Below are 70,358 nucleotides of genomic sequence, written 5' to 3'. Positions count from 1 at the left end.
CTTAGAGAGCCAAGTATTGCTGTGAAGACAGGCCAAGGGGAAGGACACAGGGCTGATGGAAGCATATGCATTTACAAGACAGGCTGATCCTGCTGGACTCACAATGGGGAGGAAACAGCCAGAGGCAGGCTCAAAATGCTTTCTCTCTCTGCTGGGGCAGTCTCTCAAACACATCCCTCCAAGGTGGGGGGGACCAGACAGGGCAGGGAGAGGGAGAAGGAGAACATATCTGGTCAATGATATGGTTCGAAAGACAAAGGAGAGAGAGCAGCACTTGGCTGTTGCTGGGAAGCATGCCGTGTGTAGGAGAGCTCATCTGACAGTGGTGTCCCATTCACCAGGATAGCAGTTCCATGGTCTCTCCTCTGCCCTGTGACTTTGCTCATCTGCTGGCTAGAGTGTTGTGGGTCAAGCTGACCAGCTGTCATGGGACAACACTAGAGGAGAAAAGTGAAAGCACAATATTGTACATGCAAGGTGCCTGATATTTTTGGTGGGAATGGGAGGTAAAATTCAGTCTTGTGTTCAGTGTGTGAGACATGTCAGTCTGTAGGAGGGTAGATAAGACTTGGTGTCCAGACTAAAATGGTGGTGGCTAACCTACATCTAAACCTGAAAAGACTAAAGATGAAACCTTTACAGCAGACTTTGGCTTCAAAACGCTTATTGTTGAGGGATCAAGAAGAAACTCTTCACAAAGGATGTGCCATGGGACATAGCTCTTGGACACTCAGCATATTCACAGGGAAAGCCTGCAGTTACTCTGACAAGTGAGATAACAACATCACAATCAGCAATGTCTATGAACCAGATGTGGGATGGCTACTGGTCAGAAGTAGGGAGCCATTGGCATAACTGTGGCAGAGGGAAAGAGACTGAAAGCTCAAATTAAGATATTTCAGAACATTTTTTTTTTTTTCCAGCTGCAGCTGTCACACCACCTGTGCTTCTTAGTCCTGGTGAGTTTATTCTCAGTTCACAGCCAAATGTTATGGAACTCACTTCCTTTTTCCTTCCCTGACGTCCCCTAACTGCAGCCCTGATGCCCAAAAGTCTCCACTCTATGTCCGCTTGTGTTTTATCTATGCTTCTGGCTGACACTATGGCATGTGAACAGCAGAAGTCCTCTGTAACTGTGTATGAAAACTTGTGCCTGACAGTCAGTCCTCCCTTTCCAGTTTGTCACTGGTTAAATAATAAAATGTACTGGTTTACTGTGGTACAGATGGATTGGTTTATCAGAGGGAATAACAAATGAATCTCCTTTTGACCCCTTGTCATGGACATTAAAAAACCAGTGGTCTGGCGATGCTGTTTCTTAAAGGAGTCACCATTCCTTAGGAAGAGCCAGTCACGGGCTCCTTCACTTCTTGTCTAGATGGATGGCAATTACAGTAACTAAATATATTTACCTGACCTTTTGATTTACAAGTCAAGATGCCCTTATGGTGTATTTTTGAACAGTAGTGGTAATGTTTTATGGTAAAGCTTGGACAGATTTTTAGCATTGTTGGCTGGGTAGCTGGCACTAGATGCATATTGGATTTGTACCTTCTTTTACAGCTTCATGTCAGTAACAATGAAATCTTTCTTCTGCATTAGAAGTTAAAATAGAGGGTTCTTGAAAGAGCTTTCCAGTTATTTGTTTTGTGTAAGCTAATGTCTGGGAAGGAATCATGGTAAATCACACTAACTTTGTTACCCCCTGTCTTCCAGTTCAATCTGATAGCGAAACCACAACGGCTTCATCAGGTATGTTTAAGTTTGCTGTACCCGTCCTCCAGACCCACTTTCACCCAGCCTGTTACCTCTCCAGGTAGATGCTGGCTGAGCACTGAGCTTTGTCTCCTGGAGAATTCCCTTCACCCTGTTCCTTGAGTTGGAGGTACTGGAGAATGACAGCAGTAGAATCTGAAGTCTAACCCTGGGTGACATACCCAGGAAGGGAGTAACTGGCAGGTCACAAGAAAAGACATGCTGGATCATTATTCTGTCAATTTTCAGTGTCCAAGACATGACATGTCAGAAGGAAATATAAGAAAACCCATTATAATTAGCTACAGGGTTGATAGTCCAGAAAAGAAGGGAACCAGGTTTGTGTCATGAAGTGTGAGATTGCAGATCTATTAGAAACACGTCTTAAACATGTGACTGCAATGTACATTTTGTTTCTTCATGTCTATCCCCATAACAGCATGTGTCTTCTGTATTGAGGATTCCCAGTGGGCTTGTTTTACACTTCACTCAACTTTCCCTTGTTTTGCCTTATGAGGCAAGGGGATCAGAAATGTCTGCCTTATTTTCCTTTTCTGTAAACCATTCCCATCTCTCACAAGAGAGTGGAAAATAGAGGATAGAGTCCTTCCCTAGAAGCCTGGAGAACAGTACCTGGTGAGGAAGTTACGTGTGCCAGAATGAGTGCATGTGCCAGTGATGCTGGATTGTTTCTGTGTGTGTGTTTCCAGATTGTCGCGAAGAAAAGTTCCCTTGCACACGCCTCTACTCTGTTCACAAACCAGTCAAGCAGTGTATCAGCTACCTCTGTGTTACAAGGTAAGAAACCAGCAGTCCCTTAGTAAAGTCCTAAAAACTCCGGTTCAGCAATTGTTCCCTTTGAATACTAGAGCTTTCCTCAGGGAACCAGTTGGTGAGATGAGTCCTATCCTCAGAGTGTCCTTTTAGGGCAATTAATTATAATGGCACAATAAGTATTATCTGTGCAGCACTAAGGAGCTCTGATGTACCTTATATTGTAATCTGTATTTAAGGTATTTGGCCATTTCATGAGGTATTGACAAAGATTACTTTCCTGTTGACAAATGCCTTATTCTAGACTAACTAATCCTAAAATATCAGGATTTGCCTCCTCATCAGTGAATATACAAGTTTATTGCCTGTACCCTTTTTTTGTTTCTTTGCGTCCCTGTGCGTTTTGCTGCTGTCCTTGGTGTGTTCCTGGTGATCCCTCAGTGTACGTCGCATGTACATAATAAACAAGGAGGTGTGTACTCGCATTGTCTGCAAGGAGAATGAGGTCATGCAAGGTGAGTGATAGCACAAGCTAGCCTAGAAGAATATCTGAGGCCATCTCAAAGCTAGCTAATTACCTAGTCCCAATTCATATGTAGTAGTTTCCCCGGACTTGTTTTGGGGGAGCTCTAATGCAGTACAGCGTATTATCCAGTATGCATGCCATGAAAAACACTGGGAAGTAGATATCGTACTACTAAGAAGTATGAGAGCTCTGCTTTCCTTGATCTTGATCATGCTCTACTAGGCCCAGAAACACCTTTACTAAAAATTGCATTCCTTTGAGGTTAAAGAATAAGTTTCAGTATTTCTATTCATGAATAGAAACAGGATTAAGTCTAAATTTCTTATGCAATCTTTGTTGCAGTAAAATACATGTGATTTTAATATGTGTTGTACATTAATAAAGCCAGAAGGAAATGAATAAAAGTGCAAGGACTTGTTCACTTGCCTCATGTGTATGAGTATTCAGCAGTTCCAACAGTTCTTGTAGACACAGTAAAGGATGTACCTCTAACTGTTCTGGTGGTGAAGAATTTGAAGGAAGCTTTGATTATCTGCCAACATGTGTGTGTCTGCTATGTCTTCAGATGAGATCTGTCGCCAGCTGGCTGGCCTTTCTCCACGTCTCCGCCGATCTGGACAACCCATGCATCTCCCTTGCAGAAAACTTCTGGAGCAGCAGCTCAAAAGGCCTGACGCTCTGTGAGCTACCAACAGTAGGAGAGAAAAAGGAAGAGAGAGGAGAAAAATCATCATTCGCTGCCTACAGCCCAAGACAAGTCCTCGCTTGTGATTTCCCCACCATTTCCTTGCTTTTCTGCCTTCCCCCACATCCTCTTTTTCAGGTGCTGAAGTACAGAGTCTCCTCTCTGCTACACAGTGGCTGTTATAATCTCCTAAGTCTGTTGCTGAGGATGTGGGCTGCTCCTCTCTTTTCTCTTAAACTCTGACAGGCTGTGAACTGCTCATTTCCCAGAGGTCCTTATAAATGTGCTGCATCTTCTCTTGCTTTGCCCCTGCAGAGAGACATGCATGAGGATCGGAGGTAGTCCTCTCTAATGGTACAGATGAGTTAAGCTGCATCGTATGTGGAGCAGTGCAAACCTTTATACCCTAGGACTCCTGGCCCAGGTTTCTTGCACTGCATCAGTATGAATTCAGATATGGTTAGCCAGCCTGCACCTCTCCTTGGCCCTCCTGAGCTGCTGAGCTTGCTGTGTGGTAGCACAGCCTCCTCTGGTGTCTGCTGGCCTCAGAGAACTGACAGAACTGGTAGGGAATCTGTCCTTAACCCAAGACAAACATTGTCCCTGTATGGCAGCAGATAATTTATAACTACCTCTGGGAAATTCTTCATTTTAAGCCCATTGCTTTCCTCATGCACAACTGTTCCTGAAAGGAAGAATTCTGGATTTAGAATGGCATTATATTTCTCTCAAGAAGATCATGTTGGAACAGAGTGCTGCCTCTCCCTCTCCCTCTCCCTCTCCCTCTCCCTCTCCCTCTCCCTCTCCCTCTCCCTCTCCCTCTCCCTCTCCCTCTCCCTCTCCCTCTCTCTTCTCTCCACTCCTCTCCTCCATTCTGTCTCTCCCTTCCCATTGAAGCAATCTCTTGATGCCCATTCCAGGCAAATTCCAAGGAGCAGGATGGCTTCCTCCACTCCTAAGCCCAAGAGAGACCACGAAGAACCTGTGTGTCCTCACAGTACTGGGAACTTGCAATGAATTAGATTGTCCAGGTTGCTTGTCTTGGTCTGGCTACCTCCACACTCTCCAGTTGCTGAGCCTGCTTTCAATATCACCACTTGAGTTCCACCTGCTGACCTGGGAACTCCTGCACAAAGCAGAAAGCACAAATTGGATCGGCATATGGGAGAAGAATTGTTATATGGGATCCCTGTTTTTTCCTGCAGGTTCTCCGGCTGTGCTGATCTGCGCAGAGCCAGGTGCGGGTGGGGAGGTAGACATGTCAGCAGGTATAAGCATAGAAGCAGACCAACCTGGGAAAAAAATTCACTCTGGTAGCAATGGATGTCTGTGGTCTGCTTGAGAACTTTGTTTTCCAGATGTATGGAAAACTTCTCCAATTATATGGGAAACATTTTCAGGTATACAGGCCATTTTCACTATAAGCCTGGGTAGAGTAAGTGGGGAAGAGCTGTCTGAAGTGTATTAATCACTTACATGACTTTTAGTGGCATGATTCCATGGAGCACCAGAGCTGAGCAGCTTAGCTTACTGCAGCAGAAGATCGGCAAGACCCTCTCTCTAGGATCTCTAGGGGTTGTTCCCAACTAAGAGAAAGCCAGTTTGCTAGGGCAGGCATCCACACCCTGCCCATAATGTATTCTGCTGCTGAGCTGAGTACCATTCACCCTTGCAGGAGCACTAATCTGCTGCACACAGTCAGGGTCACACAATATAGGGGTCAGTTGGCTTCACAGAGGCAGATACCTCAGAAAACTGAAGAACAAAACAATTAATGTAAGAGTCTCTCCCAGGAACTTGGGTTTCTGCTATATGCTGCAGGAAGCTGGTTACATCCTCTGTGTGGAGGAAGACACCCCTGTGCAGACACAGATTTATTCCATATAAGGTCAAAATTTGCCATAGTTGGGCTAAATCTCTATATTAATCCAGTATACAGGTGATAGAATTCCAAGTTATGTGGTGACTGGAATTTCATCCTATACATAGGGACATAACACCCCTACACAGAGGATCATGTTCCTCTTGAGTACTCAAGGGTCATGAGACTAGAGATGGAGGAGGAATTTCTCTGTACTGAGTGCATGCATGTTTCTGTAGAGAGGAGGGCACTGAGAGCTTGATTTCAAAGACGTTGAAGCCACTGGCAGTCACTGACCTCTATGGTGGGGCGCCTGTGGAATTAGCCTTCGTGGAGGAAGGTGGGATGGAGTTGAGATGTTAGATGCAACTGGACTAGGCCAAGTCTCAAGTCTGTATTTAGAGCTGAATGTAAACTGATCTATAGATATATAACTGTATAACATATCTACTGTATAGTATATAAAAATTTAACATTCATACAGTTTGGGGAATGATTAGAATCCTTCTGTTGCTTGCTTTCAGCAGGGACAGGAAGAGGTGCTCCACTCCAGGAGAACACTGCTTTAATGCTGGAGTCCATATAATGCACCCAAAAATATTAAAAGAAAAATTATTTCCTCTTATTCTTGGCAAATCTCATGTGTTCGGCTTTATTTGTCTCTAGCTGTATTTCCTTCCAGATTTGAGAGCAGACTTGCCTCCTGCCCATATCTGCCATTTGGACCTCTTTTCTCCCTGCTAGCTTCCACTCTCCTGTCACAGGTCTTCCTGGGAGATCATTAATTTTTCTAGAGACACAGAAAACTATCTTCAACATTTTTTGCATTGATGGCTGTGCTAGGTTTTCCTCACAGTTGACAGCTGCTGAGCACAGGGATAATTCCCATGAGATTTATGCTGAGAACACATCTTTTCACTGTGCATATGCCATGACTTGCCAATGGAGAATTACCATCTCCAAGTAAAATGGTAAGATGGCTGAAATAAGAGAACAGCTGTGATAAATCACCTCATAAGCAACAAAGAATTTGTTCGCTAAAGCCATTTAATTCAGTAATGGGAATAACTGAAAGACTACATTAAAAATTACACATCTAGGTCAAAAGGATTAGGAAAATTTCTCTTTCATTGAAGTTCTGACTTTTGCATAGATTCATCAGGCACCATCTATACATTGTATCTTGGTCAAAAAGATGGAGCACTCAGAGCATGGGGGACTCAGGCATTGCCTTCATGTGCGAGCAGTCAAGTCTGCATTTAGATAGTATTTCTAGAACAAAAGTGGCTGTGGCCCAAATTACCCATTAAACTGCCTCTAGCAGTGTCCCATAGTTCTTCAGGACTGAACCACACAATGCAGGTTATTGCACAACACTGTCCCCTAGAACCAATGCTCTTTCCTAGCTAACACTGCGGTGTCCCTGTTTCAGACTGTTATACTGAAAACAGCCTTAGCCCTGGTCCTGGTGACGGTAGGTGTTGCTCCCATCTATACGGATGTGCTCTGACTCATGAGCTCTTGGACTTTGCTGTGTCCTATCAGCATGTTCCACCAGCTGTGTGAGCAAGAATACAACATATCCCATCCACTTTTTGTAACTCAGTTTATTCTTCACTTTCCTTACAGTACTGGGGGTCCACAGAGAAGCTTTCCCATCTTCATTAGCACTTATCCCATGCATGTATTTATCTCCCCTGCCATTCCAACCTGAACTGTCATGGTGCTGTGTCACTGGTCTCTGGCGATTGCCTGTTCCCAGAACCTTACTTATATTGTCTTCTCTTGTGGGGAAATGGTTTTAAATATAGCTGCAGCTAGGTCTAGTTTCTTGTGAAGCTGGACTAGCCAAAAAGAAAGCTGCCGGGATCCCATTTTAGAAGCATGATCTAGAGTTTGTGGCTGATTTTCATAAGCTCTTCCAACTTGGAGCAGGAGTTAGATGGCCTGCAGTTGCTTTCTACACAATGGTTGTCCTTGTAAGAGTCATTTTGCTGTCGCAGCTCCCAAGTACCAACGAGTCTTGCCAGTTTGAAGGCTGCTTTTCCAAGGCCAGTGCTCTGGTGCCTGGTCCCCAGCTTAAGGCGGTACCTCACTTTGCTGGGTCTAGGGATGTGGAGATCTCTTCAATGGAAACTGGCCACAAGGAGGGCTTTCTGCTGCACCTAGAAAGCAATGGTTGTTCCTCCTTCCCATCTCTCCTTGTCCTCTTCATTCTCTGCCTCTGTTTTCCTCATCTTTTTCTTCTCTGTTCATATGTTAATCTCAGAGCAAGAAACACTGTGAGGAGGACAGTGAGGCTGAAGTGGGCAGCAGGAAGGGTGCTCGATGAGGTGACACACAGCACTGCCAGGTGGGGCTGAGGGCAGTGCTTGGCCCATGCCAGCTCTACTTTTCTCTTGCCCTCCAGCTCTCATGAGCTGTGGCTCCCTCAGCTGCCAATTTCAGGATTTTCTGAAGGGAAGAACATGCCAGTCAGAGCAGGGAGGAGAGAATGGCACCTCACATCAGCTTGTGCACTGTGGGAACAGAAAATGCATACCTTAAGGTGGTAGCCCATGGTTACAGAAACAAGGTGGGGAGGAAGGGGACTACTGCAGGAAAGCATGGGGAGGCTGTTGGAAGCAGCTGCCACATCACCTGGAAGCTCCATGTTGCCTGGATCTTGTCCACAAGAATCTGCAGAGTGAATAAAACATGTTGTCATCAGCCCTATCAGCTGATAGGGATCCCTCAAGAGCATACTTCTGGCTGGGATGTGGGCTTTTCCTTCACAGAGAGAAGCACTGCTTGTAATACATCCAGAAAGAGCACCTCTGTCATGTGAGGAATAGGTGGGTTGAAACCAAAAGGGATTTAGTTGTTTTTTTTGTTTGGTTTGTTTTTTGTTTTTTTGTTTTGTTTTGTTTGTTTTAAATTCATTGTGTTGTTGTTTGGTTATGTTTGTTTGTTTGTTGGGGGTTTGTTTTTTGTTTGTTTGTTTTGTTTTGAAAGAAGATTTTAAAGGTGCACAACCCCAAAACGTTTACTCCTGGCACCACATGGTCTGACATTATTTGGCAGTGTACATTTTCCCAGTTGTGAACAGCCCCTTAACCGAGGCACAGGAGAACTGAGTTCCATTTCTGGATCTGCTCTTCACCTCCACTCTCTGATCTTCAGTATGTTGTTTCATTTCTCTCCGTTCCCTGCCATTCTTAGCTCTTTTAATGGAGCGAGCCGCGATAAATTCCCAGAAAAGAGAGAGCTATATTTCAGTCCATTAAAAAAAGATATTAAAAAATGTGCAAAACAGAATGACTGAATTTTATTGTCTACTTTTGCTATTAATGTATTTTTTTCCAAATAAATATGTTTTCAATAACATAAATTTTATTAGTTAAAATACAAACTGCATGTACTTGTTGCTACTATGTTGAAGTATACTAAAAAACTGAATTGATGAAAGTCATCGGCAGAGCAAAGCTTCATTTGATGAAAAAATTATCTTTCAGAATGCTGGTTTTGGCATTTGACTAAGAATGCCATTTCCACACCAATGCACCTTGTCACAAATTAGACATTAGTAAAAAGATGTAATAAATACATATGTGTATTTCAGTGTGTCTAAATAATAACAAATGAGAGAACTCACCTACTTAAATATAAAAATAAATGTACATGAAGTTATTAATTTTTTGAAATAACTGTCCTTATTGAGATAGTATGCCTTCCCAGTTAAGATCATAGATAAAATTACACTGAAAGTTAGCAAGCAGGGCTAACTTCACAGCTAATCAGTTTGCTCGGAGACATGTCTGGTTGTTTTGAAAAAGTCATCAGAGATGGAGAATCCATAACCTCTCTGGTCACCTGTTCCAGTGCTGTACCACGCTTAAGATGGGAAATATTTTCCTGATGTCAAATCAGAAATTCCTTTGTTGCAGTTTGTATCTGTTGCCTCTATTCTAGAATATTTTGCTGTGCACCTCTGAGCAAACTACGACTCCATCTCCCCCACAATACTGCTGCAGAGAATTGAAGAAAATAGCAAGAATAAACACTATCAATGGTTCAATTAAAGGATTTGTACTCTGTACCTAAAGCAGGAGACTCTGTGCTCATACAGCATCTACTTCTTGTGCCCTACCTTCTTTGCCTGAGGCCACTTTCAATTTCTCTGCTTTGGCTTTGGTAGTCTTGGGTTTCACTGTTTTGCCCTTAGCTGGATCTTTGCCTTTTTTGGTCTGTCAGCTTTCATATTTTCTAAGCTCTTTATTGCTTTCTTGGCCATGGTGGCTCTGCAAGTTTCTTGGCTTTCCTTGGGATTTCCTTCACAGCCACAGCTATTCTGGGCTTCTTGGCAGTGTCAGTCAAGGGTCAGGTGGTTCTGGGCTTTTGTTGGCTTCTTGGTACATGCCTCTTGGCTTGTTGAGTTCAAAGGAGCTAGAAGGACCAAGTCCTCTTGTGCTGCCCTTCTCCAGGCTCCTGAGTCCCAGCCATGGTGCAGGTGTTATTCTTCTGTGCTGTGTACTTCAGTTCCCTTTCAGAGTGGTGAGAGAAAGTTCTTTTGTGCTTTTTGGAGGCAGTCATTGCACTCATAATAAGCCCCCCACCTGGAGACTGGGGGCTTGCAGGATTTGGATCTTCCTGCCACCTTCTCCAGCTTCTTAGACTTAGAGGCTGGAGCACCAGCGGCACATGCAGCAGCAGCAGTTGTTTCAAACATGATAACCAGCATAGCTTTGACCAAGGTTTTGGTTTCACACCAATGCACATGTCAGCATGCCACCCATGTATTGGGTGCCTTGTACCTACAAAGCCTTTCTATGCTAAAGGCATTCCTGTGGGCATGACCTGCTCTGACTGTTCCCTTGTAGCACCAGTCAAATGTATTAGAAAACATACCCACTAGAAAATTCTTACACCTCACTATATCTTGTCTGGTACCCAAATAGCTCAGATCAGCTGAAGCAAGCTGCATTGGCCAATATTACGGATTAACAAATAAAACGTGTTTTCTTCCACAGCCTAAACTTAGACGCCAGCCTGGTCTTTCTGTGGAGGAAGAGTTCAAAACAGCTTCTTTTCTGCCTGGTGCAGTGTGAATGTAGTAATTCTTGAGACTCTCTACACTGTGGTCACAATTTTCTTATCAGCTCTACTTGAGCCCAGCACCATCATTACACCATTTCACTCGGCTCCATTGTCCATCAGCTGGTATCTATGTAGTTTCCCTTTGGTTTAGTTTAGAAAAGGCCACTGAACTCTTCACAGTCTCTATATGCCCCTTTGCCATTTCTGTTATTTGAGAGCCCGCAGGGGCACTGCTTCAGGTTAAATTTTTGCATCTCCGATCTGTGAGGTTTTGTTGGTCTTATCACCAGTTTTCCAAATCAAGATTGGACCAAGCTAGCCATCTTAAAGTAAATATGTCTGTGCCTTACTTGACCTACCTGTACCTGCAAAGAAATGATAGGGCAGATGAGTGAACATGGTGTCCCCTGGTTGAGTACAGACTGTGAAAAGGAAAACGAACTGTTTGTGTATGTGAATGCAAGAGCTGTATATTTTAGTGAGACATAGTAATTTGGGGCCACTTCTGAGTGAGAAGCAGACATGATGCTGCAAGCATTGTCTAAAACTAGTGGGCACCAGTGAACTAAAATATCTGATAATAATAATTCATAATAAGTACTTTCACAGGGTCTTTGTTTCCCCTTCATATTCTTCCTCTTCTCTCTCTTACTGCTTTCTCGAATTTTCTACCAACCTTTTCACCCATGCTTTCGGCTGGAACATGAAAAGGTATTTTTAAACTCTACAAAATTAGCTGGGAAGCTCTCAGACTCCCATGCCTGGGCAGCCAAGTCAAGTGTGTCACAACTCTAACCTCACAACTTACCCCAGAAACTTGGGAGCCTCCCATGTGGTCACGGTTAAAGAAATACTGATGCTAACAGTCAGCACAGCTAGGCATGACAGTGCACTAGCAAGGAAGACAGCAGAGGTATAACAGCAAAGGAGACCTTTATCATGCAATGAGAATAACTTTCCACTCCTTTCTCCTTCTCTTCACTGGCCTCAGGATGGGTCTCCCATTCCACCCCCATTGCTGAGAGCACTAAGCCCTTGGAAAAGTATCAAGGTAGCAGGAACAGCCCCTAGTTCCACTGCCTGACACTTTGGCACTAGGGAACAGAGGTTAGTGGTGGCATCCCACAAACCTTCCGGATGTAGCCCGTGATAAGTGCACAGAGGCTGCTCTGAACTTTATGGGGAGGAAGACAAGAACTAGCAAGGCGATCTTGAATCTTCTGAAAACACATGCTTTGTTGACAAGAAAACTTTGTAAGATGCAAGAACAATGCTCAGGAGGATCTCCAGCCAAGGAAAGCTTGTACAACTGCAGGGAACTCTTAACACATGACTGCAAGCCAAGGAATGTGCAACATGCTGCTCCTTAGTGAGCTTCCAAGCACCTCTGTCCCAGCCTCTCCAGCAAAGGACTTCTCTAAAGACAACAGGGAAATTAAAATCAGGATTTACCACCCAGGCCCCAGGTGCAAGCTCTTTTTGCACTGAATAGCATGAGCTATTGCACCTGCACAAACAGGAGCTAGTAACAGGCAACTTTGGTCTGTGAAAGCATAACCACAGCTACAAGATGAGTCTCATTGTGAAAAACTGCGGTGCAAAACTGAGTTTCTCCTCATGACTAGCAGATGATTGCAGAGATATGGAGCCAGTGACTTCCATTAAGGAGGGTGAAGATGTGGTTGGGAGTAGGGCCTAGGGTTCCCAGGCCAAACGCCTGAGGTGTAGGAGAAGAGAGAGTAACACTGGAATGCAGCTTCCAGTTTCCTGTGCAAAAACAGGGTATTCTCCAGATCTGTACAGTGCTGAATCAGAAGCCAAGTCAGATGGGCAGGGTGCACTGGAGGTTGGAGGTGCGTGCACTGCTATGGGAAGCAGCAAGGTGCAACCAGCTCTGGTGGGTACTTTCCCACCCCCAGCTCTCGACAGCTTTGATTGCAGACTCTGTGTTTTTCTGACTGTAAATGAGATAAGTTGACAACCATGTCACAGCCTCAAGATAGAGAAGACACTTGAGGACATTTAGTGCATGCATGTGGAACTTGGTCACATTTCTTACCTGCATTCATGGTGAGGAACACATTCACCAAACCTTAAACTCCCCAACCAAACCCAGCCCCTTTTCATCCCTTCCTGCTGGTGATTACAGCAGGTGTCAATCACTGGTAACAAGGAATAGAACTGCTGCTGCCTAAAGATGTGGTGGGGGGAATTAATATAGGCAGGGAGAGAAAAAATTGTGGGGTCACAGAGGCAGGATTAAGGGTCATTAGTTCCTATAAGGAGCCCAAGGCTGGGCCAGTAGAGAACTGCAGGGCAAGAATGAAAGGCGCTCACAGGACTGTGGTTGAAGAATGTGTACTCAATTCAATAGTTTCACTCTAATTTGCCTTATCCCCCAGCACCAAAACAAGCTCAACAGTGGAACAAAAATAAACCATGAGTCAATCTCCAGGTAAATGTTTTGCAGTGCAAGCCTGGAAAGCCAAATTACTAGTAAAACACATCATAACGCATAATCTTAGTGTACACCCAGCAGCCAGTCGCCCTCAATTCTGCATCAGTGGCATCACCTACAATTCTGCAGCATGCAGTGGTGCACAGGGTGGGGGTCCAGGTTTCATAAACCCACTCCTCCCAGTGGCACCCCCACACATCCTGAACTCCTGCCTTTTCTCCCTCCCACTTCCTTCTCATGACCTTGGATCCCTGCTCTTATCTAATATAGGTGGAGCCTCAGCAACACTTACCCCACAGGGCTTTAGATTTGCATTTGCAACCCCCTGCCCCTCCTGGTGATGTACAACCCAGGCAGACCTCACACACATCCTCACAGCTTTCATATATCTCCATGGTGCCAAATATTCCACACCATGAAAGACAATGCTGTGCCTTGCCACTGCTGAAATCTTCTCCCCATGCATGGCATCCACAGCTGTATCACAATATGAGTTGGCAGCTCTAAGGACAAGGCCCTTTTCTCCACGTCCTAGACAGCAAGCTGCCTCTACGTCTAGTGCGGTTTTTATTTACACCTAGGACTGGAGTAAAGGGAATGATCTGCCTGGCAGAGGTGCCTGAGCAAGCCTATTACCTATGTGTTGGGCCTGTTTAAAATAGGGTGATAAATCTTTGTGGAATGAACACAGAATATAATGTAACATGCTTATAATAAAGGAATGCTTTAGTATGTGCTTATTCTTAATATATTATTTTATTAAATAAGCATAATACATTATATGTGCTTATAATAAATCAACACATCAGCTTATTTATTTGCCTGTGTCTAACTGCAAGGAACTCTACCATCCCCCTGTTGAGGTGTCTGTGCAAGCCAGTGTCCATGGTGCATCAGCACTTGTTGAGCAGAGAAAGTTTTACTGCTTGAGGTTTTTGCTTGAGGCAAGTGGAAGCAGGTGTCTGCATTTTTTGTGTTCAGCATAAGAAACAACCAAATGGTAATGTTGGTGCTTGTTTCAAAATGCGATTTCTGAGCAAAGGGTGAATGGAAAAAATAAATATGTATTTATATCTGTACACACCAACACATGGCTTCCTGTTGACTAAACAAGCAACACCTCCTCTGCTTTGGGGCTGGGTAATTACTTTTAATTATTCACCGCATTTTCGCTGTTTGATTTCTTAGCAGTTTTCTTTCTGAATCTTTAGTATGTTCCCCCTCCACCTTTACACCTGACCACTGCTCTTCAGCCTGCTGTTATTTCTCTGTTTTTCTCACTTCAAGACAGAGAATAGAACCCCTAGCACAAGTAATCTGAAGGGATGCTAGAACACCCTTCTGTGATCTTGATAAGCTGGAGCAGTCTCTTGCTAGACAACACTCCAAACACATGAGAACAGAGACCCTTTCTAGCCTTCCCCTCTAGTCTTTAATTGGCCACAAACAGAGATGGAATAATCTTCAGTAAAACTGTCTTTTTCTCCCACCCCCAGCCCCTTCTCCAAATAAGTTTGCATCGAGGAGAGAGGAAGGAAAACCAGAGTGGCCAGCATCTCTCCTTGTGTATTAGCTCCTAGCCACAGTAGTCTCACCATGTGTTAAAGATTTGGCAACTTACAGCACAGCCAAGGAGGAAGCTGGACTAGCACCTAGATCACAGATCAGCAACTTTTTCATGGTTTTCCAAACGATTTTTTTTTAGCAGAGCAGAGATAACATTTGCTAATGAGCAAGATCTTGCCTTGGCAAGAGGCTGCACCTCCCACTTTAGCCAGAACTGCATAGGAGCTGAAGGTCTCTCTCAAAGTGTCGCCCTGGACTTGCTATGAGATACTAAAAACACATTCACATTAACAAGTTTATGCTCTGGGGATTAGAGCTAGAAGAAGAGAATTGCTGCCACTGACTTTGTGCACTCACACCTCCAGTATGAAGTTGCCAGTCTAAATGAAGGGCATTAGAAATTCTATGTTAGTATTTAGACTAGAGAGCCCTGCCGAAGACTGACATAAATGTAGTTCAGCTTTTCATTTGCTCATTCTTTCTTTTTCATCTCTGTGGAGAGCAAAGGGGCTCTCAACATTTAAGGAAAATAGATGATGTTTTAAACATCAAAGAAGGAATTCCACTTACAGGCAGGACCAGAGAAAGGATCTAGTTAAATGTTTTATGACAACTGACATGTCAAACCTTTTAGAAAATCATTACCCAAAATTTAATTTATAGGAGATACCAGGCTGACCATTAAGATATTTATTGACTGTTTTCAGAGCAGAAAATGTTGTGTTAAATTTTCTCCAGGGTTTTGACTACGGAAATTAGGAGCCAGAACAAGAATAAAGCTGAAGCTACCTTTATTTATCTGATGTAACACAAAGAGTTGTGGTATATAAGAAGCAGATTTCCTGGGGTGTGTTGCATTTTTTTTTCCTTTTCTTATTTTTAACGTCCTGTGTAACAAACATCCTCCTTGCATTATTAAAATAAAAAACTAGTATGAAAGAGGGATAAAATGACTCTTGGTCTGTCTGAGGAGGTTTGTCACAAGGTGTTGCTAGGGGAAAGGCTGAAAGAAGACAGCTGTTTCATTAGCAGGAGTGTCCTTTTTAACTCTAAGTAGGATAGGGCAGGACTGCAGGCTTTTCTAGCTTGGGTCAAACACCAGGAGCCAGATCCTCAAAGGGGATAATTGCCACAACTCTTGAAACCAATGTAACTTCCAAAATGTCGTTTTGCGTTTTGTTGTGTGTATGGCCTTCCCAGACATTTCCTCAAGGAGCAGGACAGCCCAGCCCTGGACTTTCCAGGAGTGCTTCTCCTTTCCCTGAATTGTGCCACAACAGCCACTCTCAAAGACAAGTCCTGTCAAAGTGGCTGGGCTAGAGAATCGCCTACTCTGTTCTGGCAACTCATCTCTCCTTTTCATGTTTTTGCATATACCGGTTTCACACAGTCTTAGCATGCTGAACGTCAGTAAGATTAATAAGGAAAGTAAGTGAAGCAGAGAAAAAAGTGAAGAACTACCCTAGCATGAGGTAAACAAAAGCCCTGTTTCTCAGGCGTAGCATTGACCATGCCCCACTTGAGGCAGAAAAGCAACAGAATATCCCCTGGCTGCCTCCTCCACACCCTGCCTGACCGAACATGCTGCCCTATCCCTTAGCTGTCGTTCAGTCCTGCTGAGGGGATGGGTGCCCAGGTAGGAGCTGCAGGGCTGTGGTGGAGCAGTGGCTGGGCAACAGAGCGTGATGTTGGCAGAACAAAGCGTGTGCATCCTGAGCATGAGCCCGGGCACGACACCACTGTACAACCACACGCTTGCCAGGTGCAGCCGTCAGATGGAGGATCCCTACAGCCACTCTGCTGCTGGCAGATCTCAGTGCTGGTGCCACATGGAACAGCAGGATCGGGCCCTGAGTCGTTCCCCACAGGTCCTTTGCAAACAGCTTTGCAATGCAGGTTTTTTACCACTCCTGGTGTGTGGACAGGGCCCAGGTGCCCATGGCCATGTTCAGGTGCTGAAGTGGGGCCAGGTACTCCTCATCACACTCCAGGCTGTCTCCAGAGCTGGGTCCTTCTCAGTCTGCTCTTGGGCCTTGGTGTTGCCCCATGCTGTTAAGTAGCTGCTGGGCCTTTCAGGGGGATGTGGAGGAGGGAGTAAGCCTGCCAAGTTTGGTGTTCCCTGAGCTCCTTCCAGCCGTATGGCTGCGGGGCACTGTGCAGAGCTCTCTCTGTAGTGGGACAGGGCAGGGTCACCACCTTCACTGCACAGCTGCATGGCCCAAGGCCCAGAGGGGTAGTGTGGTTTTGCCCACATTTACATTAGTGGTACACAAGGTTGCAGGCCCTCCTCTAACCACTAGACAATGCTTCCTGCCTCGTTATGTTATTGATATTAATTCAGAATAATTTTGCAGGTGGAGAGGGCCCAATGGGGAGTGCAGCGGGGGGAGGTGACCAATGACTGCTGAGCATCTTTCAGAACCAATGCCCCTTTTCATCTCAACCCTTTGCTCTTCAGCTTCTGCAGCTCCAGAGACCTTTCTAACTCCTCCCTCAACCACAGCCCGATGAAATCTGGCAGAGGGTAGACAGGGGTGAATGGAGAGGGAACTCAAGGGGAATCCACATTTCTGTACATCAAGTCAGAGGGCTGCACAGACGGAGCCTGCAAGACAACCTCCCTGCAATACCACCACCTGACAGAGACCCTGGCAGTCATGGACAGGTAAAATAAGTGCCTCCAGTTTCTTGCTCATATAAGAAATGAGGGTCTTTCTCTTAGAATTAACCTGCTCCCTGTTTGGTGCTCACGGTCCCTTTCCCCATCTGACTCAGTGATCTAACTCCCTGCCTCGATCAGCTCTCATATCTTGCATCTCTGTGTCTCAGTCATTCTTTCTCTTTGACTGTCTGCCACTCTGTACTCTTTTCCCTTTCTGTCATTTCTCTTTCTCGTGACTATTCTCTGTTCCTTTTCATTATTTTTCTTTTCTAGAAACAAAAGGAGATAATAGAAAGACAAACATTTGAATGCTATCTGCCACTTAAACACCTTGATCCCTGCCCTCTCTTCTCTCCTTATCCACCTGTTCTTTCTCTCACACCAGATTTCACTTGTGCTGGTAAGCACAGACTGTTCCAGCACTGGATTCCTCTATTTGCACTGCAATTGCTCTGTGAGGTAATTATCACTAGTCACTCTCCACAATTGCATATCATTCACACACCCAAGGGTCTTCACTCTGATTTGAGGACTGACTTCACAAATCTTTATTTGAGGAGAAGGTCCCTGTTCAATCTGCTTCTTCAGTGCCCACATAGAATCACAGCTTCTGTGTCCTTGCTGCTTTCCCTTGAACTATCCTATAGCTATAGGAGTTGCACATAGAATCACAGCTTCTGTGTCCTTGCTGCTTTCCCTTGAACTATCCTATAGCTATAGGAGTTGCACATAGAATCACAGCTTCTGTGTCCTTGCTGTTTTCCCTTGAACTATCCTATAGCTATAGGAGTTGCACATGTATCCAGCACTTGATACTTAACCACAAATCTGCTCAGTTGCTCCATGCAACATCTGTTCATTTATTCGTCTTCTTGTATCAGTCACATTCCTAAATTCTCCTTAGCAAAAAAAACCTTGGGATGGTTAGCTCCAGATAGAAGGGAAAACATGAACTGATGTTAATGAACAGTTCCAGTTGAACAAATGGCTTTTGTGATTCAAAATTGTCTTCACTTTGTTCTGACACTGAAAAATAACCCAAGTGATCATAATTCAATTTTTTGGGGTTTGAGGGTCATTTCTGGTTCTTCACTCTTATTTGCATCCACGTGCTGTTTCACGGGGCAAAACTATTGAATAAAGAAAAATGGGAAGAAGTGAGAAAAGGGAAAGTTAGAAGAAGAATCAGAAACAATTTGAAAGCAAATTTTTTTTTTCCCAAAACTTAAAAATAAAAAAAGAGAGAGAGAAAATGGAAATCCTGTTTTCCCTAAACTTTTTTTGTGTGTTGAAAAGCATTTTTCCATTGATGAAACATCAACATAATTGTCAACGCTTTTCACCTGGCTTACATGGTTCTTCAACAAGTGATTGCATTTTTCACAATTCCTCTCTGTTTTCTGCTGTTGTGGTACACTCCAGGTAAATGCTTTGCAATCCTCTGGCCTATCATACCTGCTCATTTCCCTTGTGATTGTCTGTGTTATACTCTCTGAAGATCTGTCACACATGGCAGGGGTGTTGCCACACCAGCACCTCTGTTACAGGACACAGTCTTCTCCACTTCTCGTCAATAACACATGTCTAAGAGGGAGAAGCCTGAGATGAACCACTGGTTGACGGTTTTGAGAGGGAACCAACATGTGTGTGTGTTTGTGTGTGTGTATATTAGGGAATATACACATGTTCATATGCGTTTGTACAAAGGCAGAGAAACAGGGTAAATCTAAGGTGGTGGGAAGTGGGGCAGCTTTAAGTGTAAGAAATAAACCAAAACTGATGATGAAGAACATACAGTGCAAGAGAGAAAAGTGGACAGGAGAAACACACACACAATGTGAACTGCCAGGGAAAGGGGTGATGAAACGCAATGGGATCAGTTTCTGCCCTACTTCTGACACAACCTGCAAGCCCAGCAGACCAGAGCTGAGGCAGTGCTTACAGGACAGACTTCCAAGAAATTCCTGAGGCTGTTGTTGAGCTGAATAAAATGTTTAGTAGGGATGCTTTGCTCTCTGAGCATGTGCAGGACTCTACACTGCTTTGTCTTCTCTATGGATGTTCTCCTAGGATAAGACATGCCACAACTCCCATGTGATCTACTTCTCTAGGAGCAAGTCTGTATAAAGGGTGGCATAACTGAGTATGTGTGTGCTTGCTCTTTCTGTGTGAGCAAGACAGGTATTTTTGCACTGCAGGCTGAGGGTGACATGGCAGAAAAGAGGATGTGTGCAAGTGGCCTGCCTATCTGTGGGGCAATCAGGATAGCCAGGGTGTATGAGGGAAGAATGTACCTCTCTGGCAACGTAGTGTGAGGTGGAAGAGGGAGTGCTACAAGAAAGCAAAGCATGTGCACTAGGTAACAAAAGCAAGAGAATGTGTGTGACTATATGAATGAGCACCTGTGGTGTGATTGCCATGTGTTTGGGTGCACAAATGATAGAAGCTCCTGGAGAGGCAGAGAGGATACCACTGCTAACTGGAGCTGAAGTGCTATGCAGTGCTCAGGCTTTATGGTGATGTTGGCAAACAGATGAAGGATGTTTGTTCAAGAAGCCTTTACTTGCTTAGACTCTCAGATTTAAATTGGATTTAAATTCCTAACAAATTCAAATTCCCCTTTCCTAGACTTCACTGGAGATTGCCCAAAAAATCCAGCTCAGTGTCACTTAATCTGACTCCCATCTCCCTGCTGAATGTCAGTTTATCAGAGGGAAAAGATGACAAAGGACAGGATTATTTTTAACCCATTAATTTTTGCTTTACATTGCTGTGGGGAAGATGAGCATCTCACCTCAGTGAACACAGCTGTTCTCAACTGTCTGTGTACCTCCACTTGGCAGTGAGGCTGCTAGATACAGCTCATTACTACATCATCCTTTCTGTGCTCCTGCTGCCTCTCACCAGCAGGATCCTTGGGCATGGGAGCAGTCCCTTCTAGTCTCACTGTTTGTCTAATGTGCGAATTTTACTTGTATCTGGAGATGTGTCAGCACGACTACCCCATTATGTATTCTGTAAGCTAGTGTATGGCACCTTATCCAAGCCCCTAGCCCTGCACACTTTCAACCATGCTCTTCCTCTGAGCAATTCTAGGAAGAATCTCTGTCCAGTCTTCTATAAAAGGCTCTAATTTGATCCATCCCTTGCCCCTTTTCAGGATCTCATACAGCAAAAATAATATTTCTTGACTGAAATCCAGGTCCTCTTATCTTCCCAGGTCTTCTGAGATGCCTTCATCCTTCTCCCTCATTGGTGTCTAACTTTTGGATATTTGCAGATATTTGCACGCTCTACCCAGCCATAGTTGCTGTTTGACTGATCACTACTAATTCACTTACTGTTTCCACTCACAAGGTCACCTGCTTCATCCCCACAGTCACGTCTGCACCCTTTCCCTAACACATTGCATGCAAATTACTGATGCTCTTCTTGTTCTGAGAGGCCTGGACAAGAGGAGGGTATTTTTGGTGCTGAGCCCTCAACAAAGACATGGCCAACTGCTGGCTCCAGGGTGGAGCTAATCTCTCTCTTGTCTCCTCCTGCAGCCTGCTGATGAAAAGGAAACTCTTCCTTTACAATTTCAAGAACCTGCGCTGGGCCAAGGGACGACGTGAAACCTATCTCTGCTATGTTGTGAAGCGCCGTGATAGTGCTACATCATGTTCCCTGGACTTTGGATATCTACGCAATAAGGTATGGGGAACATCTTGACATCCTGGTCTTATATCCGTGCTGAGGTTTATGCAGCTCCAGGTTCCCTGAAGTAGCAGGGAAAGAAGGGCTGCTCACACTTCCCTCCCCAACCGTCTTACAACCTGCTCACTCCCCGCCTCACGCCTTGCACCTCTCCCTCTTTCCCAAAGATGGGCTGTCATGTGGAAGTGCTCTTCCTGCGCTACATCTCAGCCTGGGACCTTGACCCAGGCCGCTGCTACCGCATCACCTGGTTCACCTCCTGGAGCCCCTGTTATGACTGCGCCCGACACGTGGCCGACTTCCTGCGAGCCTACCCCAACCTGACCCTCCGCATCTTTACGGCACGCCTCTACTTCTGTGAGGACCGCAAGGCAGAGCCTGAGGGCCTGAGGCGTCTGCACAGGGCAGGGGCCCAAATTGCCATCATGACATTCAAAGGTGAGATGTGCAGGTGAGAAAGAGATGATGGAAAGCTGGGTGGGGTGGGGCGGATAGGAGGACCCAGGAGGATGGGAGAAGCTAGGATGAGGAGCCAGAGAAGATGATGGCAGGATGTGATGTTTTAGTGATCCTAGGAGAGGTCAATGTCCTCTCTGGGACAGCCTTGAGCATTCTTTAACTCCTCTGTGCCTTACATAGATTACTTCTACTGCTGGAACACATTTGTGGAAAACAGGGAAAAGACATTCGAAGCCTGGGAAGGGCTGCATGAAAACTCTGTACACCTGTCCAGGAAACTTCGACGGATCCTCCTGGTGAGGGCAAATTCTCCTTCTCCTTTCAGTGTCTCTTCCCTTCAGCTTCTTCATCTCTTCTTCCTTGTAGTTTTCTCTGCTCTTGCTGCCCATCTCTACCATCTGCCATTTCATGCATTCCTGTGTCTTCACATTCTATGTGCTTCATTCCTCTCTCCCCCAACTTCCTCTATATCCTCTCCTCATTCTTCTCCTCTTCTCTTCCTTCACCCCATCTCCTGCCATTCCTTCCTTCTTCCCCATAAGGAACCTATGCTCACTTGACAACTGACCTGCCATTTATATTTTGCACTGCAGCCGCTGTACGAAGTAGATGATTTACGAGATGCCTTTAAAACTCTGGGACTTTGAAGTGAAAGTCATCAGCAACCAGAAGACTTCACAAATATTTTTTCTTTGGTTACCAACTCTCTCCCTTACAAAAGATCTTTATCTTCTTCCCTCTTTACCTCTCCCTTCCAGCCCTGTGTCTACAGATTAGGCTATCCTTATTTTTTCTTTTCCAAGAAGAATTAGACTGAACTTCTGAAGACACATTCCCCAGGCTCACACTTCATCCATTGCTAGCTGTGAATAGTCAGAACTGCAATGACATTGCCAGAGAGTGATTTGCCCTCCCTCAGTCCCTGCAGAGCTCATTCAAGTGGTCGACTAAATGGAGTTCTGGATTTAGCCTAACCCAGGTGGGAGCAGACAGCCTGCAAGGTGTTTGTGCAATTGTGTTTGTTCTCACTGGCACCACACTGATCTGCATATTTCATGAGGCCTTTGGGGAGCACGTCTCTTGTTTCTTAGAGCTGCACTACACTGAGCTGCTCTGCGTTCTACCCTGTGGGACAGTTTATTTGTCCTTCTGGATGTGGGTAGGAAGTAGAAATCCATCACCATTTAAGTGGTGTCGCCCATGTCCTAACAGTGAAACTGGGCAGTTACTAGAAAGCTCAGCAGAGTATTGAAGTGAGTCCTGGACAGCCCAGGTAGCTTAACTTAAAAACCTCACTTGAAACCAGCAGGTCTTCTAAGTGGATTGTGTGTAGGCCCAGGCCCTGTAGTGCCTCCTGTCCAGAGAGGGAGCTTCAGTAGATCTGGGTCCAGGCTTCGTGCCCTAGGAGAGGTTGAATCTAGACAATAAAAACCTAAAATGAAAGCAGAAGACTTGCTGGCCATTTTCAAGTGTGAGCTGCAATTATGGGTGTGCAGCAAGACACGTCCCCTGCAGAAATAGGAAGTCCACTCAACTCCTATTAACTATGATGAGATACATGGCAGCTCAGGGTCAGTACTGATCAGTGTGTGGACCTCCCACACAGCCAGAAAAGGAGCCAACCAAGACACTTCACCTTTGCAATGTTTTTTTTTCCAGCATGTGTCTATTGAAAAACACAATTCATTTCCACTTTGTATTGTCCCTCAGACTTAATGTGTAGGTTGAGGTTGTGGCATTTTGGATGGTATACTAGGATTCCACATCAGTCACTATCTGTTTCTTCACATATGTCAGGGAGGAGCTCTCACTACTCTTCATCCACTGAACGTGTCCTCTTAGATCAGATGTGCAATACGCTCTCTCCCTAGCTCCTTCTGATGGAGACACCTTAACAGTCCCACAATCTTTGATTTTCTCAGGCCTTTTACTGCCCACAATATGGCCAGATATGGCTAGTTGGTGACTGGTCTGGGAGTTGACCAGAAAAAACTTCCAGCATGTACAAAGCTATACAGCCTGCAGATGGATATCTTCTGTAGGGGGCAAAATCAAAGCATCCTCCTGCATGGCAATCACTGTGTTTCCACTAGGGGAACCTCATTAACACCTGATCTTGTGGACACAGTCTTTACCACATTGAACACATGGTTTCATAGTACCTGCCTTCTCACCACCACCTTCCCACTGCCTAAATCACAGATCCTCTGCCATCTAAACCTCTTGAGGCTTTGCCAAGGCTAAGTATGTCACACATTCTGGAGGTGCTCTGTCATTTCCTTCAGGATGGCTGTGAGTTCTCCGCTCCATGCTGCTCCTCTTCCTGGGTCAGGCTGGAGGCTTCTGTGTTGCTCCTCAAAACACCTCCTCTGGTGATAGGCCAGTCCCAGGCAGACAGCACAGAACCCTATGCCCACAGTGCCTCCACCTGCTAGGAGAGGTCACAACTGGGTGCATCACAAGTTTCCTACAACTTCAGGCTCCTGAGTCACTCTCAGCTTGAGGAATTTTGATCAGGAACAGCAATGAGAGTTCTTTGCAAAGCATTAATTTGCAAGCATGGTGTTGTATATTTGTTTGACATAGTGGATATTATTTATATAAATAAAAGCCTTACAAATGAGCATCTGTTTTTGTCATTATTTTGGTAGCATGTGGGTGAGGGAAGTAAAATTTGACACAGAAGATTGATGTGTAATCTATCTCTTCTGATTTCTGGAGACACAACCAGGCACTATCCTATTAAGATGCCTTCATTCTTTTCACTTGTAACTTTGAAATTGTTGACAATGTCACCCAGCAGATCAAGGCAGGTAAAGTGTTCAGACAATAGGTACTTTGGAAATGCTACCAAAAATCTGTGATGTAAGTGCTAAAGTTGTTCAAGATGCTTCTTTCATTGATTGAAAGTCTATCACCCCCATTCATGATTCATAAATTACTAAAGTGAACACAGAAGTGCTGACTAAACATACTTCACAAAACCAGAAATGAAGAAGAGTTGAAAAAGGGCAACTGTCTTCCAGCTTTTGGTGTTGGCCTGTGCAACACCATTGTCCTTCTCAGTGAAATTGTTGGAGAGCTGATAGAAAACATAGCATTTTCTAAAAAAGCAGTTGAGATACTTTTGCTGAAATGCTGTCGAACACTGAGCTGAAGATACTTGTTGAAACATGACAATTGATGGCATTGTACAATAGGAGAATAAATGCAATGAGTGAATGCAAAGAAGCATGCACTACATTCAGAATACATCCTAGGTTGCTTCTTCTGAATCTAAAGCAGATTAAATTCAGAGTGAACTGTTTAGCTAATCCGTGTGATTTAGCTATAGGAATTTGGCTCTCCTGCTAGAGTGATTCATCTCAACAGCATTTTTTCTGTTCTCAAATACCAATTCCTACTATTTGCTACAAAGTATTCTTTGAATTGGCATTATTAATTAATTCAACCTCAAACACATTAGGTGTCTCTGCCAAGAATACCTCCCTGGAGGACGACTGTTATGCAGTGACATTACCTTTTCAGCCTAAGACCTTTACTTGCCTGTGTATACAGGCAACATTTCACTACTGCTTATATACTCTTGAGTACCACTTATGTTTACAACCTGTCCCTTATGGAGACGGGCCTGCATTGCTAGCTGAAAACCTCAGTCTTACTTGTTCCAACATCCCATGGCTTGCTGCAATGAACAAGGAACAGGCGCATCCAAAAATCTGTATAACTGCTGCCCCAAGCCGTGCTTTCCACAAGGGTGCCCACCTCTCAGTTCTCTTGTTACTCACACCCTAAGGACTAAAGCCACAACTGATGACAAGATATAAAAGATTGCCAGAAAATCTGGCACAAACATGCGTTCTCATCAGATCTGGTCCTGTGACTGATGCATGTAATGCTTTTTGCATGCTCAAGCTTTATACACCATTACTGTAAGCACACATTCACGAGGCCTGGGGAGCTCTAGAAAATCATCCTACACACAGGCTGGGGGTAGTTCCTTCATCCTCTCTGAACGTCATCCTGCGTGTGTCTGCATGATCTTTTGGCAATATCAGACCTTTGGGACACATACAGTCTTACAACTTCTGCGTGCGTTATCATCCCAAGGGCTGGGATACAGAGACCACCCACTCTCTGAAAGCTCCAACTCTGCAGCAGAGCAAGGTACAGGGTTGGTCTTTGATAGCAGAGGGAACAGGATAAACAGGGGATGGGATGTTTATCAGTAAAATATGGAAAATCAGGCATGGCTGCCATCTCCTGGTGCATGGGGCTGTTTGGCACACTTTACCAGGGTGTTGGCTGTAGGGATGTTGTTCCTCACTGCAATCAGCTCCAGGAGTTCAGCTCTCTACAACCCTCAGAACATGCCTATTAAAGAGCACGACACTGACATCATTCCCACAGCTGCACACAGCATTACTCCAGGTCAGTACACAGCGTCCTTGGACATCACATTACAATAATAAGAAACAGATTACCATTAAACAACGCAAAGACATGCTCCAGACCCTTGCAAAAACAAGGGGGATTTTAAAAGTATGTCTCCCTCCACCCCAGTGGCTTGTTCTCTCTCCCTCTCCTACATGCGGGTACCCAGAAACTAGGACAGAAAGGGGCTTCAGGGTCATGGGGTCCAGACCCCTGCTACTTGCCCATTAAGGGGGTTTTAGCCTATATATGTTTGTGTCCAACATTATCCTCTAGCTCAAAGCATTTTTTTCTCCCCTCCCTGGTGCTGACCCTTTGGTGTTTCCATGAGCAGAAATTACGTTATTTAATCACACATGTATTAAATGCTCAGGTTTTGTCCACAGAGGAAATGTGGAGGGGTTTGGCACAGAAGAGACCATTTGTTCTGACAACACCAGCAGGGATAAGCAGAGCTTCTAAAGGGAAGGAGAAAGCAGGTTGCTGCCAGAGCAGAGGTCAGAGCATAAAGGTAGATGCCAAAGTGTGTGGCGAGTATTTTGAGGGCTGCTTTTGACTTTTAAATCTCTCATACACTTTTGTGATAGGCAGGTTTCCCTTCAGGCTTCCAAACCTGCATAAGATACAACACCATTGTTACTGTGGTTATAATTACTATTACTGAGCATATAATTTGAAGGATTGATATGGCTTTCAAAGGTGCAGGGCTAATATTGAGAGAGGTGATCTTCCTCACATGGGTGAGTGCACCCAGGTTCCAGGGCAGGGAGGATGTTGATGATCTGTGATGATGATCTGTGATCCATGCTATGATCTTGTTATTAATCACAGTTAAGACCTGTCTTGCTCTGTAAGTGGAACAACATTTTTACCAGTTCAGGAGGACAGAAGAATATGAGAGTAGATCAGCTCTCTTCTGTGGTTACCTCTATAGGCTAGCAGTGTGGTATACCCACCTATAGGCCTTTATACACCTGTGGAGGCACAGCAGGGGTACAGCAGATTTCAGGTTCAGTCTGGCGGCTAAAATTGGTGTAAAAAACTTCAACGGGCTACCTTTGAACTGGCAAGATACCAAATGGACCAGGGAAGGTTTGTCCTCCTGCCTTCAGTGGGAAAGGGCTGAGCCTTCCATGAAGAATCATACACTGTGGCTAATTCGTAAAAATGAGTCTGTGCACTTCAGTTAAGACAGGCACTTCTGTGCAGCCAAATGAGTTGGTAATGTCCAGAGCTGACACAAGCAGTAGCGGAACTGTGACCCATGATACGGATTGGAGATGCCAGAGATCTCTGCCTCATTACGCCCCAACACTCAGCTGCAACTGGGACCAGTGCAGACAGCAGCCTGTGACAGTGTTCACTTCAGAGTCCAGGCTCCACTAGGAGTGTGGCATCATCTCTCACACTTCCCTGTTCACCATTTCTGCTTTGTTACATGTCCTCTTGCTCCCTTAGGGATAGTCCTACACATTACAGGACCATCACCACTGCAAAACTGTTGCCTAATGGGCTAGGAATGCTGCTGAGCAAATGGTCACATCTCTGGTTCACCACTTTGACCTGAACTTGCTTGTACTGGGGCAGGGTCACAGGACCCTGATCACACTCCAGCTGCCGTTGTTACAGCCTTCATAAAAAACTTCCATCTGTCTCCCAGAACAGCAGTGTAGCTGCTTACACTTCTGCAAGTTTTATTGAATACTCAGAAACCACATTTGGCCTAAGAAGAGCTGAGGAGAGCAGGAGCCTAGGAGTATGTCAGATGAGAGTTATTTCACCTTCCCACTTTGTTTTCTCTTCCCGAGTATTTCCCTTCCAGGAACCTATTGTTGCTGTGTTTCTCTTTTGGGACTTCTAGCAAGACTGATTAGCCCCTCTGAGAAGGCAGACAAGCAAACAGGAAGTTTGACAGAAAACCAGATAATTACAGAGGACAACAAATAAAAACACTTGTTTGGGGAATAAGAGTTAGAAAGTTACAGTTTTCTGTAACTAAAGGGAGCTGAAAAGGGACCTAAACCAGCATATCTCTGTGCAGACACCCAGGGCTCTCTGTGGAGCTAGTGGATCTTTGTCAGTATTACTTTGAGATGGAACAGGAGTAGGCCAAACAGCTTCCAGGATGTGTGTCCAAAAATCATGTTGCATACCCATCTCATATTCTTGCTCGTGCTGACATTCATCCCCAAGGCATCCCTCACAACCTGAAGAGAATTATGCCTACTGTACCACCTGTCTGAAAGAAGCTGCACTGGATAATGCTGCAGAGACCCATGTTAAATGAAACTGAGGAGCCCATTGGGATCCCATTTTTTTCCTCCTTCATAGATAATTTTGTCCTCTGTCGTTCTGCTATATATCCTGATTTCTCTCTTGCTTTTTTTCCCTTGGCCACCATCCTGCTCTCATCCAAGGCTGTATGGCCTGGGGCTAAACAGATGATTAATAGCTGAAGTTCAAAGCAAGAATAGGGAACCACTTGGTGTGCCAGGAATAATCTCTCTGTCCTGCAATAAAGACACTGTCCTCTACCTTGCCTACCGGTAGACTGTTTCATGCTAATAGTTCACTGAGATGTGCCTTGGGCTGTCAGGAACAAAGTCAGAGGATTCATACCAGGGTCTGTACTTGCCCTCAGATGATGCTACAGGAAAAAGCAATTAATTTGTAGCAGGTCACCGTATTACTGTTACAGGATTAATATTAACTTTGGGCTGGTATATCTTATTCCTTACTGGACTACTGGTTCTTTCTCATGTAGAAAAATGTGGCTGGCACAGCCCTAGCTTCTGGACCACCTAATTCCCTTCACCTAGTGCTGCTTATAGAAGGCTCCTGTTTTCTTTCTTGGGTTCTCTCCCATCAATCCACCTTCCCCTTCTAATTCAAATTCATACGTCATTTAGTCTCCAGGCAATGTCATTGCCCTGTTCCAAAGACCCGAGGTATCCAACCTGCCATCTTTCTCCAGAGAGCTGGAGTTTTAGGGACACTAAGTCAAAGTCTGACTGTATATTTTTTCTAAGGTACAGAAACATAGCAACACCTGCCAGCATTGTTAGAGTATTCCATGTGAACTAGCAGTGTGTCAGTAATTTTCACACAGCTATGAGTAAAGCCTTCCCTGTGCAATGCTAGGCTGTGAGCAAGATTCCGTGATGCTTAAATATTTATGGCAAGAGACAGGGATGGGCCTTCAGGTCTTGCAGATTTTCTTAATGTTTCCATTTTTACTGGCCATCGATGCTATACATTGCTGTATAGCTTTGTGATGTTGTACTTTCTAGATTCTCAGATGGAACTCAACTAACCTCTGCAGCATAATGAAGTTTCAAAGTAAGACACAAATGAAGATGTTTGAAGATGTATACATTGATCAGGCTCAAATCTGGTTGCCACATTCCACAGCAAGACCAATAACTTTAAAGTTATGGTGCTGAATAGTTACGGACTCAACTACATGTTGATTAAGTGATTTGATTTCTCGCTAAGGAAAAAAAGAGCTATCATTAGAATGGCCAGAAAGAAGTTATGTGACATCTAGCCTGAGGACCTGGACAGTGGGAAAAAAACTTAAGACACACTATGCATTGTGTGGAGCAATTTTATTTGGTAGGAGAAACTCCCCAGCCAGCTGCACTCAGCTTTAGATACTCTCTTAGACAGCAGAGGGTGGAGCTGCTTACTCAGCCTGCAGCTTTCTGTCTGTCTTCATTGTCTGCTAAACATCTGGAGACTTTGGCATGGCCAAAGGATGCTATAAGCATAAATCAACTAGAAGAGATAGGCATGGTTCCCACCAGCCCCTGCCTTGTTCTTTAAATAATAATTTCTGCCTGCATGTTGCAGATCACAGCAGCAGCACATTCCCCGGTGGCATCACAGAATGGGCCTCCCACTTGAAGGGGTTGGGAATCTAAAATGGAAAAATGGAGCTCCCAACAGGATTCGTTCAGATGTTTTGCATTACTTGCAGTGCAAGTAAAACTGCTGAAAGGCCCAGTACACCTCTACCTTCTTTTTGCCTTCTGCCTGTAGAGATATCTCAGAGCTTTCAATATCTCCTGCCGCACCATTCCACTCAGTGCTTCCAGCTGGAAAAGAAGAGGTTTTGTACTGTGTTCCCCAGTTTCTAACAAACAACTGGGACTCCAGAGTGTGGAATTACAAGGGAAGGATATGTGCCCAGGAAGTGAACATGAAAAGCAAAGTTTCCACAGAGCTGACATTTTCCATTTTATTATGTTGTTTTTGCAGTCATAAAAACAAGGAGAATAAAATCTTAAAATCAATCAATATAGTCCTTAGTAACATAACTGTATTATTTTGTAATAAAGGCAGTAATGTAATAGTAATAATATTACATAAATACAAATAGCATCAAGTATTTTCTGAAACATACACATGTAGCCATAAAAGTGGTTTTAATAAGAAATTCTCAAAACCACAGTTCATTTCTCTGATTACTTCTTTGGAACAGATCAGAGCAGGAAAAATGTTACTCATTGGCCTCTCAAGAGGTTACTCACAGAATCTGATTGTAGAATCAGCAGACATGAAAGGCCTGATCCTGGGACATAGTCTCCATCCCCACTGGACTTTCAGGAAGCCTTGTAAAGACCCAGAGCACTGTGTCCTGGCTGCCTCGCTGCATCATCCAAACTGCCTGATGGTTTGTCATGTGCTCTTTCTGCTGTGTGTAATACTTAGCAATGCTCAGCCAGTTCTAAGAGTCTTTTCTGGTGACAGTGTGAAACTCACAGTTCAAGGCTGTAGTGGGGAAGACTGAAAGGGGATGGCTTTTCCAGTCTTGAAATAATGTTATGATGCACAAAGTGATCTTGAAAACATGCTGCTGTTGCTTGTCAGTATTTGAAGTTTGGCAGCAATGGAGGAAGCCCCTGGCAAGAGGAAAGAAACATGAACATTAAAAATTAGATGCCAAAAGCTTAAGTTGTTATCTTCAACATGATCCAGAATTTGAAAACACAGCATCTAGTTCAAGAGATCACTCTGATGCACATTCAGATAGTCTCCCTTGGGACAGATCTTTCCAAACAAGAGGATAACACCTTGAAATTTACTGTGCCATATAAACCCCTCCTAGAAAAACAGACCACTAAGAAATAGAAGTTTGTCTGAGACAGCAAAGCAGTTGAGCAAGTGTCAGATGTTCAGCACGAGTGTCCAGGTGCAAGCTGCCTGGCCATCAGGGGTCTGCAGCAATCATCAAGGTTGCCAGGGGCACAGGGAAGGACAGGTCATTTGTTAGCTGGCTCTTTAAAACCAGGACCTGACAGGCCTGTTTGCCTTTTGGTGCTGCCCAGGTAACTGTGCCAAGTTAGCGTTAGTTTGTCGGTACTCATAAGCATTTAGCAGACAGCTCTCTTCAGTTTCCTCATAAACATCATATTATGCATTTGATTGTACATGAAGTGCTAAATTATTTAATCTCAGACATTAGGAGACTCAGAAAGGCTGAAAGCCAAGGTAAAAATATCTCCCAGTTACATTGAATTAACTACTTTGTTAGATCAGCTGACTGACTGGATAATGTCACTGACTGCTTATCCTGTCACCTGAATGTCTAATTCTAACAGTTAGAATTAGAAAGAGAATGTCCCGAGGTATTAAAAGACCTATGTAAAGTTTGGAATGGATTGAACTGAAATGAAATGTTTACCTTTTCCTCATTCGGAAATAAACCAAGGCATTTACAGTATCATACAAACAGGTTAGTTTTCTTCATTCAAAGTTTTAAGTTCCTTTCTGTATTATGTGGTTCTGTGGATCCCTTCCTCTAGTTCTTGTCATTCATTCTGCTAGCCCCCATTGTGCATATAGAGACCAATTCAAGCAAGAACTGGCTCACCCCACAAAGAGTGGCTGAGCCAGGAATTTAATTCCCATCTTGGTCTTCTCTCCTGTTCAGTAAACTAGCTTCTCTTTCATGTATAGTAGGATATCAGGCCACACAAATAACTTTGGCAGTTGTATGAATTGCAAGAAGTGGGGAAAGCAGATCTCAGTCATATGATACTCTTGTGTGTAAGCTCTGATGCTTAAAGCGAATCCACTCATCTAGGATTTTGAATTTGTTCAGAACTTAACTAAAATCAGTGGCCCTGTCCTGAGAAGCAAAAAGAGTGTGCTTGAAACATGTTTACACAGCTGAATGAGCTTTTGGGATCAAATAGCACTAGTAAGCTGCAAGCTACTTGTAGCTGATCCATGTAAAGGGTTGAAACAATTTACCCCTTCCTTAGTGAAAGAACTGAGATTATTGCTAAATCTGTTCTCTATTCCTGGCCACAAAGGCACAATGTAGCATTATACTGACCAAAAGGATCTGTTGGAACTCTATGCAATTCAGAAAGATGTGTAAAGCGAAGCTCCAGGGCAAATAATCCTCTTCTCCATGTTGGCGTGTGACAAATATTTTCCACCAGTAACTGTAATCTGAGAAGAGAGATATCCAGTCAGACTTGATGAAAGGCATGCCTATTTTTTTCTTCTTGAATACACCAGAGAGTCACTTCTTTCTCAGTAAGATGAAGGTAACGGAATGGGCAGGAGGAAGGTAATCATCTGAGGGTACTCATGCAAGGGACCAACAATGACTTGCAACTACACAAATAAATTAGCGGAAAGAGGAACCAAAACTTTACAAATAGCAATATGTCTAAAAAGGGGAATTGCCTGGGAGATAGAGATCACTGCTGTGGCTTAGGCAACCCCTATAACAGACAGCAGATCAGGGCATGCAGCCAGAGCACATTGGCCAAGAGAGAAAGAACTGGAGAGTGGAAGGCTGCTTCTTTGGGAGGGACTGAAAAAGGAACTGGCACATGCAATTGGGGCCATTCAGGCATACCTTTTGGCAGCCTTGTGCTTGATCACAGCAGCTTTGGGCAAGACAATAAAGTAGTTGCTTCAGTCATTAATCTGACTTATCTCGATTATCAGAGAAAACCTGGAGTGAATACCCTAATGTTTAGCAGTTTCATATTGATCTTAGTGTTGATAGGATAGCCAGAGCTTCTATCAGTGCTCTGGTGGTATAATTCCAGAGACAGGTTCCCCAAGATAACATTCTTCAAGTTCACTTTTGACCTGTTAGGTTTTGTAGCTGCACACTCTAGTAGTAGGTATTCAGACAGGTACGTGAGTTTCATCTCTCCAAATGTATATTCCTTTCTGTGAGCTACTGGACTGTTTTTATAGCTAAACATCAACAGGCGAGCAAGACATACATACAAAATTACACACATGCAAGACATAACTGTCATCTGTGATGCGTTGTCTGAAAGTCTCCTTTAGATATGTCTCCTTCTCTACTTCAGCTATCAAGCAAAATGAACTACTTGCCGCAGCTGGCAAGCTGATCTGCATATATATGCCAGGAGGGACAGGTTCTTTCTTACTGTCAGGATTTTTCACCTTATATAAAGGAGACATGGATGGCTAGAGAAAGACGTAACTCTCCTTGTTCATGTTTGGCAAGAAGAAGTGACCATGCTGGTCCTGCAGCTGTATGGGATTGGGGAAAAAATAAGGCAGAAGAGAGTGGCATTTTCACACTCACTAGTATTTCCCAATGCCAGTCACCACCACTATTACAAAGCACAATTGCTGAGAGTGCACATAATCACAAAACTTTCAATCCACACCTAGGCAAAGCCAGAAAGTAGTTAGGTTACCTGCAAGGTTCATAATGTGTATAATGACTCCATTCTTTGCCAAGTTCCTGAGACCTTCCCGGTTACGGATATCCAGGTGCTTGAAGAGCTTGGCTGCATATATTTCCAAGGTCACATTGGGATGTAACTTCAGGAACTCCATAATTTTTATGGAGCATTTCCCACAGGGAGTAGTAGATAAGACCCAGGTGATGGAGCAAGAAACTGATGGCATGGCATTGAAATAATTTTTCAAAAAGTTGACTTCAGCATGTTGGTTAGGATTGTTTGAGCACCAGTTCCTCCAGATGGTACCTCTTCTCCACCTGATTTCATACAGCAGGTACACTACCCTTGGTTGCTTGTCAGGCAAATAATTTCTTCTGAAGTCATTTGGCTGTATCTTCCACCTGTGACAAAAGTACTAGTGGTACTATGATCCTGACACTTCAATGATGTTTGGTTCCATTATGCATTGCCTGCTCTCAACATCAGCCAAGCCTCCCACTCTCAACCTTCCCCATCACAAATGAGCAGCTTGAAGAATGTCACAATCTAATGACCTAAATCTGGAAAGAAAGATTGGGGAAAGAGATGATAAGAGGAAAACAAGGCACAAGGGCTTCTTAGCTTTTTTTGTCTCTGAAAATTTCCATGAGGCCCAGGCAGCACACAGTGATAGAACCATATCTCTTACCTTTGGTTGTTCTCTCTGCATGCGGAATCTATATAGAAAAGATTGTGAGTCATTGAGGGTAGTAGATCAGAAAACAAAATTTCCTCTACACCCACTGTCCTTGGCCCTTTCAGTCTACATCCTCCCTGTCAAATCTCCTTTATCTAGAAGGGCTGAATAAGTAATCCCTTCACAGGACGACAGCAGCTCTTAGATGCTGGATTGGCAGATTTCTACCTGGGAGCTAAGCTTGATGGTTGCTTAAACTACTCTTGTACATGAACCCTTACTCAATTTAACCCATTAGGGTTGATTGTGATCTTACTCAAGTTTAACTTCACCAATTTCAGCAATACTGCATCTGCTTTTCCCTGACAGAGCAGAATCAAATCTCTTCTCCCTTCCTATCTTTCAAACCACTTCTACTACATAAAACTTGAGCTATTTTCCTGTTGGTACTCATGACATCAATCTAGACAATCAATCTTTTTTCTTAGTATGAAACTGTTTCAAAAGCTGAAAAAAGTATCATACCTGCCTGATCATATACATTTTGTCTTTTGTGGTGGCAAAGAAGTTCTACCCTATGACTCATTCATCCTTTCCCAGCTGAGGGTCTAAACGAAAAGAATTGCAGATGAACAAGGCTAGTTGTTTTTTTGGTGGAAGTCTATCCATACCAAACTTAAGGATCTAAGAAGCCTCATTTTATTGTAGAAAATTATTAATTTACTTGGAATTAAGATACTAAAGGCACTTTTCCATAACTCTTAGCTCTTTAAGATGAGGAATTAGGAAATATACACAGTGAAATTGCATTCCAGCAGAAATAAAATAGTGTTCCACATCAACAGAGACCTGATCAGTGCCTTGCACAGCTTTATTGCACTGATTTTGAAAAGGCATTTTCTAGTTATTTATTGCATTGGAAACAAAATAGGTGAAAAAATAAGCCAACTAATTTGCTCCATTCTTAACTGCCTTTGAGAACTTTTTCCACATTAAGAGATCTTTTGGAATTTGAATTCTTCTTGCCTAATGACACATCAGCGTTAACAAAATGAGGCATTAGTATTTTGAACCTAAGTCTCAAGATGCAGTAATGCATTCAAAGAGATGACACACACAAATCCACAAGTGCCTCCTGTATATTTTCATGTACAACACATACATTTGTCTGTACTTACCGGTTCCTTAGATACAGCTACAGTAAATATCCACACTGAATATGGAGAAATAGACCTGCTTTTCACACACATGCACTTACCTCTATTAGTGACAGCAGCCATGGATAATTCTGGATTTGTCTGTCAGCTCTTGGGTGATGGGTGCTTTAATAGTCTTACATTTGTTTCAGTTTCTATTCCTGAAGGCTAAACTCTGGATGTTAGTAATATTACCCAGCTGAATATTTCCTCCAGGTGACTTGCTCTTACGCAAGTAAACTATCTCATCAGATGAAACTGAGAGCAAGTTCCTGATAACAAAATACTGTAAAAGAGGGTGAGTCTCGTTCAGAAGTGGATCTGTGGGTGTAGGCAAGGTTGCCTGCCAGAATCTGGAACTAACAGGTGAGCCATTTTTTTGCAGCACAGAGCAGAAAGCATACCTCTTTACTACCACTAGCCCCAGAATAGAAAAGCAACTCTTCTCTAGCTACTCCAATGCACCAAGAGAGAAAGAGCATCTACACAAATGGCATCAAGTTACAGAGCTGTGACATGGCAGATAACTGTTCTGACACCCAGATATCATCAGAACATTGAGCAGAACCCAGTGGGAAGGGAAACAGAAGATGCTATCTGCAGAAGTTTGTGATTTTATGGATCTCCAGCGGATGGTAATGGTTACTGCCATTTCCCTTCATGGGACTATTCTGTGGAGTTCCAAGGACCACTCATACACCCATGAACTTAGGTCCTCACATTAAGAAAGGAAGATTCCCAATGTTTGTAAGGACACATCTACAGCTGTGGTCAGCAACTGGACAGACACCCTCAGGCTAGCACTACGCAAGCTGCCCAGCATCCAGGACAGCTATGGCAGTGGACAGCTTTTTTGTTGGGAAACACCCAGATATTCATGAAACTTCACAACTAAGAAGAACTCTCTACTCACATGGGCACTCTGAGAGCAAGACCTGAGCCAGCTGGTAAGTATCTGCAGAACGTATTGGTCATGACAGTTCAGTGGTGTAAAAACACTAGGCTTTTTCCAGTGCCCTGAGAAATCTCAGCATTATGAACTGGGCATCACCTTCCTGTGATCTATTCTGCAACTCACTCGAAATGCAGCAAAAAATATTTTCCCATTTAATCTGAAAAACAAGTGAAACAATGCTAGTTGTTAGTGAGGAGCTTTTTTTCTGACTGACACACCCAAAACTGGCTCGCAGAGCAAAGGGATTAAAAAGAGTTCTTCATGTGGCTTAGCTAGAGATGACTGTACTAAGTCAGTCACTTAGTGTTTCCTCTGGTTTTGCGACACAATTATTTTGTGACCTGATGCAAGTGGCAGAAATGGTTCCCTGGTGAGCCACCGAGGCGTGTGCACTCCTGGAAGAGAAAACCTTGCCTTCCTCAATGCCAAGTCTGACTTGGGACTATATAGCTTGAGAACTGAGTTATTGGTATTCTCCCAGGCCAGCACTCAACATTCTATTGGCAAAAACTACTAATTTTCCTGCAAGGGCAGAACAAACAGAAGTGAATGTGAATGGTGTAGTACAGAGGAAGAAGGGATCCAGACACTGGCAGGGCCCTCTGTGAAGCAGAAGGCTAGTCATGGCAGATTATCTGGCAATGCAGTGCCAAAACAGGATCTGCTGTCAGGGCCTCTTCTGCTGCAAGGTCACCACTCACTTCACAGCACAGAACCATTCCCTGGTGTTTGCATTAGTTCATACCTTAGGAAGAGGGAATGGGATCAACTCAGACACTCAGAAAGTTCTTGAAAGAAAAGTGTTTAACTAATGTGTTTTCAAGTTCATGGACATGATACTCTCTAAGGCTAGAAATGCATTGATACTACAGTATTTTCTTCATCGCCTTCTCTCTGCAGTAGATATTTAAAAACATGCAGTTATAAATTAGGCTTCAAGATGCTTAGTCTGATCTGCAAGAGATGGCTTGATTAGCAGCAGTGCTCTGTAGCAAGTTCCTGGTGTAAAACCAGAAATGTGTCACAGAAAGCAGAGAGAGAAAAAATCAGTCAAAGCAGAAGCAGGGAATTTGCAATACAACATTTCCAGGTGTCTCCTGGAAGCTGAATGTGCTCTATGAGATGCTGAATAAACAAAAGGGAAAAAAAAAAAAAAAAAAAAAAAAGGAAATGTTGTTCTGTCATTTCTGACAGCCTAATGTGAGGAAAGGAATCCCTTCCAAATCCAGAAACTGGTTCAACCCTAACAAAATCAGAAAGACAAGGTTACAACACAAGTGAATTTTCATGCCTCTAGAAGAACTTGCATATCCTGTCTATGGGGAGCAAACTTCAGTGCTTCAGAGGATGAGAGTAACCTCCAGAAGGGCCACATATCTGTGTGGAAAAGCTCGTTCTTGGCCTTCATGAGCAAATAGCTGTAATCCAGTATGCCTTTAAGCTGCTACATGTCTGTAGCAAGGGTCATACATCTGCCTGAGACCTTGTTTTACTCAAATAGCTATAACCAAAATATTTTTTCTGTATTTCTCATGCTGTCAATTATCTCTGCTTACAAAAGCTGCTTAAGGTAATGTTAAAGATAAATCTGAAGGTGATTTGTAATGCTGAGCTACTGGTAACATCTGAATATATCTGAGATCCACTCCAGCAAATGGGTTTTTTAAATAATCATCACCACCTTTGTATACATACCTCCTAAACATAAATACATTTTGGAGGAACATACACAGCAAAGGGCACACAGAACAGTGGACATACACTTACTCAGGACTCCTTTAGCCTCTAGGTTCCTTAGACCTTCATGACGTTCCAGATTCACTGTGGTAGTCACCTAGAAACTTCACAGTTTTTTCAGAACACTTTATAGAGGGCCTCCAGGATATACGCCAGGGGATAGAGAGGTGGATAGAGCAACTGGGAGCCAGCTCTCTACAGGTGTCTTCCTGGAAACAGATTTCAGTATACCAGTCCTGCAGAATGACAGTATTACAGTGGTGGTGTCTACTGGATGTACCACTCCCCCAGTTTATCTCTCTGAGCCAGGTGTGTCTCAAGAGGACAGACACATAGTTTGCAATTTTTCTCAAGTGTCTTCTGGCTGATTTGATGCTTGAAGCCCAAGATGTATGTCTGGTAGTACCAACTGCAGCGTCACACTGAACAATTTTATTCTGCATAAAACACAATTTTGAACTGAGGTAGAAGTCATAGAAATGGAAAAATATGGAAGAAATTAGGAAAGTCAGGCAGGACAGAGAGAAGAAAGAAGAGCGAGGGAGAAGGAAAGTTAGATCAGATATCACAAAAAAAAAACAAAAAGGGACAAAGTTTGAATCAGCCAAGATCCCAGTTTGTAAATCTCAGGTTTTACAGGTACTGAACTTTCTATTCTCTGGCTGAATGATCACCCAGTGGAAGTCCGGAAGCAAGAGGGAAGGCAAAACTTAAATGTGACTAAAATCTTGGGACTCATGCCACAGAGGCTTAGGTCTCAATCTCGACTTACAAACTGCCTCCTGAACTTAATTTGTAATGGTAAATTTTCTGTCAGTTCAAGTGTTCTGCTGCTGGCGTATTTGACAGTAAAAGGAAAATCCACTGTATGTTTGTTTGGATTTAATTGAGTTTTCTCAGTAGATATCTACATTTTTATGGAAAGAAAAAACACACAGAGCCTTTTGAGATTTACTCTGTTAACTTCAAATTTTTAAAATGGCTAAAACATGTCTCTGTGTATGTCCTGGTTTTGCTTAAAACAAGACCAATTGTCTGCTAGTGAATTTTCCTTTCAGCTAGGTTCTTCTAAGTAACTGCATTTTTCTGAAGTTGGCTGCATGTTTTTCATACAGTGTTCGGTCCAGAGCTGATAACACCTGATATGTACAGTTTTACTGAGCTAATGGTAGGAATGATATGGACAAAAACCCCAGGATTATCTTTTATTGCTATAGCAGCCAAGATGATTCATAAATTTCACACATTCCATTCATACTTGCAGGGAGGGGTGGACAGGTGACCCAAATCGACCAACGAGGTATTCCATACATGTCACACACAGTTTAAAGCTGGGAGATCACAAGGGTCTCACTCTCTTCCTCCATAGCTGACGCCTGAAGAGGACCCTGCCTGTTTTCCTGCCTGCAATCCTGATCCTTTCCAACTTGCAAGTCTCTCTCCCTTTTCCTCCTATTCCCTTTCTGTAGTGGGAAGGAGGCGGCCACACTTTACTGTTGCTCTGCAAGAAACAGTGACAGTGTATGAGTACACACTCACACAGATATTTGCATATATAGATATGCATAATAATGCAACAGCACGTATAAAAACAAGCTTATAGATACACAAATACACATGCTTAGCAACATGTGAGTTTACAACTCTGACTAATAAGCACAACCACTTATGGCATTTTATGTCTCCCAGAACCTTTCCTCTGCAGATTACACAGCATCACCATACATTACTGAGACTCTTGTCATGTATGAGACGTAAAAGATTAAGATAATTGATGATGTCCTACTACTGGGTGAGCTTTATAAGTCTGACCCCAAAGAATGAAGTGGAATGGCAGCCAGCCACCAGGATGTGTGGGCAGAGCCCTGACCCAGGCAAAGTCAACAGGTGATCAGTGGGAAGGAGTCACCTGTGTGTTTACTTCAGTATTCATTTCTCTTAGCTAAATAAAACATCCCAATCTTTCACACTAACTGGTGAGACTATAGAAATCAGAGAAGCAGATCAAATTATAAGGAGTCAGTGTGAAAAAAGAAAACCTGTAAGTGAATGTATCTGTATTTTGGACTATGATTTTCTAAGCAGTTCTTCTACAGTCATCTCACATTACTTTGCATCACAGAAATTCTACATATTTATCTTTCTGATTTTGCCTTGTTTCTGCCTCTTTGTTTTAATGCTTGTGCTGTGTCAAAGCACTCAGCAGAATAATAAGTACCCCAAACCTGGTGGATATCAGAGTGTCTGTACTCCCTTTGAGAGTTGAGTATAGCATATAGTCATCACACAACTGGCAGAGTTTTAAATAGCAAGAGGGACAACAAAACCAGGTGGACCTCACTCGAGAGAAAGCAATGATTCATCTCTTCTTTTCTTATCAGTCATACCAGAGAGTGTTCAGAGCACCTCGAGGAACTTTCAGCACTGAGCCTCTCTTTTCTAAGCACTCAGGGATTGCTCAGTGGTGACCATATGGTTAAACTCTACACAAAATTCACTTGTAAGCTGTTTCTCCCATGGGAGGTAAAACCTCTATCAGAAGCAGAAAAATGTCTGCCAGAACTAGGAGTTACAACCATTGGGCACCGTCGAGGATGGAGTTAATTTTATTCATAGCAGCCTGTATAGTGTTGTGGTTTAGTCTGGAGACGAAAACTGTGTTGATAACACACTAACTTTTTAGCTATTGCTGAATAGCACTTGCGCAGTGTCAAGGCCTTCTCTGTTTCAGACTTTGCCTCCAGCTAGGCTGGGGGTGGCCAAAATGCTGGGAGGGACCACAACTGGGACAGCCAACCCAAACTGACCACAGGGATCTTTCATGTAATCTAATGGTATGCTCAGCAATAGAACTTGGAGGGACTTTTCTATGTTTGCTGTTGCTTGAGGACTGGCTGGTCATCAGTCTGCTGGTTGTGATTGCCTCTGCATCATTTGCGGTGTCTTTTCTTGTTTTTTTCCCCTTCACTTATTAGACTGTCTTTATCTTTATGAATGAGTTTTCTTACTTTTGCCCTTCTAATCCTCTACCCCATCCCATGGGGCAGGGAGAGGGGAGAGCAAGCATCTGTATAGTGATTAGCTACCTGCCAGAGTTAACCCACCTCACCATCTCATGTCCACAGGTAAGCTAGAAAGCCACCCAACTTGGATATCCACAGGCAAGCTGCCAAAGAGGTCTTGTAAGAAGTTTTCAGAAGACTCCAGAGGTATGGGGTTGTTCCGCCAGAACCTTAACTGTTCAGGCCCTGTATTACTGTGTAAATAGTCTCTCCTTGACAGCTAACACTTCTCCTGTCACTGACATGGAGTGGGACTGTGAGATAGGAAAATGTATGTTTAAGCAACAGTAAGTGCTTTATTATATTTCTCATAGCAGAGGCAGTGCAATCTTCAGGGGACCATCTATCAGTCTTGATACCTTTGAATTTAAACAGTCATGGCATGTGGTGCAGGTCCAGGGGACACCTGGTACAGCTGTGAGATAACCCTTCAAGGGAAGAGATTTAAGGAATACAGCTGAAGCAGTGGGTTCCAGTTACCTTTTCCCAAGTTGAAGCTGTGTTTGTTAGGCCAGTCAGCAGCACAAGGAGGAGTCACACTTGCTGCAGTGATGGTTATAGATCATGTTCATTGTATCTGAGTAGATATTAAGAGAAGTGAGGGATTGAAAGGTGGATATGAAGCTAAACAGTGTTTGTGAGCAGCAGATGGCTGAAGTGGAAAACAAATGAGATGGAAATCAAGGTGAATCAGGGAATTGTGAGGGTGGAAGGGCAGAACTTACATCCAAAATACCAGCTGAGCTGTCATAGTTCACTCAGATGAGTACACCCAATGGGGTCAACTGTAAATGTTTGTCAGATCCAGCTATGAAAGTGGCCTGTAAATAATCTCCAACTATCCAAATAGTCTTGGCTCTGGTTCTATGGATTAGGCATTCACTTATCACAATGCTGCTATGGAAAGACCTCACTATGGGGTAGGCCAATAACGGGGGTGGTAGTTGGAAATAAAGGGAATCATGATACCATGTCTCAGCAACCTGCCCTGTCACAATTTTCTTGTCTTATCTTAGTCATGCATGGTGCTGACAGGGAAGTCCTGCCAGATCTCACCACTACAGTTAACACAGATTGCAGATTTGGAGGCTAACATATTTACTGTTTGACTTGTAAGACAGGCAGGGCTTCAGGATGGGGAACATATCCATCTGCAGCTCCTTTGCCACAGCCTACTGCCCAGTCCACAATCCACCTTCATTAGAGACACTTAAACTGAGACATTCTGCCTCTGACCACCATGGCAAACAAGGCAATGCTAGTGCGAAGCACTGTGACTCTACATCACATCTCCAGGGCTGCAGATCAGGAAGCAGACCTGAGCCAGGCTCCCAAAGTCACTCCAGGAAGATGAAGCTCTGGCTGCTCTGTGGGTCTGTTCTGACCTCTGGGATGCTGCCAAGTGACCATTCAGGTGCACAGGTGGGACAGCACATACAGAGCATGCTGGCACCAGAGCTCTGGTCTGCTGAAGGAAAAGTCCAGGTCAAAACAGTGATGGACAGGTCTGAGTCTCAGCAGGGCTGCTGCAGGAGGGAGACAACAGCACTTTTGTCCAGTAAGGAGCAAGACTGTGAGGACAGCAGTCATCATGCAGTGCAGCAGGACATGGGCTTGGATGGGAGGTGGGGAAGATGTAAGCACATCAGACAGCCAGAATGGAGTGCTGGATGAGGCCTTACTCTGCATATCATCCATAACCTCTAAATAGCTGAGTTTAAGCACAAATTTCTGTCCATAGGACACTAAAATGTCACATGCATCTAACAGGGAAGAGAAAGACCACAGTACATAAGTAACAAGCTGTGACTGTAGAGGTGCCACCTGGGACTGGATTCAGGCCCTTCTGTTTCTCTGTATATTAGAACTAGAAGGCATCCAAGTACGTAATGTCAACCCTCAGCTCCCAGATGTTTTTCCCAGCCTTATGGTAGTGCTCCAGCCAGCTATGGCAGCAACAAGAGCTCTCTCCTGTTTCATGACTTGGCGTTTGTCTCTGCCTGTTCAAGAGAGACAGCTTCTGATTTCTAAGTTACTACTGACAAGTATTGCTCAGCCACATCATTCATACCAGACCTATCAGGTATCATTTGGTATGTTTATTTTTACTATTACTTTAGATACATCATTCTGTAGTTCTCCCATATACTCTGGGGAGAACTGAGCTGAACATGAGGTCTATTCTTGACTACTGTTTGACCACAGACTGATTTGCTACACAAATGTGACTAAAAAAAATGGCTTGAAATAAAAATTTCATCATAGTGTAATAGATAAGCAGAATCTAGACAAGTGACCAGGTGTCCAGAGACACTGTTTTCTGTGACCAAGTCACAGCAGCTCTTGCCAGATATTGCTATGATGCAGCAAGGGCTCGCTACTCCCTAAAGGATAAGGAGGCAAGACAAGCAAGATAAACCAGACATCAAGGAAGGAACCTTGCTACCCAAGGGCCATCCCAATGTATCCAGAAAAGGAGAGCAGGGCAGGCCCAGGACTAGAAGCCAGGATCAACCAAGTGTCCAGATTTTCAGGCAGGTTCGTGTTGACGAGGCAGGTCCTAGGTCAAGCTGAGAAGTCAATCCTCAGGTCAGGATCAGGTCCTGTGTTGGCAACCAAGGTCACATACAGACACAGTGATCACTGACCTGGTACACAGAGATGAGACGGGTCTGAGATCAACCCAGAAAATCAGTTCACAGGTCAGGAAACAGATCAACAGGATCCATGGCTGGCTATGGGCATGGACATAGGCATGGGTGTGACAGATGGAGACAAGCACAACTACGCCTTAGCTCGGGCAGCAGGGACTAATAGCATAGACTTGAGCTTAAATGCAGCTGCTGGGCCATCTATGGGCAGTGTGCCAGTGGAAGCTGCAGGTCAGGATATTCAAGGCAACTAAGGTTTTTTTAATGTGCTCAGGGCCCTGGAGACACAGACCATAATAATTGCCTTCAGTTTTTATTGTGAAAACATTTAGGGGTTCTTCCTTGCATGTGACATAGGAATGTCACAGCCTTGCTTTGGCCAAGAGCTGGTTACAATTCAAACAGGAGCTGAGTGTGGTAAGCCACAGCCAATAGGACAACATAAACGAGAACTAAGCATATTGAGCCTTGGCATGGACAGTGGATCAACAAGCAACAGAAACATGCCCAGAGATGCTGGGAAGGTATGCTGTGATATCAATTTAATGGCAGTTTGTTGCAACAACTAACTTCAAAGACCTTCAGCAACAGAGACTGAGGGAGAACATTTAGTCCACTTTGAACTTAGAATTTTCACATTGTCTATGTTTCTCTTCCCCTCATAACAACTTGTGTGATCAATTTTCTCTGCATCTTTAAGACCAGCTTGAAAGCATCAGCTCCTGAACTTATAAGATATAAAGACCCATATGTAAACAAGATGGCACATCTGCCAAAGCAGACATTACTTAAATGAGAAGTGCTGCCATTTTGTGAGTTAGAGGCTGTCATCTCCTAGTTTCCATAAGCCAGATCCTCTTTAGGCTATATTGGGCCACAACTTCGAGTAATTCTATTGATTATGTTAAAAGATTGGCAATACAAATGAGAGAAGAATCAGATCCAATCATAGCTTTAAAGTTTAGTTACTAAAATGGGTATAAGTCAATGAATATTTATCCTAGCCTTGCAAAAATATCCCAGCATCAGGAATAGGGGATGGAGAGAGGTTCTATTCCCAAGCACTCCGTACTGACAACAGGGCTTGTACCTCGTCATAGTACAGAGGGGCAAACAACCCAGCTTGACTACTGCAAGGGATACAGCTGCATTCCTATTGTTCTTTGTGCAGATTGATGTGCTTTACTTTTTAAGGTGTTTCCAGTGGATACATCTAGTGGTCCATTTTCAGGATGGGCTTGCATATAAAAATACTTTCTTACTAGTTTTAGCCAGCTGAGCGGAGCTGTTGAAATGCAATGACCATGAATACCATCATTATAATTCCAGTCACATCACTTGGTGGATGGAGGATTTGCTTCCGTTGAATGAAGCATCTGTGGATTTTTAAAATTGCTCTTTTAAGATCATATGCTGCTGTCAGTCACACGTTATAGGTCCCAGTGAGCCAGTGAAAAACTCTCTAGGCTAGTACAGTCTTTCAAATGCAGACAAGTGTTTCAGTGATTAATGATGAAAAATTAGTATAGCAAGAACAGGCACTTATTGTGAATAGTTTAAGACACAGGCAAGTAAGACAACTACTTATTTACCTGGCAAGCTGTGATCTTCTGGAATCTGCTGCCCCAGTAAACTGTAGACACAGATGGCAGTACAGAGTAAAAAGAGACCTGAGAAATTCATAGTAACAAGTATATAAACAGACACTAAAGGGAAGATGCAGGATTCCCAACCACAGTCAGCATAGGTATCAAGGTGGTATGACTGGATCATACATAAGGAAGCGCAGATAGCAGCCAGACTGGTCTGCTCTCCCTAAAAAGCATCTCCTCCTGCCACTGCTAGATGCAGTGTCTGGACTATGCTCTCAACCCTGATGGGGCATTTTCTGTGTTTTTATGTTCACTTTTGTTCCTCATGCAGTATGAGGTAGAAGACTAGCCAAGAGGACAGCAAGACTCCAGAGATGTTCCTTTTGGCACCCCGACCTCCTCTTGTCAGAGATTCATTTTTCAACAGTCAAGGAAATAGCCTGTTTTAATCAAAATTCCTCAGTTGAAGTAACTTACAGTGAATTAATCAGATGTTTGGGTGCTAATTTAGCAGTCCTCTTTAAATACCCTTTCCCCAACAGCCTGTGCACCACTGAGTCACAACAGAGGATGAAAAACATTAGCAGAGTATTGGGCCTGGGGCACTGTTTACCATTCTGGCTGCTACCTGCCTCCATTTCCACATCCAGAAGTTTCTCATCAGAGATATTTAGCACTGTCCAGTATACTCAAGACTCCCAGTGACAAGCTGTCTGTCCAGGATATTGGTGGCCATTAGAAACTGGGGAATGTCAGCAATGTTTTATGTTATTTATTATCATAAAAGCAGTAAGACAGCTGGCTATATTTTGTGCGTGATATCTCTTTGTAGAAGATCAGAGATAACATTGGTCCATTACTTGATGAGTTCAGTCAGCTCACAATTAGGAATAGACAAAGCAGAGACGTTTAATACCTTTTTTGCCTCTGTCTTTAACACTGATTATGTGCCCTGTGACCACAGAGCCCCATGTTGAAGGACCATGACTGGGGGATAATAAACTCCCAGCCAACCCTGAATGTGTTTGAGACTTGATGCTCCAGCTGGATGCACATGGGACCCAAGGAGATTCATCCCAAGATACTGAAAGAGCTGGCTAATGTCATTGTGGGACCTCTCTCCATTATTTTTCAATGGTTTTGGGTGTATGGAGGGGTCCCAGTCAACTGGAAGCTCACAAATGTTGTCCCAATTTTCAAGAAGGGTAAGAAAGAAGACCCTGATCATTACAAGCATGTCAGTCTCACCTCATTGCCTGGTAAAATTGTGCAGAAGGTTATTATGGGAGTTACTGAAAAACACTTGAGAGACAATGCAGTCATTGGTCATAGCCAACATCAGTTCACAAGGGAAAAGTCCTGCTTAAACAACTTAATTTCTTTTCATAACAATGTCACCCATCTAGTTGACCAAGAGAAGTCAGTAGCTGTGTCAGGTTTGGGTTTTAGCAAAGCTTTTGATACTGTCTCTCAGAGTATCTCTTTGGATAAACTGTCCAGCACACAGCTAGACTGTTGTATCTTGGGGAGCAATTGGCTGATGGGTTGGGCTCAAAGGGTTACATTAATAGTAAATAGGGTTACATCAGGCTGGTAACCAGTCACCAGTGGGATTCCGCAGAGCTCAATTTTAGGGTCACTGTTCTTTAATGTGTTTATAAATTATCTGGACACAAGAATCAAATGTACATTAAGTAAGTTTGCCAAAGGTACTAAACTAGCTGTGGACTCCTTGGATGGTAAAGAGGCTTTATGGAGAGATCTGGATAGACTAGAGAGCTGGGCAATCACATCCTTATGAAATTTAATGGGAGTGAGTGCTGGATTCTCCATTTGAGATGGGGTAATTCTGGTGCTCATCTCCTCTCTCCGGTGACCAGCGACAGGACACAAGGAAATGGATTGAAGCTGCATCAGGAGAGGTTCAGCTTGGACATTAGGAAAAGGGTCTTCACTGAGAGTTGGTTGGTCACTGGAACAGGCTCCAAGGGAAGTGGTCACAATACCAAGCCTGGCGGAGTTCAAGGAGCATCTGGATGACACTTTGAGTCATATGGTTTATTTTTACATAGTCCCCCACGGAGCAAGGAGTTGGACTCAATCCTTATGGGTCCCTTCCAGCTTGAGATATTCTATAGTTCTATGATTGTATGAACGGAAGATCCTGAAATGAAAATAAAAATATGACATTTAGATCCTTGGACTTTGGATTTGCTCTGGTTTGAAATGGACATAGCAGGAGAAGTCTATTACTTGTAATAGCCCAGAATATTTCTTTTTCACAGATGCCATATAACATGGATTTCCCAGATGTTCAATGGCCTACTTAGCCATGGATTTCTTTCACTCTTTTTCACTATAAGTAGCATTTGTCAGAAGACTCTAATACATTGAAATTAAAATGCTGCAGAACTTATACTAGTTTTGCTAGACTTCTCTCTTTTTTTTTTTTTTTTTTTTTTTTTTTTTTTTACACACAGTCCTTTTAGGCCACATATTTGGACCTATTTATTCAAGCAGGGTCTCTTGTCTTTAGGGGCAAAAACTTTCAGCATCATTGGTGAACACACTATCTGTTGTCTCTCCTGGTTTTAGGGAGGTTTGGCACAAAACAAAAACAAAGGTTGGACTTTCCCAGGGGACAGATGTTTTCTTTTGAACAGCTTTTCTCATCTCTCGGAACATGTACCCTTTGACCAGCCAGAGAAGTTGCTGAATCAAATCTGGAAGGGACTTTAATGAAATATGTAGGGGCCCAGTGACTGGGAAGGGGTGGCAGACTTGTACAGATATTGACAGAAAGCAGCTGAGCAGCATCATTTGGTGAACCAAAACCCATGTTCAGATCAAAATTATAAAGGAATCTGGTGAAGGGTTTCTGGGATGAGGCTGGAGTTTCAGCTGATAATCAAAGTATTTCCCACTCTGGAGTCTGAAGGAAAAAAACCTGCACTCTCAGCCTTTGCTTCATTATATGATGGAAGAAAACCCACAGTACTTCTCCCTGCTCTTTACGGCTCAGTGACGCAAACAGCAAATCATTCAATGCAGTTGCTCTGTTCCTCAGACTCTACTAACCTCAAAGACATCCTTGAGCTTCAAACGATTCTTAGTTATCGCTGATTGAAAGCCCACAGTCCAGGAATCATCGTCAGCATCTCCTTGGATAAAGGCTTTCCAACAGTAAGTATAGTCTGGAGAAATAGAAGTAAGATGGCTAACCTGAGTTTATTCAGATACCAGACAAGCTCAGGAAACAAGACTTTTCACAGAAACACAGAATGCCAGGGATTTTAACCTCTTCCTTTCACCAATGACACAGAGACAGGTTGCCCATGGACAGCTGTATGCTGTTCACTCCATATTTGGAACCAATGCCATTCTCTCTGGGCATTTTTTTTCTCTCTCCTATCAGTGGAGGGCCCTTTCAGCCAGCCTTATCCCAGCAGTTGCATTTAGTCCTCTAGGATAAGGGAGAAGCACCATATCTCCTATTCCCTCAGGAGTGAAAGAAAAATAGTGTCTCTAAACAAAGGAAAATTTTCATTCAGGTCTGGTTGCTAAAAGTCCTGTCCCCATCCCCCTGCAATATTTGAACTTATTTTTTTGGATGTGACACTCAGTCACTGCATGGCAATGGATGTGCCCCCAAAGAAGATGAGCAGGACACGGGGCAGAAAGCAAGTCCATACCAGTTTCACCTATGCACAAAATTCATCAGTTCACCCCTTCCCAGTCCCACAAAGCACAGGAAATCTTGCCTTTAATTTCCATGACAGCAATGGTTACTTTCTTCAAGCTCACAAGCTTCTTCAGACCCTCACAGACTTCTGAATTTTGTATTTTATAAAGCCGTGCTACATATATGTCTATGTTCACATTTGAGTGCTTCTCTAAGAAATTCAATATTTCACAGCAGCAGCTCACACAGGGGCTCCAGGACAAGTACCAGGTGATGGAACAGTTGACAAAATTTTTGGATCTTCTCATCTTAAAGATCTTCTCCAAGAAGTACACTTCAGCATGGTAATGATCCTTTCTGATCCAGTGTATCCAAGGTCTGCCAGTATCACCCCACTGCAGTTTGCATAGTAGGTATGTGTCATGTGGAAATTCACGGGGGTCAAAATTATCCCTTAATGCCCTTTTAGATATATACATACTGAAACAGAAAAGAAACTTCAAGAAATCACAGGTTATAACTTTGTTTTCAGTTGTTCTCCATTACACAAAAGAGGGAGAGGGTGGAGGAAATGAGAGGAGAACTGAAAAGGGCAAAATATGAGAGAGCAATGCAAGGAAAATGGGGAGGTAGGCACCACAGCAGGATAAAGGAACCAAATGCTGAACCACCTAATCTCTCTTTGTTTGCAACTGCATGCAGAACTTTCACCTCCTCACCTCTCCCTATGGCTGTTCTCTTCTTCGTCAGCTCATTTCTAAAAGCTTTCTATATCTTTTTACATGTCAGACATTTTTTCCAGTGCTCCTGTGTAGCCCTTTTCAATGTAAATTTTGTAAAAACTAAAAAAATAAAAGAAAATAAAATCACTGATAAATTATGAAGCTGAAAGTTTCTCCTTATTTTCATAAGGATTAGAACAGTCAGCACACTTCTACATGAGAGAAGGAAAAAGAAGTGTTCTATACAAAAAGATGCATCTCCCAAGGAAGACATCTTCTGACAGTCCATCTATTAGATCCAGATCTATTCGGTACAGAAGAGACCTCTAAATATTGCTAGTTAAGTACCTATGCAAAGACTGCTGTTGTTGGTCATGAATGTATCTTTTATATCAGTAATTATCAATGATACATAAATAATATATGAAGTTACCACTGGCACTTCGAAGCCTTTATACAATTGCTTTATATAGAAACTTGTACGAGAATGCACTTCAGATACATATTTTTCCACATCAGAGTAATCCAGAATAAATCTAGTAGACAATGTGACACTTTTAAGAGAAACAATAAACCTGTAGATTGTTTTATAGATTAGTACTCACCAATAACAAAAAAACCCACTGTCTGAACTGAAGACAAATTAAATTTTGCAGATCAAGCAACTGTCACATATTCTCTAGCTACAGGAGTCATCACCTATGTAAAAAAGCATCTCATTTATCTGAGTCAGTTAGAAGGCTATGTCTTCTGACCCTGTCTCCTTCCTCATCCCAGCCTTCTACACGCTAAATACATATGTACATAAGCCCATTTAGAAACTACAGAGTGTATCTCTGTTTATTTTCTTCATGTAAACTCTGTGTATATAAACCACAGAAACTATGTATGCAGATTTCTTTGTCAGACTTTCTATTGAATTTATGCAAATGTAAGAAATGTAAATATAATATCACCAAATGTTTAATTCTCGTACAGGAATAACTTTATTACTATTATTATTATTACACTTAATTCCTTTAGTATGTTGCTTAAAAAACAAACAAACAAACAAAACCAAAACAAAACAAACAACAAACAAAAGCCAGAGAAATAAAAGTGAAGCACACGCTTAATTTTTTTTCTCATTTGAGGTACTAACAGAGATGTATTTTTTGTATTTCTATTATGCTATTTGGATGTTAGGGCTTATTAGCTTAGATTTCTTTATAACTTGATGATTAGGGAACATATATCTGTATAATAAGTATATAAGACATGCATAATATACATAACATATATGTGTATGTGTGTGCATGTATACATGGAATATAGTGGCAGTGGTTGAAATTCACCAACGAAAATACATTGAACTCCCAATACTCAAGCCAAATATGTTCATTTAATTCTTACAGAACATATCTTTAAGACTTTGGAAAACAGTGTTACAATAGAATACAGGGATCTGATTTGTTCAAAGGTATCTGTAGATGTTGCAATCTGATTATAACATACAGACAAGTTAAAATTTCCAGGTCTTACTTAAACTGATCTTAAGCACCCCCTTGCCTGCGTCTTGACCATAAAATATTGAGCTTTGGATAAGCTATTGCAGTGGGTGTCCTGTGCATATTTTCAAGGACATAAAGCCATTTCTTTAGAACAATCTTGCAATACACTAATCTTCAAGATATAGCCACGTTAAAGGTGTGTTAAGCTAAGTGCATTTATTGTATAATCAACCTAATGCACTATAAACAGAAGCCTGGATTCTTATAAATATCTACTACAGACATAATTTGCTATTTTTTAAATAATGGATTAATGTAAATTTAAACAGCTCTAACAGAAGGACAGAAATTTAAAAAACATGATAAAACATTCCCACACTATAGAATATATAAAGAATCCCAGCACCACTTCCATTTTCTCCCCAAAGCAGATAAGAAAATACTTTTTAAAAGTTGTGAGTTTAAAGATAAATTGCCCAAAACCATGCAATCTCTTCTATTATTTGTTTTTATAGCTATCATAAACAGTCCTTGCTGTTCAACATTGTTTTATATGATGCACATATACACATGGAGCTTAATTTTAAAAAAAATCAAGCACTTAATAGCTGGTTCCTTAATACAAATATGAGAGAAAATTAAGAGTTAGCAAATAATCATTTTTTAAAGTCCTAAGACATTTTTGATTTATTTCTAAATCTGGTTCATCAATCTCACGAAAGTGAAGTTGCAACCCTTACAGAATTTAAAAGCGGCAGTGAAATACACCAACTGTAAAGACTGAGTGTTTGATAGGTGAATTGTACCCAAATATGTTTAGAGGGGCTAGGGAAGAAAATAGCAGAGGGATGACCACCAACGTAACTGTCTCCTAGGCTTTATTTTCTTTTCTATTAAAATGCAGCTGCTAAGCAAGCATTAATTAAACCTTGACAACATATTGACTGATTACAAATATCTTTTAAAATGTGTTATTTATACCTTTTCTATTGTCCCATCATCCATGACTTGAACAGGAATGCAATTAGTATATTTTAAAATGTACTAATTTTATGAAAACAGCTCCTAAAACTAATATCTCTCTTATTAAAACTTCAGGTAATAAACCACACCATAATTGATATTTAATAATTTTCCTTCCTTCCTTCCTCTAACACCTTTTATTAGAAACTATTTAAAATTTTTCTTATTGCAAGATAATAATACTAATGATGATCATATCTAAAAATCCATTAGCATAGCTGTTTCAAAGTTTCTTTAATCCATGTTTTTCCTCCATTGCTAACACTTTGCACAGTCGATGCATTTTTTTACTGAACTTTGCATTAGAACTATTTTTCCCCCTGTATTGCACAGAAAGCGACTGACACTTCCTGTTTATTTTGTGGCACAACAGACATTTCAAGACCTCAAAACAGTTGAACAGGGAAGAGGCACTTTCAGATTCTGTTGCTACCCAGCACTGGGGTAAGCCACCTCCTGCCTTACCCCTTCCCCAACACACTCCCATCTTTCGCTCGGTTTTATCAGCACCTTTTGTTCCCCACCATTTGACAGCTCCAGTGACAGTTTTATGATGGCAAGAACTTCCTCAACAAGCTCAGACTTTGGCATGGCCCCTCACCCACTGCAGTGACACTGGGGACCAGAGCTCCCACTCAGGTACGCTGGCACCTGTGTCGCCTTCATCCTTTCCCAAGCGAAGCAGAGACTTTGCACAGACAGCACACTCTTGGGGAGACAAAGCAAGCAGTCCCCTTGGGCTGAAGCAATAGCAGCATAGAGCTGAAGCTGGGTTGTTTTTTGGGAGGCAGTCAGCAATTTTTTTTTTACCCTGACAGCTTTTTCCTGTGCATGGCCTCTCCTCTCTCCGTGAACCGTCCAACACTGCTTTCTTCCTTTGGTGCTGCCCTCCTTTCTGTTCCGGTTCCAGCAGACGGGAGCTCTGTGTGTCGCTGGTAATGGAGTAGCATGGGGTGACGTAAGAGCAAAGGGAAATAAAACAGTTTGATCGCGGCTGCTACCACATGACATGTCTTAACACGCCTGCCCTTACCAGCACGCTTTCCCCACTTCTTAGCTGGGAAGTGAGGGCTTGATACATGTTTCCAGTTAAAAACATAATAACTGGACAGTCTCTTTGAAGCCTGCTTGTAAGTTTCAAAGGCATGGTAATACTTTCTTGGCAAAAAAATAAGATTTATTCTTCTGTGCAGGAAATTCCTGCCAGCAGTGCAGCTGTTCTGTGTGGCTCACAGGCCTTTTCTCCCAAGCCTGACTGTGTGGAAAGCACGGTGGTTCAGCATCAGGCACCAAGAGATCATTCCATGCTGTCAGAGCTTTCTCAAGGGTGAAGAGCTCACAAATCCCTCTGATAAGAGACTTGACTCACAAGGTATCTGCAAAGCTTACTCACCTTTCCTGCCAAACCCGGAAGGTGGAGAGCTCTCCTATGAAGGAAGAGAGGGGATGGTGCATTGGGAGCTTTGCAGAAAAAATGGCATTCAAAGATTTGGTGATCCTGAACAAGCCATGTCTGCTCTCTTGGACCTTGTGTTTAGGGATGGAGAAGGCTGTATGTTACTAATGTAATCTGTAATTTATATACATAGGTCTGTGCTGCCCTGAGCTGCAAATGCAACGTGGCCTTCAGACCCTGCCATGCTGCACAAACCCCTGGGCCGCAGGATGAACTCAGCTGGTGAACTGTAACAGAGGAGCCTGCAGGCAGCTCCCACTTAGCACCAGCAGCCCATCCCTGCCATTATCTGCAGGAAGTTACAACATCCTTTAGGAACAGAATTGTGTTCCTGTAAGAAAATATGTAAGAGTTCAGATGACCAAAAAGGGGGGGACTTCCGTTCATGGACTGGCTCTGTGCAGCATGCCATAGGGAAATCCATCCAGGGTCTGTTCAATGCTGCATGAACATGAGGTGCCCAGCATCTGAAAACATGTAAGATTTACTCGCTGTCTATATTACTCTTCTTATTCCGTCTTTTTGAAACAGCTGTTTTTTTTAGCCGTTTGTTGTCAGGCCTTTCTTACTGAGATCCAGTAAGTACCCTGCACCATCTCTCTTGCACATAAGTGATCCTGGCCAGGCCACTGAGATGCACACATCATGGTGCTGGTAAGTATATGGATGGGACTGTGCAAGGGGGTAGAATCAATTTATTTTGAGATTTGTAAAATAAAATCACAGTCGTCTTCCTTAAGGTCTTTCTGAGTTTTGTTATACTAATTTCCTATGGAGACATTTAAGAAAGATAGTAGCTCCCAAATCCCACAGTCACTACTGTTCACCTAACCGCTATGCTAGAAGAATGCACTGCAGCCCAGCAGCTTTGCCAGCCCTCTTCTGAAAATGTGGCCAAAGCAAAACTAGCAAGACACAATCCTAAAGTGACACCAAAGAGCAACTACAATTACCAGTCACTCAGGAGCTCATATTCTGCTTGCAGATTAACCACACTGTGGATGCAGAGAGCTTAGCTGGCTCTATGCAAAGTCTGGCTTGGTTCATTAGCTGAGGCAGAGTACTGCCTGCTCAGGTCTGGAAACATTACAAATCCTTTCACAGGACACCAAGCCTAAGCTAAAAAAGGACCAGATGTGTCTAGAGAGAATGCTGCAGAGACTCTGCAGACATGTTCTTAAGACTAGGAGTCCTGGGCATCAGGGGGCAATGACACCCAAGTGACTCCTCATAGACCCATGATGAGACCAGCTCTGCCTCAAGGTGAGCTATGCCATACTTGGTGTGCCAGCAGCTCTCTGTGGTCCAGAAGGGTAGGTGACCTCAGGCTCAACTCTGCTTGGATGCACAGAGTTAGCTTTGGCCTTGTACAGTGACAGAGCTATCTGGCAGTCCAGGAACCAGCCTTGTCTTTTTTTTCCATTACACAGTGTATCCTTAAACACCATGAGTTGACAGTATGAGGATTTTGGTTTCCATTTCTCTTTTTAGGGACTACCTGAAGAAAATTGCTGAGCCCTATCTCTTCAGAGGGACAAGAAAATTCAGTGATTTCAGGGCTGATGCTGGAGCTAGTGCCAGATGTTGACACCAGCTTGCCAAACTCTCTTGGTTTAAGTGCGTGATCAGTGTGTTCATTTTGGCATGGTTTTTTGTGGTGCATTGTAAGTATCTGTGGCAATGCTGCAACTTTCTGAAACCTGAAAAGGATCACAGATACTACTATAAAAGGTCTGTTAGGAATGCATATGTGGGAGGTATTAAATATGCTACTTCTGTCATCAAAAAAAAAAACAAAAAACAACACGACACACCACAAATGGAAGTTCATGGTGGAAATTAATGAAGCTCAAGTTTGTGATAAACTCACCTGTGACTGAAAAACTCAATTACTAAGGAATAGGCCACTTTGGAGATTTCAGATTGAGACATGGAGCAACTTTCAGATAAGATGGTGACAGCCTGTAATGGACTGAGTGGAGATTTGATGGGAAAGCTTCCTGCAGGGTAATGCACAACATGCATTTGTTTATATGATCCATTCCAGCAATCATGCTCTGACAGCAATAAACATCACCTGAGATGAAATCAAGAGATAAGATGGTATTTCCCTAAACTGCAGCAGCTCTTTTCACTAGAATGTGCCTGTCAACACCTTCCTCCAAAGATGTTGGCAGTATGTGACAGGCTGCCCCTAAGCAATGCCTATGTCTCTTTTCCAGCAGCCATTTCCCATTCTACATATTACCTCACCTCTAGCTCCACGAACCACATTGCTTGTATCTGTGACCCTTGAAAGCCTATAGTGGATGGACACACACTCATTGCAACAGCTATGATTTCTTTAATCTGTGATTTTTAGTCTCAATACTCTCCATCATGCAATCAACATTACTGAATGACACAGGGGTATAAAACTATTATAACACAGCTTGAGATACAAGAACATAGCATTTCATAGGTCAGGTTTTTTTTCATTCTTCCAGAGACTGCTTTTCCTGCTCTAGGCTCCATCATCTCCTGTGTACTCCAACAGAAACACAGCATGCTGATCTGAATTTCCCACAGCTTGGGCAAAGAGATGTTTTTGCTATGCAGTGACAGCTCCACATCCCGTCGTCAAGCCACAGGTTAACGTTCTCTGACTGAGCTGGCAACAAAAGGCTGGATGTGGAGGGCTTCCAGTTTCCAGACACCCAGGCCTTGACTGCCTCCTCTTGCTGCTGCAGCATCCTAGGACTGGATGAAAATTACAAGCTGCACTGCTGAGGTAACATTAGCTCTCTCACTGCAGAGTGGGTGTTCTTTACTTAAGGCCATATCCTGGGTCCATGATTGCTCTCAGAAACAGCCAGTCCGTTCCTGGAAAGCTGCCGCAACATCTACTCTGTGCAACAGGAGTGCATCCTTGCCATGCACAACATGAGACATGCTGGGTACCACCTGGAGCACCAGCTTCACACATGCAGGACATATGCTGGCACAAAATCACAGCTGGGGGTGGTCAGCAGAGCTCTGTCAGAATGTGGCTGTGGGCCCACACCTGAGCTAGAGCAAATCTGCAGCACCTACAGCTGACCAACAACACTGCCTGGGTCTAGCATTAATGGTCAGGGGTCTGCTGAGTTAATTAATAAGTATTATTAATTACAGGGATCTGACAGTTTTATAGAGGAAGCGGGTTAAGTAACTAAATCTAGACACTCAAAGAAGAAAACTGGTTACTTTGATTGATGTGTCCGCAGTCATTTTGTGTTTTGAGTACTCTGAATGTATTTGTTATTTCAGTGAAAGATTGGATACCATGATGAAAAACATGAGATCATCAGCAGGTAGGTAACTCAACCAGGAATACAAAATACCTTGTTCTGACAGCTCAATCACAGGATATATGAGTCATAATCTTTTATTAATAGTTCCATTTATCTCATTCAATATGCTGCTCTTTATCTTTATTACCCAATGAAATAGAAAGCATAACATAACTGCATTTTAGTGATTTATTTTCCCCTTTCAAAAGCTTGCAGAATATCAGTGAATATTACCTATGCACATATTGGATGTTTGTCCCTCAACAGCTGGCCCTTTCTATCCCTCATGTCTCTTTGGGATCTTGTTGAGAAGCCTTTATCACCTCCTAGAGTTCAATAGAATAGAAGTATCTGTACAAGCCAGGACCTTTATAGGAAAAAATTGTCTCCAAAACCAGTGTATCACAAAACTACAGTGCTCCCTAGCACATCTCTCTGTAGCTTCTTGGATGCTGTTGACATTTGCTGTCAGGTTCTGGAGTCTTTCCTTACATCTCAGCGCTTCTAGCCTCACACCTGAGTCACAGTCACTCATCTAACATTATGTATTTGTCCACACCCTGGGACAAAGAACAAGAGGGACAGTTCAGAGCTCAAAAAACAAGATGCCAATAAATACACCAGGAAAATTACTGATCCCTGTTATTGAGCTTGTTTACTTGTTTTATAAGGCATGTTCTGTCCTAATGATTTTCAAAGAGTTTGAAATGGATGATAATAGGGACGGATAGCAAAATAGCTTCTATTTTGAAAGCTGGTGTTCTAAGAAAGAAAAAGGGAATGGGAAAAGTCAGCCTGAGCAGTGCAATAGCATAAACAATTTCCCTCTCTCCTTCAAGGAGATCTCTTTCTTCTGCATTATCCGTGTGCCATCTGGATGCTTCTCTCCTCACCGCCAAAAGGCTGCCCTGAAGGGTGACACTGCCCTTCAATTACTCTACCTCAATTAGCTGGTCAAGGAAAGTCTTCCCATAAAGAGGGAACATGAGTCAGACAGAGGCAACGAAAGTCAGGTTGGGATACAACACATCTCTGTGCAAGCTCTGGTTGTCCATTTGCAAGGACCTTCCATTACCAGAGTAGTTTCTTGAAAACACTTGGAGTAACAGAATCCCATCTGCCCCTCAGCACTACCCAGCTTCCCCCATGCCACCCCAGAGGCAGTATGCAGCTCCCTACACACCCTGCCAGCACTGTGGTTTAACTCTAATGTCTGCAGGCTTCTTAGACACAAATACCTGAGTGTCACAGAGGCAGCATAGCTAGGCAGTGGAATTTGTCTCTGACCTCTGTACCCAAGTCAGCCTTGTGTCCATCTACTCTCTTGAATCTGTATATCTCCAAAAGGAAAATGCAAGCTGCAGCAGTGAGTAGTAGAAGAGTGAAAGGAGACATGAGGATTAAGTAGGTTCTCCAAAGGCGTGGTGGCTGTGAGTAATAGAGCCAAGGGTTTTCGCAAAAGCCCATGGCAAGGGAAAAAAATCCCATTTCAGGTGAAATCTACTGTGAGATAGGGAATGAGGAAAACTTCATATTCCCCTCTCTGGCCCCAGGCTGTCCTGAGTCTTTAGCCTCAAAAAAATACAACACGGGGCAGGACAGCTTTATCTTGACTTCAAGCAACAGATTGTGTCTATACTGGTGTTTTGTTGTGATGCCTAAAGACGAAGGAACAGGGTGAGCTGTGAAATGGGCTCAAGTCCAAATCCCAAAACAACAGTCATAGTTGCATTATTGGGCTTGCATCACATATTTACAGATGGTTTGAAGTAGGATAGCTCCATATGACAGCACAAATTATTCACAGGGCTGCAGCAGGACTGTCCCTGGCTGTTTCTTTTTGCTGTTCTCTTGCCAGTTACCACCCTTGCAGTTCTGTTACTGAGAAGGACAGGATGAATGGTCTTCTTCATAGATTTTTTTAACATTTAAATCTAATGCAGTCAATTCTACAAGGGGTAGTAAAAGAGTTTGGAGAGCAGTCCTGCAAAGGAACAGATGGATTTTGGCCAAAAATAACCAGGCATTCAAGTAAACAAAATGGAAACCTGCAATGTGATATGAAATAAGGCATCACAAACTTGGGAAATTCCATTTTCCCAGAAATACCTTTTGTAGCGGACTTTAGCCAAGCTTGAAGACAGCTGGCCAGAAATCAGCAATTCTGCTTCCTGGAAAGCATCACACTGATGAGATGTTTTTATTCTGACTCACAACACAAACAGGGTCCCTCCTTCCCTCCCAGTCTCACTGGCTTCTCACCCACATACTGTGTTGTCCTCTGAAACAGCTGATAGCCTGTGGCATGCAGCTGGGATGCCACAGATCCAGGTTTAAAAAGTGATATGAACCTGAGTCTCACCTAGGAGTGGCTATCCGATTAATCTCCTTTTCGGCCTGGAGAACCCTTCCTCCCCCTGCACCCCTCAAGAAAACAACCAATCAAACAAACAAACAAAAAATCTTTTGGTTCTCTGCAAGCAATCTTTCCCTATGAAAGCCAAACAATCCTGGCCAGCTCAGCTTTCATTTATGCATGCACTGCTGTCTCTCCAAGGCAGAAACCAACTCTGCAGAAACAATTTGTCCTTAATTGAAGAGAGCAAAAGCTAGGACTAAGCACAAGATGGGTGGGATTTACATCCTGACAGTTTCATCTTCAGAAGGCTGAGGCTTTTCTTAAACACATTATTGGACTCTACTGCTGTAGCCAGTACAGCTCCTACCTTTTATTTTCCTGCTGTTCGCCACCCTTAGGGTCTGTCACTGCCACTGGGACAAAAGCACACTGTTCCCTGAGGTGAGTCTCTTGAGTTTTAAATAAGGGGTGAGGACTGTCAAAGCAAGAGGGACTGCTGAGATGGTTAGTGTCCATGGCTCACTGAAAATAGTACGGATATTCAACATGATAGTGTGGGAAAGTCCTTCTACGCCCAACAGTGAATGGCCATTCTCACTGCACTACAGACGCAGAACCTTTGCTTTGCTGGTGTATCTCCTCCAGTCTGGGATCCTGTCATCTTTATCATCAGACAGGAAAAGATTACCTGTGAGGCTGTGTAGCAGCATATTAGATGATAGGTGGATAGGGCTTTCTTCTAAGACACAACATGCTTTGACACAAATGAAGAGCATCTGCATACATGCAAACATTGAAACACCTGGAAGTTGGAGGTTAAAAAACTATTATTACTTTGGCTTCTGCAGGCATGCAAAGAAGCCTGATGCAATCTGTCTGTAATTTAGGAGGCAGAGTTGAAAAGCAGATGAAGCTGACAGGTTGATACCATCCTCTGGTTTGCTTGGAGAAATTATCATCATGCCAAAGAGACTGTCACAGCAGCATGGTTGGTGGAAAACTCTCAGCACTGATGTGTTTGACAGTGCCCTCAATATTGCCAATACCATGCATCCTGAGAGCACCTAACTATTTCCAATATAAATGGGCAATAATGGAGTATCATAAAACAGAACAAGAGAACTCTCCCTCTCCATGAAAGGGAGAAAAACCAAAGCAAACCAACCAAACAAACCCACAAACAAACAAAAAAGCCCTCAAACAAACAAAACAAAAAACTGGTATGGTGTCTGCATCCTTGTAGCTGATGGCAGCTACTCTTGCAGTCACGTAGGTGCAAGCAAGGGGTGCATCAAAATCTACTCAATCAGCAGCTATGTTTGTCTTCAATTAAAGTTTGCTTTGGTTACTGGCAAGACTGCTGCATGTCACAAAGAAGTAAGGAACCAGAGCAAAGAGATACAGAGTCACAAAGGAAAAAAATACAGGGAGATGATAATCTGGAAAGCCATCTGGAGAGCAAAATTAACAAGAAAAAATGCATGAGATAAATAAAAGCAAATAAGAGAGAGAACAAGAATAAGCAAAAAAACCCAAGGGAAGATCAGAGATGAGCCAGGCACAGGAGACATCCCTGGAATGCCACGCTTCCATCCTGTCTGTGCAAGGGAAAGAAAATGCTGGATACTCCATGCTATGTGGCTCTACTCCTCCCATGCATGGAGAAGACAGACCAGAAGAGCATGACAGGTGGTGAAGAGGAAGGAAATCCTTCTCCTAGCTCAGCTGAAGCCTTTAATCTTTGCAAGCCTGTCTTCTTGCATATGCCCCAACCCTGCCAAGAACTCTATATCAACAGTAACATCTTAAAGCAGGGGAAGTTCAACCTCACTCATAGCCTGCTTCATTCCCTCCAGGAGCTCAGGCCAAGTAACCTCATAGTTTACACTCTACCAATTAAGAACTTCAGAACCCATCTTAGTTGAAGGGCCCATTTGCACAAGAAAATTCCCCCAGTTGTGGCCTTTATCATAAAGGTATCCATCTAGAGGAAACTCTAGTGCGTAACTCACCTGCAGCACAGGTAGCAAAAATAGCATCCACAGAGAATTTGAGTGGTCTGCAGCAAAGTCAGGAGCTGGTAGCTGTGTCATACTGAAAGAAACACAAGTAGAGAGCAGTGAGTCTCAGCTACTGTTGAGGACATGTAAGTCAACACCGCTGCAAGATTTCTGCAACACAATTAGTTTTTCCTCTGCAAAAAGACAGTTGCACTCTGGCATGTCACCCTAGAAAGAATGCTAGTCCCTCCCTCTGTACAAACAAGCAAAGATGTGCATTTTGCAGTGATTAAGCTAGGCCCACCTTGCAGCCAGTTAAGTTGATGCCAATGCAAATGCCAGTTTATAGAGCTTGTGTTGGGGTCTTGCTTCCAGGAACAGAAATCATGACCAAAACGTGAGTGCAGGTGAGATTGAAAGACATTGAGGTACTAGAGAGAGTTCAGAGCAGGGTGATGAAACTGGTGAGGGGCCTGGAGCACAAGTCTTATGAGAAGTGGCTGAGGGAACTAGGGCTGTTTAGCCTGGAGAAAAGGAAGCTGAGGGGAGACCTCATTGCTGTCTACAACTCCCTGACAGGAGGTTGTAGCATGGAGGGTGTTGGTCTCTTCTCCCAAGTAGCAAGTGACAGGACAAGAGAAAATGGCCTCAAGTTGCTCCAGGGAAGGTTTAGATTGGACATTAGGAAAAAAAATCTTAATGGAAAAGGTTGTTAGGCATTGGAACAGGCTGCCCAGGGAAGTGGTGGAGTCACCATCCCTGGAGGTGTTTAAAAGGCATTTAGATGAGATTCTTAGGGACATGGTTTAGTACTTGGATTAGGTTATGGTTGGGTTTGATGACCCTGAGGGTCTCTTCCAACCAAAATGATTCTATGATTCTATAGCCAGCAGGGGACAAAGAGGAATTTCTCAGTCACTGCGTCATGCAGTACTTTTCCTTCATGCAGCTGCCAGCTTGAGATCTCTTGGAGGAATATCTCTAGGAGATGGGAATGGCAGGAGGACAAACGCCCCCAGCATATCTCAGCCCTGTGTCTCAAAAGGGGCTGGGGCATCCGGGGTGAGCCCGCTATTACACCGAGCCCTCTCCATCCGCTTTCCCTCGATATTACCTTGCTCTGCTCGGGAGAGGCAGCAGCGATGGGGATAACCCACCCCGTCTCAACTCACTGCCTCTGCCTTGCCCAGTTCTGCTCCCCGTACGGGAGGGAGACCGCCACCTCCCAGTCCCCTCACAGGCTTTGCTTGCAGCCTGCGCCCACTTCACCTGCCGTATACTCGGCGGCACTAAAAACGCCCTCGCCACTCCGGAGGCTTTGGAGGTGCTGGGACAGCCTGGGGGGCTGACATCCCCCAGCACCGCCCCGGCCGGCCGAGCCGCCGCCGGCGGGAGAGGCAGAAGAAGGTGGATAGGAACCGTCCGCGTCGGCCCCACTGCGGCTGTCTGCTGCCCCTCGGTGGCCGTCTGAGGGTGAAGCAGCGGAGAGTCGGGGGGATCCCCCTGCCCCAGCCCCCCGCGTTCAGCCTCAGCGCGACCTGACCCAGAAACCTGCCTTCGCAGGCCGAAGGATGCTCTGGCTTCCTAAAAGGGGCCTGTCGGCAAAATGCTGGCCTCGGGAACCTTCTCCACCCTTTTCACATCCCTCTGTCCCAGGACTGGTTCTCCTTCCTATCAGCGCACAGCCACTGAGTTTAGGTGGGCTTCAAGCCAAAGGGCTGAACTGCAGACAGAACTCACACCTTCTTTTCAGGTGTGAGATGGAGCTGACTGCATGAAGCAGCAACACCTGTGGAGCTGCTTACTCGGGTCAATGCAGTTATTTGGACTAATGTGAAGGGAATCTCTGCTTGGACTGGCATTTCCACAGAGGTTTGAAGGGAGTTAAGCACTGCAGTGTGCCAGCTCAGGATAACTCTATGCCTGGGCAGCAGCACAAGGCAGGAGCACACAAATGAAGTGCAACAGCTCCCTACCACTGTATTTCAGGACAGGGAGTGGCCAGCTTCCACACTGCCTTTCTGGGAAAGGGCATTTGTCCCAGCAATCCAGCTGTGGCAGAAGATGTCTTAACAGGTATGTGATCAACCGAAATAGCCTCCTGCCCTGCTCTGTGCAGCACCTGTGGCTGGGGCACAGAAAGCAGCAGTGTCACACAGCCCGTATAATCTTTCTGTAGAGTAAAACCAGTAGTTTGGGCAGGAGACATTGTTAGCATGTGATCCTCAGGCCAGACCTTCACCTCTTCTCAGCCAAAGAAAGCAAGGTGTCAAAGACAAGTGAATCACCTGATGCTTGCTCCAAACACAGAAAAAATTCAAACCTCAGTGATGCCCAAGCCCATGTGAAACTGTGTTTGACTATCATGGGACCAGAATCCATCCCTGCTGAGAAATTCTCCCAGTTACACAGAGGGAAAATAAGTCAGCACCTGGGCCACTGGGTTAATACCCTCTCTTTTGGTCTTAACTTCAGGAGGTTGAAACAAGATGTTAATGTGTTTCATCATAAGGGAGGATTTAAAGTTAGGAAGAGGATGTTACATAGAATAGCCTGATTGTCAGCATTTTCTTTTCCTCCTGTTTCCTGCTGTCATAGCAGACTACTGTTAGCAGGTTGCTGACAGCTCTTGGCATTTCCATGACTGCATCATTCAGTGCTGTGAGAGACAGGTTCACGTGCTCCAAGCAGCTTTCTCAAGCCACTGGAATGTCAGTATATGAACAAAACATGCAAGGGACAGACATTGAATCCCAATGACCTGTGTACACCTATTCTCTGGGGATCAAATAATAGAAAGTGAGTGTAACTGGGGCTGGCTGTTGTCACTGGACTGTGCTGGGAAACATGATGTTAAATAGCCTGCTCTTGCTGCAGGGCAAAGCTGTTGCTTTGTCCCCATACTGTGTGCAGCTGGTGGACAGACCTCCAGCTAGGACCAGCACATGGTTTTGCAAAGCAGATGCATACTGATGGAAACTGAATTCTGCAGCAGTTTGTGTCAACGTGCTGTCCCATGAACTGCAGTGGCTGAGGAGAGACGAAATACATCTCGCTTGACTGTTTCTGCTGCAGGGGTGGGCAAGTCTGGTGCGTGCAGTACATAAAGAGAGACAACTGAGTTATGTCAGAGGGCCCTGCTGGATCACAGGTCAACACCAGCATCTTTGTACCAAAGCCATGCAACATTCTGCAAGGTTACTTTGCATCTGCAGCCACTTTGACACTATTATTAGGCTGTGTACAACTATAGTAAAAAATCTTAGTCATGAGCGGAGTTAAGAGAAGTTGTTCTCAGGCCTGTCTTAGCCCCAGAGTTCGCATGGAGGACACAACTGGGGTAAGAATGGGAAATTTTAGCAAGATGTTGTTGCAAACACAGTCAAGGCTCCTTTTCCTCCTTCATGACTAAACTGTGCTGGGGAAAAATTTTTATTTTGTCACAGCAGAGTCTAGGGGTCTGGAGTTCTTTCACTGTGTGATCCTGGGGCTTTTTCTGACCCTGCAGTCTGGGAAGAGGTACAGTCTCTTTGATTCTTTCTCTTTGCTGCCCCAAAAGTTGTGCTTTCACAGCCTAATATGAGCTCCTTCTCCGTGGACAATCTGAAGGAGATGATGTACAGATATTTCTTACCTTTATGCCACTAACTGATGTTGATGCTATATTCCCCTCCCCAGCCTCCACTATTCGCTGGATTCAATTCCTAGACAAACGACATCCAGTTAAAAAAGCTACAACAACTTCTCACTGTTCATCTCTTCTTTGTCTCTTTTCTTTCCATCTTAGCCAAGTCGGCTGCCTAAATATCCTTAGACAAAAGCAGGTAAATCTTTTTCTTCCGTCAGTCCCAGACAACATCCACTTGTAGATCCCATTCCACAGCCCTGGGCTTCACTGGCGCTACCATTCACATGTAGAGCAGGTGTCAGCCAGGGAGCCTCACACTCTTATCACTTGCTAATCACTCCTGAATGCATGTGCAAGAGCCAGTCTTGAAGAAAAGGAGAGGGTAGACAGGTGAGGGATATGCACTAAGAGTGGTAAAATACACGGTATCAGCCTCAGATGAGCGATGTGGAAGAAAGCAGGTGCCACAGTGCAATGAACTCGAGAGAGCCTTTAACACGCACAGAATCTAGCTACCACTTCAGTGCCATGCTCAGACTAGAGGCTCTGGCAGCTATGGATTTTGCAGAGACTTTTCCCACTGACTGAACTGTAGGAAATTGTCCCCATCAGAATAGGAAAGATGAGCAATGAAGCCTCAGGAGAAAAAAAGGAAAAAAAAAAAAAAAGCTTCTGTTTCGTTTCATTTCAGAGTTCATAAGTGGTGTGTGTTGGGGGAACAAAAAGTAAGCTGCCTGATGCAGAGTATCCTTTTGGAGGAGAAAGTAGGAGGTGACTCATGCTTTGAGGCTACACGGGGCCTTGGTACACTTAGAAACACAGGTGGGGGAAATGGCAGAAAGCATTTGAACACAGCTTTGTCTGTGCTGTTTGTTTTTATTAAGAAGATATTTAATGAGCCTGTAGGAACAAACACATTATGGTTAAAGGGAAGAAGGGAGAATTCAAGCAGAGAGGATGCTCAGAAGATTTTTGCTCAATATGCACAATCTCTCCATGTACCCCCAGGACTTTTCATAACCCTGGCTCCAAGTTGTGCTGCTTGCAAGTCTTCCCTTTGAGAGACTATTCCATATTTCAGCTGATGGGCACTGGTAGGGAAAGCTTCTTGAGATGAGTGCTTACAACTATAAGCACTTCAGTATCATGTGCATGGCAGGCATAGGTGAAACATTGGTAAAGAAAGATGAAACCCCAGAAATTTGAGTTGGCTCGCTAACCTGTTTCCCACATATTTTTTTTTACTCAGCTTTCCTGCCTTTTCAGGGAGCCTCTTGGTTTTGTGTCATGGCTCCTCCGTCCTAGTCTGCCTCTGCTAACAAAGGGCCACGTCATCCAGTAATTCTCAGGTGATTGAGATTGTTAATGGGAGGGAGACTCTTTGTCCTTTGTCCTTTTCTCGACCTGCTCCCCCAAAGAGTCAAGGGAAAGGAAAACTGTATTTTAATACGAATGAGGATCTAATTTTTGTTATTCTTTCTTGTCTGCCTTCCTTCCACAAACATGACATCTTGGGTCCAGACCGTGAGCTGTGACGGCGCTACGGGGGGCAGGCTGTCCGGAGCCGAGTGCTGGGCGAGCGCTGGGGGCTGCAGGGCAGGAATGTTTTCACATGCCTAACTCAAGGAATGTTCAATTTTTGTAAAAAATAAATAAATCAAAGGTGTCTGCTTGCGAGAAAAGCCAGACAAGCTGACGTACTGTGTATCGAGCTCAGCAGAATGCAAGAGAGAGATTCTACCTGCCTTCCCCAACCACGCACATCGCTGACAGTGAATGATGGCTTCCAGGGAAACCTTTGAGGGTCATGGTTCCCTGTTCACTAATACCAAGCCTGCACCCTGCCACCTCATGAGCAGAATGACACAGTGACACTCAGTGATGCTTCACAAGTATTCACCAAAACACAGATGACTCGCGTTTGAGCTAGCTACAGGATGACAGAAGAGCACCTAATACATACATATGATCTGAGACAATCTTTACTGCTATAACATCAACCTGCTGATGAAAATTAGTTTAGCAATGCTCTAAGGTAGGAAATCATAGCATTTCTGACCCAGTGGTAAGAGCTCTGGAGCTGGATCAGGCAGCTACTTCTCCCACAACTGTGTAAACTGCTGTGTTTGCATCATTTCAGTGAAAGGTTGAGTTCCAGCCCTCTGAAGGTAGTGAACCTACTGACACCAAGGGATCCCTCATAGGGGGAGCTTGCTGAATAAAAATATCTTCCAGCCATGGTCCTGTCTCACCTGTGCTTAGGTCAAGCGGCCAAACTGCTTTTAGACCTAAGCTTCTATCTTTGCTGCTGAATGACTATGGAAAAGGCTTGTTAGGGCATACTTCAGCCCCAGCAAGTGGCTACATTCATTTCCATATACTTAATCAGCCAAACTTATGCTGACTCACCTGACTAATGCTCTACAGTATTAGGCACATAATAAACTAAGAATTCCAAAAGCTAAGGCTGGCCACGTGAAGGGAGAGTTGGACACAACCTTGGGTCAAAACCCAAATTTTTACTATTTGGTCCTGTTGGGAACAACTGGACTAGATTAGATCTGAACTGTGTTGCTGTTCCAGCTGAGAACAGCTCAAAAAAACCCCATGAGCCATGAGTGGATACTTCCATCTGCTCCATGATTCATTCCCAATAGGTATTTTTAAAAGCACATCAGCTGTAGGAATTCATGGGTAGTACATCCAATTTGTGGGCTGATGGTACCACAGGGTCTCAGACCTACCACCCTGAGAAACCTCTCAACGTCCACTTATTGCTTTCCCATAACATTCTCTGTGCCAGTATGACTTCTGGATTTACCTTCCCAAGATGTTTTTATGTGTATCACCTATTTGGGGGGGAAATAACTGGATTTCTTTTCCTAAATAAATTTTGACTTTAGAAGGTATGGTTTTATACATTCACACAAGACTTGTTTCCCCACCAAAGAAGTTTTAAAAGATATATTGGGTCACCTGATTAGAGTTATGGTTGGGGAGAGGGAGGAGATTATCTTCACTGGAAACAGATATATAGAAAAGAGATTGGGAGGTGTCCTGGTTTTGCTAAAAACAAGTTTCTCTTTCAGTGAATTTTGCCTGTCAGCTAAAGCCTTCATATTAACTGCATTTTCCTGGAGAACCAGACACATGTTTTGGTAAACCTAGCAATGGAATGCAAACTTATTGATAAGCATGGATGGACATCTCGCGAGAGGGGTGACAAGAAACAAGTGACCAAGAAAATGGTCAACTGTGTATAACAATCCATTCACATGAATACTTCATATAAAAGTGGGAGATCACGAGGATCTCGTCCCTCTGCAGTTGCTGAGACTTTCAAGATTGGTTTTGTATATTTTGTATCATTTTCTCTATTCTTATTAGTAGCATTAGTAAAACATTGTTAATTTTTCCAGCTCTCTTCTCTCTGTCCTTCTTTCCTCCCAATCGCCTCTCTTTAGTGGAAAGGGGGGAGAGGGAGGGGCAAAAAGGGGGAAGTGGGGGGGAGAGGGGGTTAACAATACATCTGCCAGGGTTTTATTGTCACCCCGCAATCTTAACCCTCGACAGGAGGTTAAAGGATAAAAACAAAGTGAATAATTCCACAAAGATAAGTGGAATGAGAAAGTCAAGACATGAACAAAGACGGGGGGGAGGAAAAAAAAGGAGAAAAGAAGTAAAATCACTTCCACGCACACTGCAAAGTAGGTCTGTCTCTGGGAGGGAATCTGATCTATATGTGAAAACTGATCTACACATGAAAACTGCAAATTCTGAGCGTTTCTGTTGCGTTTTCAAACACACACATAGACACACACGCGTGCGATTCCCTGAGGGACGATTTGCTGGCAGAGGCTGTAAAATAATAATAATCCCTCAGCTGCGGGTGTCCGTCGCAAGCCGTGTCCCCTCCGAAGACTCGGGGGTTCCTGCAGCCTGTCAGCCGGCTGGCAGTACCCACGGGAGCCCTCCGGTGCCGGGCGGCGTCTCCAGCCAGGTGTCCTTGCCAATAGTAGAGTGTCAGTACAGAAAATTATTTCGTCTGTCACACGCTGTGGAGGCACACACGGGGCACCCCTTGAGCTATCATTGCCGAGAGACAACACAACATAAGGGCTTCGGTTTGTAGACACAGCCCCGCCGCATCGTCTCCCTCCCACCCCCGCAACCCTGTACTTTTCTCCGTTTTTACAACGGGCCGGGTTTGGTGAACTCCGAGAGTCTCCGTGTGGATAACGTGTCCCGGGGCAGCCCGGTCCGCGGGGGACCGTGAGGACCGGCGGCCCTTGTTCCCACAATGGGCAGCACGATGGCTTTACATCTGTGGGGGAATCCCTTTCCGTGCTTGCATCAGCGGGGCTGAGAGCAACAAGCAAGTGAAACCCCCAGCCCGCGGCTACGAGGGTGGCCCCCGGGCCGGCGGCCAGACCCTCAGCTGGCACCGCTTGCTTCGGGGCGAGAAGCGGGCTCTAGCTCTTTATTTCATCTTTTTCGCCCGATTATAGTCACTTTCTCTCGCGTTCCTAATAGTCTCTCCGCCTGGATCCTGTCCGGATTCTAACCGAGAAACGACATTACTGTTAATTACGAGGTGATCAAAGGTGGGTCCGACAAGGACCCCTCTAGGCGTTGCCTTACGGCGGTATGCTCAGGGTACCAGCTGGGGCTCGTTTCATCTCATGACTCAAGAGGGGAGGAGGAAATATATGGAAGTCAAGGGAGGGCTGTCTCTGTCATCTCCAAAAGATTTTTGCTAGTGCAACAGATTGGTAGCTACTCCCCGGCTTTAGTATACAGGTAGGTGCTTGTGTCCTGTTTCCTTGCCCTAGGGGAGTTGGGGAATTTACTTGATGTGTCACGTGCCCTTATTTGTACTTATTCCAGGTGTTTTTCCGGGTTTTGTAACTCCTGGGCTGTGAGATCCTCCCCGTAAGCTATTAATTCCCTTAAAAGAAGCAGTGATATTTGGAGGGAGGAGTAGAAAGAGTTTATCTTCCTCAAGCAGATTGCAGACCCTGGCTTCAAATCCTCAAAGTCCATAAGGCTCTTGTTTTCTTTGGCACCTGACTGGGTGATTCCCACCTCTCCCTGGTGGGTAGCGAAAAAAAAAACAAAATTTTTTTTTTTTTTTTTTTAGCTATCACTTCTTTCAAAACAACAACAAAAATG

The 70,358-nt window shown here is 43.8% G+C and overlaps 4 protein-coding genes across 9 annotated transcripts in view; 2 read left to right on the top strand and 2 right to left on the bottom strand.

Moving 5' to 3' along the window:
• Window positions 1–6,226, top strand: part of LOC135575288 (microfibrillar-associated protein 5-like) — an 11,296-nt gene extending 5,070 nt beyond the window's left edge. The window contains 5 exon segments of the mRNA XM_065048428.1: window positions 924–959; window positions 1,717–1,752; window positions 2,466–2,553; window positions 2,971–3,044; window positions 3,621–6,226. Of these exon segments, the coding sequence (XP_064904500.1) occupies window positions 924–959; window positions 1,717–1,752; window positions 2,466–2,553; window positions 2,971–3,044; window positions 3,621–3,739 (353 nt within the window). The 3' untranslated portion in view covers window positions 3,740–6,226.
• A 10,827-nt stretch (window positions 6,227–17,053) lies between these two features.
• LOC135578135 (single-stranded DNA cytosine deaminase) lies at window positions 17,054–24,144 on the top strand. 2 transcript variants are annotated; one of them, XM_065048377.1, is made up of 5 exons: window positions 17,054–17,366; window positions 20,912–21,059; window positions 21,230–21,513; window positions 21,702–21,817; window positions 22,115–24,144. In XM_065048377.1, exons 1-4 carry the CDS (start codon window positions 17,359–17,361, stop codon window positions 21,772–21,774), a joined length of 513 nt encoding a protein of 170 aa, XP_064904449.1. In that variant the 5' UTR covers window positions 17,054–17,358; the 3' UTR covers window positions 21,775–21,817; window positions 22,115–24,144. The 2 variants fall into 2 exon arrangements, with proteins under 2 accessions (XP_064904449.1, XP_064904448.1); XM_065048376.1 differs by having other exon boundaries at window positions 17,068–17,366; window positions 21,230–21,500.
• A 6,010-nt stretch (window positions 24,145–30,154) lies between these two features.
• Window positions 30,155–35,693, bottom strand: LOC102087964 (C->U-editing enzyme APOBEC-1). Of its 2 annotated transcripts, none has more exons than XM_065048368.1 (5): window positions 35,581–35,693; window positions 34,335–34,362; window positions 33,659–34,047; window positions 32,299–32,417; window positions 30,155–30,859 (listed from the first exon to the last, which is right to left on the bottom strand). In XM_065048368.1, exons 1-5 carry the CDS (start codon window positions 35,600–35,602, stop codon window positions 30,824–30,826), a joined length of 594 nt encoding a protein of 197 aa, XP_064904440.1. In that variant the 5' UTR covers window positions 35,603–35,693; the 3' UTR covers window positions 30,155–30,823. The 2 variants fall into 2 exon arrangements, with proteins under 2 accessions (XP_064904440.1, XP_064904438.1); XM_065048366.1 differs by lacking the exon at window positions 35,581–35,693 and adding an exon at window positions 34,848–34,930.
• A 10,579-nt stretch (window positions 35,694–46,272) lies between these two features.
• LOC110364178 (C->U-editing enzyme APOBEC-1) lies at window positions 46,273–53,564 on the bottom strand. Of its 4 annotated transcripts, XR_010469469.1 has the most exons (5): window positions 53,243–53,416; window positions 50,525–50,618; window positions 49,277–49,677; window positions 48,594–48,709; window positions 46,273–47,679 (listed from the first exon to the last, which is right to left on the bottom strand). XR_010469469.1 is itself a non-coding variant. In XM_065048365.1 (4 exons), exons 1-4 carry the CDS (start codon window positions 53,380–53,382, stop codon window positions 47,656–47,658), a joined length of 681 nt encoding a protein of 226 aa, XP_064904437.1. In that variant the 5' UTR covers window positions 53,383–53,411; the 3' UTR covers window positions 46,273–47,655. The 4 variants fall into 4 exon arrangements, 1 of the variants encoding a protein (XP_064904437.1); XR_010469468.1 differs by having other exon boundaries at window positions 49,277–50,618; window positions 53,243–53,564; XR_010469470.1 differs by lacking the exon at window positions 50,525–50,618 and having other exon boundaries at window positions 49,277–49,694; window positions 53,243–53,411.
• Between the last annotated feature and the right edge of the window lie 16,794 nt (window positions 53,565–70,358).

The sequence above is a fragment of the Columba livia genome, unplaced genomic scaffold (assembly GCF_036013475.1).
Source record: "Columba livia isolate bColLiv1 breed racing homer unplaced genomic scaffold, bColLiv1.pat.W.v2 Scaffold_82, whole genome shotgun sequence".
NCBI lineage: Eukaryota > Metazoa > Chordata > Aves > Columbiformes > Columbidae > Columba > Columba livia.
This window is presented reverse-complemented; position numbering and strand designations above follow the sequence as displayed.

Coding starts and splice junctions, on each gene's coding strand:
- LOC135578135 (XM_065048376.1), top strand. Junction 21,501..21,701: donor TGCCATCATGACATTCAAAG/GTGAGATGTGCA, acceptor TGCCTTACATAG/ATTACTTCTACTGCTGGAAC. Junction 21,818..22,114: donor AACTTCGACGGATCCTCCTG/GTGAGGGCAAAT, acceptor TTTGCACTGCAG/CCGCTGTACGAAGTAGATGA.
- LOC110364178 (XM_065048365.1), bottom strand. CDS start 53,382: ATGCTACTCCATTACCAGCGACACACAGAGCTCCCGTCTGCTGGAACC. Junction 48,710..49,276: donor TGCTGTCATGGAAATTAAAG/GCAAGATTTCCT, acceptor CTATTTCTCCAG/ACTATACTTACTGTTGGAAA. Junction 47,680..48,593: donor AGCTCAAGGATGTCTTTGAG/GTTAGTAGAGTC, acceptor TTTTCATTTCAG/GATCTTCCGTTCATACAATC.
- LOC102087964 (XM_065048366.1), bottom strand. CDS start 34,908: ATGAGTCATAGGGTAGAACTTCTTTGCCACCACAAAAGACAAAATGTA. Junction 34,363..34,847: donor AAATGTATATGATCAGGCAG/GTATGATACTTT, acceptor TTTTCTATATAG/ATTCCGCATGCAGAGAGAAC. Junction 32,418..33,658: donor ACACATTATGAACCTTGCAG/GTAACCTAACTA, acceptor CTCTCTTCTCAG/ATTACAGTTACTGGTGGAAA.